The sequence below is a fragment of the Staurois parvus genome, unplaced genomic scaffold, assembly GCF_062004578.1.
Source record: "Staurois parvus isolate SC_StPar_1 unplaced genomic scaffold, SC_StPar_1.0 ptg000001l, whole genome shotgun sequence".
In the NCBI taxonomy this organism is placed as follows: Eukaryota; Metazoa; Chordata; class Amphibia; order Anura; family Ranidae; genus Staurois; species Staurois parvus.
In genome coordinates, this window is record NW_028317797.1 from 1,779,078 (window position 1) to 1,851,166 (window position 72,089).

The following is a 72,089-nucleotide window of genomic DNA, read 5'->3' on the forward strand; positions in this document are numbered from 1 at the left end:
GCAATCTAGGAAAAATAGAAACCTCCTTTATTCCTGAGCCCTAATGTATGATGCAATTTACAACAAGCTACAAGTTAAAATATTGCCACCAGAGGGCAGAACAAGACTGTATTTGAGCCCACAAGGCCATGTTTGACAAGTGTATAAAATGTAAAATAAAAAGACAATGTACAGTATATGTAATTATTACGGATGGATTGTTAAGATACTGGACACGCATGTAGCATTTATTACATCTCAATTCAAGATATATAAAAACTAAGTTTAATACAGTTATGTATACAATAAACAATAACTAAATATATTTTTAATGCAATTAGTGTAAGTAACAGTAATGTAGATCTCTTGTAATACCCTGTAATACAATACTGAAACTAGCAGAGAAAAAGTCAATATTTTGAGCCAATTGGGTGTGCTACATGTATTAACAGAGAATATGCTCGCAGAAGAAGATACCTTATCAGTGTTCTGCTGCTCCTTCATTGTCCAATCACAGACTGAGGGGCACAGAAGAATTCCTTATAGTGTTACTAAAACCATAACCCTGCATTCACTATATCTGGTCTCCCACAGTACACACAACATGGAAATGCAACTATTTTAGTAAATATAAACTGCTAAATACCTTTTCTCATCAGCAGTATTTAGCAGTCTTGTGAATTCTAGCAGTGTCCAGCTGAGCACTGGTTAAAGCTTGTAGGGGAAGTTTTCATTCTGCTCTGACTGTCCTATGAGGCTGCATAACCCCTTACCCTCTGTCTGGACAGTGCTGATTGCCCCTGTGCCAATGACATGCACCCTCCCAAAGAAAAATAACTCTCTAGCCATACACACCAAACTGAGCATGTGCAGAGTGACTCCTAGATGACTCAAAAGATGGATTGGGTACAGTAGAAGAAGGGGAGGATCAGAGAAGACAGGATCAAACAGCCTTTTTACACAATGTGGAGGATTAACCCGTTAGTTTCCACGGTGAGTATGATAAACATGCTTTACTGCATATATAGACTGATTTTATTATTGTGAGTTTAGTAACACTTTAACTGCAGTAGAGAAAAATTAGGTCATACATCTGGCCAGGCCCTATCTGAAAAGGTTTGGGACTGGCTCAGCAAAATTTTAATTTTTGGGCAGTAAAACAGCTTCCTGAAAGAGTATCTCCACTTTGGTTGAGAAAAAAAAACATTCCCCTCTGGTTGTTCTATGTACATTACAGGGATTTCACCAAACTCTGTTGCAGATTCCTACCTTTTGTTATTCTGAAGAAAAAGCTGCTTGTTTGTCTGTGTCCATGTGCAAAGTGAATGGAAGTGATTTCATAATTATCAATCAGTTGCTGCACTTGCAGGGCTCTAATGAGGAACGTGGCAAGCTCTGCATCCCTTTAGATGTGATTTTCCTTCGGGAGTATCTCACCAAAAATGACATTTTTCTTGCAAGGGATGCCCAAAAATATGATTTGCATCTTAGTGCAGACTTCTGGTAAAATCAATGAGCCAATTACACTAGCAGGAGATTACATTTCTGGGGGGGGGGGTACAGGTTGACATATTACAATGCATTTTAAAGAAAATTACAGCACTGCAGAATGAAAACAAACAGTAATTTTTACTAACATTCAATTACAATATGACTGTATGTGTCACAACTGTATTTGCTATATATTGTTTTAATTTGCTATTTTTTTTTAATCACAAAAGTGGAGTTAACCACTTGCCGCCCAGCCACTGTATAAAAACGGTGGCAGGGCGGCACGGCTGGGCAAAAGCACGTTTTAAAACGTGCTGTTGCAAAACAGGTAGGGGGCCGCCCTACCTTCACCGCCGATCTCAGCCGCGGGTGTCAGTTGCCGGGTCACAGTCGGTTGTTATCAGCTGTGTCCCGATGATCGGTGGCAATCAGTGACAGAGAGCAGGGCTGTAGTAGCTCTGCTTTCTGTCACTTCCCTGGCAGTTCCTGACAAGCAGACCAGGAGAAAAGAGTTTCTCTGTCCCGATCTGCGTGTTTCCGTGCAGTACACACCCCCACCCCCTAGTAAAACACTCCCCTCACACAGTTAACCCTTTCAGTGCAAAAAAAAGTTAATCCCTTCCTCCCCAGTGCCATTAGTACAGTGTCAGTGTTTTTTTTTTGCACTAATCACTGTATTGGTGTCACTGGGGATGTCAGTGTCCCCAGGTCATTTCCCCCCTAGTGTCAGAATGTCCGCCGCAGTCCTGCAGTCCTGCCATAAGTCGCTGATCGCCGCCATAAGTCACTGATCGCCGCCATAAGTCGCTGATCGCCGCCATTATTAGTATAAAAAAAAAATTAAAAATCCCAGTATCATTCCCGCCATTTGTAATCGCTATAACTTTCATGTAAACCAATTAATTTACACGTATTGGTTTTTTTTTTTTAGCAATGACATGTCGCAGAATGCATTTTGGCCGAAATTTATGACGAAATTTGATTTTTAAATTTTTTTTTACTGGACATGTTTTATAGCAAAAAGTACAAAATATTGTATATATATATATTTTTTCGCAAAATTGTCAGCCTTTTTTTTTTATAGCGCAAAAAATAAAAAATGCACAGGTGATCAAATACCTCCGTTAAACTAGCGCAGCGCGTATAGCAAAAAAATTGCGTAAATTGCAGTATCTATACCATAGTTTGTAGACGCTATAACGTTCACAAAAAGCAATCAATATACACTTATTGGGATTTATTTTACCAAAAACATGGAGCAGAATACATTTTGGCCTAAATTTATAACTAATTTTGAGTTTACTATATATTTTTTATAGCTGAAAGTAAAAAATATTGTTTTTCTTCAAAATGTTTGGTCCTTTTTTGTTTATTGCGTGAAAAATAAAAAGCGCACAGGTGATCAAATACCACCGAAAGAAAGCTCTATTTGTTTGAAAAAAAGGACGTAAATTTTGTTTGGGTGCAGCATTGCATGACCGCGCAATTATCAGTGAATTAGTGCAGCGCCGAGTAGCAAAAAGAGGCCTGGTCATTAAGGGGGGTAAATCCTCAGGAGGGCAAGTGGTTAAGGTGTGTGTTAAGGTGCTTAGCTAGAGTTCAGCCTTAAGTATCCTTTATGGTAGGATTAAAAAAAACAAAAACTGTTGGTTGCCATTAACAGTGTTAATTCTTTTTGTAACAAATGTATCCTGCCATTGCTTTCCTCCTCCTAAAACGTTTCTGTTGTCTCTGGCTTCAATACTTTTCAAGTTACTGAACTAGAACAAGCATACAGCAAGAGAAGTCAAAGTAAAATCAGACCTTATTTGCATCTGCTTGTCAGTCACATTCATTGGGAGCGGTCATTTTTTAATGTTAAATAAAATATGTGTTTCTAAGTATAGACCTTACTTTGCTTTAGTGCCTGAAATATGAGACTTGCAGAGCTGCCGAGTTACTTGTTCCAGCTCTCCACTTTTATTTCAAGTAACAATAAAATCACTTCCATTATGAGTCCAAGGTTTCAATTTTCAGCTGATGGTGTGTAGTAGATGATGGGAATTATATAATAGAAATGTTGTCATTAAATATGCAAAGTACAGTTTCAAAATGTGAATGTGTGTACGTGAGAATGTAAGTATGAAATTATGCAAAATGGAGCTTCTTACATTTTAGCTATGTTAGTTTTCAACTCTTCCATGACTAGTGGACAAGGATGCCTAGATAATGAGGCTAAATTTAGTATGCTTTGGTCAGTCTGACAGTAAGGCTAGCCATACTTTATACAATTTTCTTGTACATATTTCCATTAGATTTACTGAAACAAAATATGAGGTCATACCTAAACACTTTCAATATGCATGCAATTAGGCAGGCTCTTGCTCTAAGTTGAAGGTAAATCTAAACCACAAAAAAAACAAATGGGACTTTACTAGTACAGAAAACGTACAACCGATTATTGTATAAAAACATGTTTATTGAAACATATCTTCCAAACATTTACCATAAAAACAGTATTTTTGCTAGCCAGCCCAATAGTTTACAGCATTATACATCATGACATCAAAGTCCTCCAGAGGTCAATGCATTTCGCAATTAGCTTCCTCAGGACCCTGAAATAATTGGAGGCAAAGAAGTCCAATGTCCTAACTGGAAGATACATATGTGCATATATATACAAAACATTGGTTAACCACTTCAAGTCAGACACTTTTACCCCCTTCCTGTCCAGGACAATTTTCATCTGTCAGTACTATCACACTTTGAATGACAATTGCACGGTCATGCAACTCTGTACCCATATGAATTTGTTAGCATTTTTTTGAAATAGATAAAGCTTTATTTTGGTGGTATTTATTCAGCACTGGGATTTTTATTTTTTTTTGCTATGTAAATGAAAAAGTCCAAAAATTTTGAAAAAAGTGTTTTTCTTATAAAATTTTGCAAATAAATAATATTTCATCATAAATCTTGGCCAAAATTGATTCCATTATCTTTTTAGTAAAAAAAAATAACCCAAATTAGTTTATAACCAAAAATGATAATTTTTAAACTTTTTTTGTTTACATTTTTATTTTATTTTTTTATATTATTATTTATGTTTTGTTTTTTTTTTACATACTGTCACCCTAGCAGTACAGTGTCACCATGGTGACACTGTACTACTTGTGGGGGGTGATGAAGATTTTTTTTTTTTTACACTGATTGCTTTTACACCCATAAAGGCTGTAAAAGCAATCATTTCTCCTTCTCTCTGGCTGCATTCTTGCAGCCATTGGGAACTACTGTGTGAGCTGTGATTGGTCACAGCTTGTCACATGGTACAAGGCTGTTGTGAATAGCCTTGTACCATGTGACCTCTGTGATCATTCACAGATTTCACACGTAGTAAGCAATGATGTCAGAAGTGACATCTTGCTTACTACTCTTAATGTGATCACTGATTGGCCAATCGGGACCTTGCACAGAGGTCCCGTATGACGATCAGTGTTCCACTGTGTCTGGAGGACACAGCGGGCACCGGATCGCAGTGCTGCGCACTCCCAGGGAGCGCACAAGCAGGGGTGGGGAGGCTGTTTATAAATGGCCACCCGACCCTGCACTGCCACCATCCAGCCGTTTATATACAACAGACAGACGGGAGGTGATTAAATAATTGTAATTATTACACAAACTTTACAAAAAAAAAACCTCCACAAACTCACATGTCACCATGAGTGGCAATAAAGGGTAGCAGCATCCACACAGCGGTTAAAATGGTCATAGATGAACATCCGCACACATGGCCCAATCCCCTCGTACCCCTCACAGTGAGGCCCTGCAAATAGACCAAATAATCATATTTCATCCTAAGACAGAAAGGAGGGAAGGGGAGAAGAAGAGGGGAAAAAAATCCCAAATATGACTCACACTAGGTAACTCACTGGCAAAAGAGGCAGACAGCAAAACTATCCATATGCCGATGTCAAACATATGTGATATACTCTCCATGGAGCAATCTATACACAATAATACAGAGTCAGTAGGAACATCCACATTTCTCACCATTCCATCAATACCACTCAATCTAAAGGAAATTGAAAAAGAAAATTGTATAATGTATAGCTAGCCTTACTGTCAAATTAACCAAAGCATACTAAATTTAGCCTCGTTATCTAGGCATCCTTGTCCAATGCCAGCTAAAGATTTAACTAACTTGAATACCTAAATAATGTTTGTATAAGGACATAAAAAACTGATTTGGTGCACTGTTTTTTTTTAATCAAAATCCTGCATGGTATATTTTATTATAGACTGTATATGTATTTTTTTTCTTTTCTATTTCTAATTATTATATTTTTAGTATATTATAACTGTATCTGATGTTTTCACTATGAAATAGGTGGCTTCCCACTAGAACCTGGAGATGACAGTGTTCTGTTCATCTGCAGACTAATTGCTTATTTTGTCAATGAAGCCTTTAGTCTGCATGTGATCACTATGATTGGCCACCACTCTGACAGCCATCTGATTGATGGTTTCTGATCATCACTGGGGATTGGAACTGTCATGGACTGCTAAAATTGAGAACAATCTGCCATGCAAAGTAGTAACTAAGGGCTTTCAAGGCGAGGACATGTATCAATGGATCCCTAACACAACTGCATTGAGCTGGAAAATGTTAATGTGCAACTTGCAGGTGGTTAGGGGTTAAAGCGCCATTAAACCTAAAACCAAAAATGTAATATATTGCAGCTTACCAATCATTAGATGTGATGGCTGCATTAGTTTTCTTTTTATGGCTTTTTCCCTCTGTTTTCACCTGGTGATCCGGCCAGTAACACACCTCCTTTATTAGAGTGGATGAAAGAACACAGGGGACATACTAGCAGCATTGTTAGTCTGGGGGACGGGGGGGTTGAGGATAGTGTTAAATTTAAGACAAACTACAGCTAACACTTTATAATCAATTACAGCAAACAGATTTTTAAAATTTTGGGATAAAGGTTTTACATGAATAAATAAAAGCTGATCATTATAATCAGTCAGTAAGTGGTTTGTCTCATTCCTGTCAACTGATACATCTGGAAGAGAGCTTGTACTTTTGAAAAACAACAGTTTTACTGGTTGGATCACCAGAATATTGAAGAAAGAAAGCCTAAAAAAGAAGAGAAATACAGCCATCACATATAAGAATTGGTAAGGTGTAATTTAATAAATATTTGCTTTTTAGTTTAATACCGCTTTAATTCTACCCATAGAATATCCCATGTTTTAATGCTACTTTGAATGCTGTTTGTTGATGTTGAATTTTAAACAAATAGCAGTAAAGAGACAATGGCACATCTGCACATTTTGCCTTGTAAATGCAGTGAAGGATATAGCTTTGTTTAACATGCATACATTATAATAAGCACTATTATTTGAAAAAAGAGAGAGAGTATAGCAAAATACAACATTTTCTTTCTGTTTGATATGCAAAATGTTCTTTTATTCTGTGTCTTTTATTTTCTAATAAGCAGGAAGATACTGAAATCTCATAATTTCTGCATCTTGACTTTATTAAGAAAAATAAGGTTAATGATCATATAATTGTGCATAGATGCATAAAGAAAGAAAATAAACACAAATGTTTCATTCCACTAAAATGATCACAAATGGAAAACTATTATTTTTTTTAATGTGATAAGGAGGGTTTATTGCTGTAACTGAGCATGGCAAGGGTATGACTCCCTCCCCCACCACATTCAATCCTACTGTGACTGAGATGTCACAGTAGATACTGATGGCTGAAAATTCTGGCTTACAGCTTTGGAGGGTCTTTTCTGTATGGCCTAGCAGTGTTAAATGAAAGCTAAGATTTAATTTTATATTCAATGCTTCTCTAAAATGAACCTGTGACCAGGCTATTAAATATTTCCATTTTCCTAAATGGAACAATCTGTAATAAACACTCTCTATAACCTATGTAGCTGCAGGCACTGTAGAGCACATCATCCCCACATTTCAGAGCAGAAGCACTGAAGTCTTCCACTTGCTCTGTTTTCATAGATTAGAAGTCTGGAAGTTGGAGAGAGCAGCAGGATGGGCTGTTGAGAAAATATGAATAACTTCAGAACTTCTACAAAAACAATTTTTGGTATTAAATACTCTGATGTAGATGTGACCATAGGCATCAGTGAGAGCTTAAAAGCTTTAAAACTTGTTTACAGCTTGTTAAAGTAGAACTTTACTCAAAAAAATGTTGGGAACAGGCAGGCTTTTTAACACAGAAGAGACATAGCATGCCTCGTCTGCATTCAAGTATTCTTACCTGCCTGATAGCACTTTACACTGAGCTGTGCATATGCAGCTAAGTGTATAACATCAGCATCTACCAAGATGAATGAACAAGATTAGTGTCATCTCATCCCAGCTAATCAAATTGACCAAAGGTTGGAACCCAGAAGAAGATGGGTGGAAGACATCAGTTGCAGGCAGGGTTCTCTCAGACAATGCATTGCTGGAGTAGAGGTGGGGTGTAGTGCTACTTTAAAGGCCAAAACTGCAGGCAAAAAAATGCTTTTTCCATGCAGTGGGGAAGTGCCCGCACGGCACAGATTACCTGCTCTATTTTTCCATGGGCGACCAAAAAGCTTCCAGTCATCCGATCCTCCAATCTAGTGGCAAATGGCGCTCCCCCACAATCTAGCAGTGGAATGTTCCTGACGTCCTCATATCCAGTCCAGGTCTATGGGCTTGATGACATCAGAAACAGTCCACAGCACAAGACCACTAGACTAAATGTTGTGTGGGGAGGATCAGAGGATTAGGTAGCTATATCTTCCTTCTCCAATCCCCTGGACAAAAATGAGCAGTTAACCTTTGCAGTACAGGCACAGCCCCACTGCAAAGCAAAACTTTATCTTTTCCCGGAGTTGGGTTTTAAGAGTTCAAATACTTGACTGTCTACAAACTGGGCATGCTAGTTCATCTTAAGGTATACTGTATGGCCACTTGTGACCAGAGGGAGATTGGGAGTTTTACCCAAATGAAGACATGCTCCTTGCATTCTAACCGTTGTCTATTTATAGCCCATGTAGTATCTGGATTTCAGTTTGTTGGCTCCATATTGTCCAGTCAATGTTGTCTATTAGAGGACCATATAATCACAATTTAAGCCTGTTACTATCATAGAGCTCTACTATTACATTGTATTCTCATGTTTCCTACACTGTTAAAGTCAACAAATTTGTAATTCTGCATGCATCATTTTATCAACGTTCCCTTACTAGTAATTGCCCGAAGTGGTTTCCTACTGTCTACAGATATAAAGATTCTCAACTGGTTGGATCACATGGCTATCATCTTATGAATCAAAATCACTTCCTGCAGGCTTATTCAATAATCATTCTTATACATGGTCCAACAATTGCTACTGATGTGCTTGCCTCAAGGTTGTCCTAGGGGAAGATGTGCACAATATTGCACATATTCATTTTCCACCTGGTTTAAAATTGGGGTCCATGTAATTCCCTTTTTAGGGCAAACATTTTTCTCTACATGTGCTCTATAGTCATCCATTGAAAAATGTTGACAGCAGTTGGTAATTGTAATGTCTTGAGGCACATATAGACAGAAAGATGGTGTCCAATCCCTAGTTCTGTTCTATATTTAAATCTACACCCAGCTTGCAGCAATGCAAAACTGTGATAATGTGCAAACCTCATTACCTATAGAAACCAGCAAGAATTCAGCATTCTTCAATCAGAAAAAAATTCATTCTGAAAGGTTCTATTAAAAAACAATCAGGTTTAAAGTGTATGTCAGGGCAAAAAAAAAAAACATCTCTGCAACACATGCACATTTCATCATGTTTTATACCATCAAAGACCATGCAATTTCACAAGAATACCTGTTGACCTGCCAGAAATTTCCTTAGCTTCTAAGTCTTGTTGTGGACTGACAACATACAGTGTTTTTGTAGACTGAGTGGTGTCAGCCCTGCCCAGTTGTATTTTGCTAAATACAGGACAGCTCTGAATTTCTGACATGATCGTTGGGTATTTTTTGCACTTATCAAACAAATATAACAACATGCTTTCAGTTGTACATTTACCAGACCAAAGGGAGCAAATAAGAATTGTTTATTGCTGGGGATTACATGCAAAATGTATCATATGAAGCAAAGACTCCAGTTTTGCTACACTTTTTTTTAAAAATTGCAAATATGCATTTTCAACCTGGTTGACAAGTTTTTTTTAATTTGCTCTAAATTTTGTATTTTACATTTAATATGATATTTTTGGTTTGTTTTAATTTGATCTGTAAGTGCTTTCTTTAGGATGCAACAGCTCTCCCCAATCATCCTCAATTCATCTATTCCCAAGAAAAGCAATCTTCTTGAGCTAAAATCCTAATGTGCTTTTCTCTTCCTGAAGCAATACGATACAATCAACGTCTACCTGTTCTACAGATAATTGGATGCAGTGAAGTGATTATGGCTTTGGAAATTTGATAAAGAGACCTCTGCAGTCCTCAAAGCAAATGTACCAGAATACTTTGCTGGATATATTTGTCCATTAACATTAACCATTGCTAAAATACAATTCCTTTCTACACGACAACTTTGACTCTGACTTAAAGGAGAACCTAAGTAAGAATAAAGATCACTACAAAAATGTATATAGAATTATCAAGCCAATGTTATTGTATGCTGGCAAGAAACATGTAGTCCCTGTCAACTTACAGAACTGATCAGTCCCTTTCCTTGGAACTACACAATGGACACAAAGATGAAGACACAAACGATTTTACTGCAATTGTCACCACTAGCCAAATTTAAACTGGTAATACCTCACAATAAAATGGACAAACCACTAGGCACTACATCCCACAACCAACGTAGGGTAAAACAAGGCTAGTCCCACAGCTGCTCCGATGAACATTAGAAGTGTGATGTGATATTGATAAAAACACATCATGGTAACTGGGATTTGTTTTGGCCAGTCTCCTTCAGTTTGAGGGCTCATGATGGCTGCCATTGGCTTTCCTGAGCTCCGCTGAGGTCACTTCCAGTGCACCGCGATGTCACTTCTGGTGCACGATCCTTGGTGACACTGAGGAGGTCTTTCTGATCTCTTTAGTGGCACCTCACTAGACCATTGGTTTGTGGACACATTTCCCACCAACTGCTGCCATTTACAACCTTCCCATCTGTGGAATTTACCATCCAGGCTTATATAGCCATGTCTACATTCAAGTAAGTTGCTCCCATCAATCCTTTCAGCATGTGACTTGTGCCATACTACCATGTGGATTTTTTGGAATATGGTGATTATGGTTTTATCGGTCTATTAAACTTTTGATTTAGACATATTGAATGATGGCTGTGTACTCCATTGCATAAACATTCTGGCTTTCACCACGAGCACTCTGATTTTCTTGGTTTTGTAAATATCTCATAATGCAGCCTAGTTGCTGGAGGTCCATATGTTGTAACTGTAGGGCCACTGTGGGCACACTCATTGTTCTACAATTAATCCTATTAGTTCTATAGTGAAAAACAAATAAAAATTATGTACGCGGGTAAAATTTTCAATTTTCATCTTTATACCTGGGTAGGCTTTACATGGAGGGGGTGACAGGTGCTACTGTATCAGAAGGTAGCCACAAAGGATTTAAAAGTGCCCCTGTGTCTGTGTTGCTCTAACTCTTCATGTCTGATGTTGTAACACCCTAATGAACCTAACTAGAACTCAAGGCACTGATGGTGCTTTGGTGCTTGCCTTGTGTCTTGATGGACTGCACAGCTCATGCTTGCCTTGTGCATGTCACTAGGATGCATCTCACTGCTGATATTTGCCTTCTGCATTTCACTTGGATGCAGGGGTGGACTGACAACTCATGGGGCCCCCGGGCAATAGGGGATCATGGGGCCCCTGTGTCCTTGCCCAAACTCAAAAAAGCCTATGAAAAAGGTACCAGGGGCATCTCATGGGGCCCCCTACTGACCCCGGCCCTCGGGCAGTGCCCGAGTTTCCAAATGGTCAGTCCGCCCTTGCTTGGATGGTCACCACTCCTAATGTTTGACGACACTGAAAGTGACTCAGGGGTGGCCTTTAATGTACGGTACCACTGGTTAAAACGCGTTAGCATTACTGTCATGTTTGAATTTTAGTCATGTCATAGTAAAGTATCGATTAACAATCTACTACCAAGTGTTGACATTCTTTCCATTGCTTCAGACTTGCGGTGGACCTGTGTCTCATCCTAACTAATTAGGGTGAAAATGGTTTGAGCACTCTCATATTTCCTATTGGTAAATATATGTATATATATTATGATATATGTCTGATTACACTGACGCGGACAAGGCCACTGATGCTGATGTGTCAAAGGAGGCTATCGTGATGCAGACTGTGACAGCACTGACTGAAAAATTCATAAACGTATTAAAAGCTGACCCAAGAAAAACAATGCCAGTTGCTTAGGGCAAACACTAAAACATGAAAACATTAGTAGACCTGGCAGAAATATACCTGGCCTGTCAGAAAACTTACTATAGGTTGTAGCAGCTCTTTTCTCTCTGTGAATATATACAATGTTTTATGAAAACAGTAATGCTAGCCTTGGCAAGACTTCCACTGTTTCCCAAACTAGTATTTCCTGGAGCAGCAACACAATCTTAGAATGATAGACACAATAATGAGCAATTCTCCTTAATATATAGTAAATTCTGGCTGTGATCAATAGCCAGCTTTCTGCTTCCTCTCACAATGACTTGAGAGGAAGGGGAGAGCTGGCTAATCACAGCTAGAGTTTACTATTTATGATTTCTGTGATCATAAGCCACTAAACCACCATGATTAGCTCTTTTGATTGTGCCAGTGATCTATGTTGTCTAGTGACAGTGCGATCACAGGCATTGTGAGTGTGCCTGGCATGCTCGTATTAGTGTTCTTTTAAGCAGTGTCTTAGAATAGAAGATGCCACAATTAGCTATTTAATTCACAATGGCCTATCTTGAGGTACTTAAAGAAAAAAAAGACTTAAACAAAACAACTAAAATACAAAATATATATGTAAATGAATAAACTTCTGCTTCTATCACAACTCTTTTACTGCACTCTGATTAAACAAACAGTCCTCAGACAGAAATAATTGTCTCAAATTCTGTGATTTATTTTTGGCCAAAATTTTAAAACTCCTTCTACCACAACAGGGTAGATTCTTTGAGAACCTTCAACAGGGATGTCCAACCTGCTGCCCAAGACAGCTCTGAATGCCCAACACAAAATCATAAACTGATGTAAAAACTTTGATTCTTTGGGGAATTTTGGTAAAATAGGAATTACACTTAGCGAATGTCATCAGTTTTCTGCAGCACCTATATTTGTGAGCAACTATTTTTAAAGTGTTACTAAACCCACAACAGTAATTTCAATCTGTATATGCAGTAAAGCATGCTTGTTATACTCACTGTGGAACCTAAGGGGATAACCCTCTGCATTGTGTAAAAATGCTGTTTGATCCTGTCTTCTCTGATCCTCCCCTTCTTCCAGTGTCCCCCTCTTATCTCCCAGTAAGACATATCGCGTGGAGTCACTCTGCATATGCTCACTTTGGTGTATACTGCTAGAGAGGTTTTTTTTTTCTTGGGAGAGTGCATGTGATCAGCACAGGGCCAATCAGCACTTTCCAAACAGAGGTAAGGGGTTCTACATCCTCCTAGAGCAGAAAGAAAACTCCTTCTACGAGCTTTAACCAATGCTCAGCTGCACACTGATAGAAATCACAAGACTGCTCTAACTGCTGATGGGAAAAGGTATTTAGCAGTTTATATTTACTAAAATAATTGCATATCCATGTTCTGTGTACTGTGGGAGACCAGATATAGTGAATGCAGGGTCCTGAGGTTAGTAAAACTTTAAGGATGAAGCACATGAAGGGCAAAATTAGAACCAAAATATCTAAAGAGCACCTTGAGAATTTATTGAGAATTGCTACTACATCCACCGTACCAGATATTGATGCGTTAGTTTATCAAAAATTGTGTCAAATATCACACTAGTTTTCTGTTGCCCTCTTTTACTTTAATTATTATTACAAAAATTAAGGTTGATTATTTAGATAGGTACATTATCTATATCAGTGATCATTAACTTGTGATCTGCCTGACTTTTTCTACTCATCAGTTGTCCTTATTGTTAGTGTATTTTATGTGTGGCCCATCTGTTTCCATCTGGCTGGTAGAAGTAGGACCTGAAGTAGAAGTAGGACCTGCTGATAATGTTATTAATAATGGGAAAGAGACCATAAGGCTGTTTTTTTTCACAGAAAATGCAGCAATTTTACTTCACACTGTACATAAATAAAAATAAATGTGTGCTTTGGAGTATGTAGAAAACATTTTTTGCTGTGTTGGGTGAAAAATGCATTCCATCTCTCTGATGTGTGGTAGTACTAGGTGTGTGCAATGGGTTAGGTTATATATACTGTCCCTTTCCACATACACCTCAGCTGCAGAGCTCCATTTTACAAAGGGTGCTCGGGATGAATGTTGGGCTGGCAGGAGAGTATATGAAAGGGAGATTTGCCTCAACTATTGCTGGAAAGACCGTGTGTGTACTGGTGCTTGCCGGTTATGTCCACAAATACCATCTAACAGCAATTACGTCAAAAATGATATTACCTGTAAAAAGCCTTTGTAAAAACAGCCTCCTGATGACTTCATCTTCACCGTTTTCTAATCATGGCAGTGGCAAAATAATATGCTATCAAGCTTCCTTTCTTCACTAAAATTTCTTTTTATTTAATATCTAGTTCTCATCTATCAAACACTTGATCCACAAATACATTATGTAACCTTATTTTTCATTGCAGTTTTGTGTTGATATTGTTAACACATTTTTCTGTTTTGCTAGGGATCAAACATTTTTTTCAAAAACTTTAAAATATTTTAGGCATCATTAACAAGTTTGTATATTCCCTGATTTTACTGTCAACAACTAATTATTTAAAAATCAAATCTACTTTTTTCTGAGAAAAAAACATTCCCCTCTGGGTGATCAATGTACATTGAAGGGATTTTAAAAAACATTGTTGCAGTTTGTTCGTCTACATTATTTGGATACTGATTCTGAATGGGAGTAACTTTTTTTTATTACTGATCAGCTGTTGCACTTGCAGTGTTCTAATAAGAAAGCTGTAAGGTCAGCATCACTTTAGATGTGATTAAGGAACATTTCACCAAAAATGAATTTTTTGTTGCAGAAGATGCCTAAAATCTGACTTTTATCTTAGTTCAGACTTCTGGGAAAAACATTTATGGGGCCATTCCATACACCAACGGTGTACAAAACGTCTCTAGTTGCCATATTTCATTGAGTTTTACAGAAAATTACAGCACAACAAATTGACATGAAAGGTAATCTTAATAACATCGAATTACAATATGGCTTGTGTTGCAATTAAACTATATGTGCTAAATTTTTTTGTATAATTTGTCATATTTTGGAGTTACCCTTTAACTTGTCTTTACTGGTTATCTCAAATTAGTCTCTTAGGTGAAGCTAAATAGGTAGCCCTTCCATCTGGCAGTACTAGGGACGTTGGTTTGAATCCCAAGCATGGCACCACCTGCCTGGAGTTTGCATGTTCTCCTTGTGCCTGTGTGGGTTTCCTCCGGGACCTTGAGGGTTAGAGACTAATGTGAATATACAATATATGTGTAAAGCGCTGTGTAAATTGACAGCACTATATAATTACCTGAAAAAAAATTAAGAATCTGGTGCAACTGTGCTAGGTAGCCAATCAGATTTTTTAATTAAACTTTGACAATAAAACCTGGAGGCTGATTTTATGCAAAGTTGCACCAGATTTTAGTTTTAGTAAATAACCCCCATTGTCTATTGAATCACTATGTGTAATATCTGTCACCGATTTGTTGCTATTTGTTGTTCACCTGAGTAGACTGTGGCTTCTGGATCATGAAAAGCTACAGCTGACTTGGCATTATTAATTAATTGAGGTTAGTTCAACACAAAACTGTTTTTTTAGTTTTGGATAGGCAACAGTGAATTGACTTTTCAATAACGTCTGACAACTAGATTATAAATTGTGTAGTTTTTTTTTATGTATCCATCATTTATCTTTCATCTGGTAGTGGTATTAAGGCAGAGGGTTTGAATTTAATAGCGTGAATTTAATGTCTCAGATTGGAGACAATGAGCAGTACAGGGAGCCAGTGGACAGTTTAATTGCTATCTACAATGCAAAAAACAATGATAACTTGTGATGCAATGGAATTGTATGTTCTTCCAGGGCCATGTCTACAAAGAGATATAGTATATACAGTATGCTGCTGTGATGTGACCCTCTAGTGCAGTGGTTCTTAACCTTGTTGGAGGTACTGAACCCCACCAGTTTCATATGCGCACTCACCGAACCCTTCTTAATTGGAAAAATAAAATATGATTTTTAAAATTCAAAACATAGGTATATATTTATACATAGGTGCACAAAATGAACAAAACCGTTAAGAACAAAGAACAAAACCATTAAAACATGATTTTCACACAAAAACAAAAACATAATAATGAATATTTACTGCACGAATCATATGAGTCGGGTGTGGGTCTTCACCTCTGCCGAACCCGCGAGACTGACTCACCGAACCCCTGGGGTTCGATCGAACCCAGGTTAAGAACCACTGCTCTAGTGGGTAGCAGAAACAAGGGTCCAGCCTTTCCTCATTCTTTGCAGTCAGAAATGAGAATAGCCACCGTTTCCCCACTACTGAGTTTTTTGGGGATGTTTATCCCCAAAGAATTCATGCACAAAACAATATAAAGAGGAAAGGGAGATCAGGTTAAATAAAGAAAATTCTTTATTCTGGTGTCAAAATTGTCTTCTAACTATCCAGATCATCTAAAAACCACAGCCTAGAATTTGCATGTTCTCTCTGTGCCTGTGTGGTTTTTCTCCAGGCACTCTGGTTTCCTTCCACACTCCAAAGACATGCTGGTAGGTTAATTGGCGCCTGTCTAAATTGGCCCTAGTATGTGTATGTATGTAAAGCATTGCATGAATTGTAATAAATCAATGACAACATGTCTTCAACCACACTTGTGTGAATACAGCCTGTTATACAGAGTAAATCAACATAAACCCACTACAAGCATATTCATGGACAAACAACCAATATATATATATATATATATATATATATATATATATATAATATATATATAGAGAAAGAGAGAGAGAGAGAGAGAGAGAGAGAGAGAGAGAGACCGTTGGAAAGGCGAAACACTATGGGGTTTATTTACTAAACCTGGAGAGTGCAGCTCTGCATAGAAACTAACCAGCTTCCAGGTTTTATTGTCACAGCTTAACTGAACAAGCTGGAGTTAGAAGTTAATTGGGTACCTTGCACAATGCACCAGTTTTAGTAAATATACCTCTATGTATCATCACGCATGCAAAACTGGTGGAAAAAAGGTGGAATCTGGTCTGGGTTTTGCAGGCCACCTTGGTAGTGTTGGCTCATTTGGAAACTCGGACACTGCCCGAGGGCCCGGCGTCAGTAGGGGGCCCCATGAGATGCCCCTGGTACCTTTTTAATAGGCTTTTTTGAATTTGAGCAAGGACACAGGGGCCCCATGATCCCCTATTGTCTGGGGGCCCCATGAGTTGTCAGTCCGCCCCTGCTCCATACTGGATTTTGCGTTCCACTGATGACCACTAGCAGGTGGTATAAATAAACCAGGACTGGAGCAAGAGGTTGCTCTTGGCCTGGGACTTGGGAAGAAAAACCCAAAAGAGCTATGGATGTAGAAATTGCTATGTAAGAGAAAGAAAAAGGTTTGCACAATGTTTGTTTAGTTAGTGACTGTGAGAAGCCCTTCACCTTTGAGACAGGAATCTCTTCTGTTTAGTTAGTGTCTGGATGACAAGGATTTATTTTCTGTTTTGTTTTGTTTGTTTTCCATTTAACCTTTTTAATAAAACTGGCTACAAGTCAGACTTTGAAGAAAGATCTGCCACGTGGACTGCCTTTTTCCCAGGGAAAGTGATCCCCATTTGAGCTAACCCCACAATATATATATATAAGAATAAGCATGCAGTGAACACTAATTTGAGTTAATGAGCAAGGTGTGACATTCAAATTACATCAATCATTTTTATCAATGAATGAATCAATAAATTATGTCAATGAAATTACTGGGTGCTCCTTTGCTCCTTGAAACACATCAGTTGCAATAAGAGTATGAGTGCTTTTGTGAAACTGAGTGCATCTCATGTCCACCTTCTTCTCTTGCCTTCAGTCTACCATGACCTGATAACAGGAAAAAAACCATTTAGTGTTCCCCTTCCTGAGGATAAGCAATGTCTTCTGTGCAGATGGAATCAAGCCAACCCAAACTTCTACCTCCACCAGATATTCAGATATTACAAAGGGAAGGGCCATTGTTAGAAGGGGCATACACAGACTGCCCAGCCCTGCTGAGGAATGGCACCATTGTGCATAGCAATAAGTGAACATCTTTAAATTCACTCTGGTGATTTACTTGCTTTGCAGTGTAAAAATCCAAAATCGTATTACTTCCCAGTAATTATAATGAATATATTTCTCTCTCTGTTTTAAAAGTTGTAGGCATATTTTTCTAAAATGAAATTTAATAAAACCTATTGAGAGAAAAGCATCATGTAATTTTACTTTTTAAACCAGACAAAGAAACAGGTAGTCACAAAAGTGGGCATAGAGTACGTTCCGCAGAGTAGAGCAAGGATATATGCTTGAAATTCAGTCTTGAATACTCAATCTCACAAGAAGAAATCTATTTATTAAACATCTCTATACCCAGGAAGAATGATATCCTGACGGTCTACACCCCAGGAAGTTATCATAAGGCTCCAACTGTAGAAGTCAGGCAAAGAGCACCAAAGATTTTGAAGTACACAAGAAGAAACATGTACATTGAAAATCTGCACATTGAAATCTGTACATTGAAAATCAATATTAAAGATGAAAATCTGCTAATATGATCTATCAAGATTACATGAAAGCATGAACAAAATTATGCTTTAAACCAACCTCTACATGTTTCAAATAATGTTAATTTGTAAATGTGAACCTACAGCAGACGAGCTAGCATTACAAAATTAAAACAAACAAATAAACAGACAGTGCAGTTCTTCCTTCTAATGAATCTAATCAGAGTATCCAATTTTTTTTCTATTTCTTGGCTTAGGGCTGTCTGCTCAGTTGTGACCAACAAACAAAAAATGTTTCATAATTTTCAAAAGTCAAACTGGATAACCTTCAGTTCTTCTTTTTGACATTTTTAGTGTTTTGTAACAGAAAAAATTCTAGTGTTTTGTAACAGAAAAAAATCTTACAGCCTCTGTAGGTCAAACATGACCCTGTTCAACTGCTAAGGGCAGGGAAGCACTCTCCCTGCTTTCCTGCATAATGTGGTTGTCAACTTGTTTGCACAAAGAGGCAAGCAAACATCTGCAAAATTAAACTGCATTACATCTGTCTAAACTTCTGAATTGAAGGCCAGTGTCAGGGATACCACCAAGCAGGGATGCCCAGATCTGCGTAGCTACTTTTAAGAAGCCTGTGGAAGATCGCAATAGCCTGTGACATGCCTCTATACCTTTTTAACATGTAAGTGGAATTTTAACTTACTTATGGAAGTAAACGTGTGGTCTGCACTATTGGATGTTTCTTTGTTTTCTTTTAATATATCTATTCCTGGAAGATCGGTAATTACTTGGTGAAGGCTGAAGAGGATCAGGGACCAAGGTGTCCGTTTATGACACACAGAATAGCTGAGATTCAGAGGATCACAGCTATTCTCTGGTCATTTACAGTTTATAACACTCAGGAGAATATGTTCAGCCCTTCTCTGGAGATCTGTGTTCTCCCTCCAGATTCTCCAGCCCAGAGCTGGAGAATCGGAGGGACCGAAAACTAAGCAGAGATAATTTACCTCTGCTTAGTAAACTGATCTTTTACTGTAATCTCGCGAGATTATAGTAAAATCAGTCGTTTTCCAGAATTTGTAGACCGTTCTCCAGCGTTTGGAGATCGTTCTCCCTTCGTTCGGAGAACTGCTTCATAAACTGCATTCACAGGAGAACTGTGTTCTCCGAGAATGCCGGAGAACTGAGCAGCGATCTATTACTGCTGGTTCAAAAACGGACACCTTAAATATTAAAGACAAGTGCAATTGACCCCCCTTTTATAGTGGGGTCCTCGATATAAGGTGAGGAGATACTCATGAGGTGTAATGAAGCGCACGGTAGTGTTTATTTACGTTATTGGAAGTCATGTTGCCTTTCTGTCAAGAAATGATATATCGATTGATTATTCCATGAAGATTGGTTGGTATATGGAACTTTTACATTGGACTACATATTTTTTTGTTTTGGTTCTTTTTTTCATGCTTCAAGATTTTTAGATGTATTTTTTGCACTTTCACATATGATATCAAATACCGTGGAGAATTTTTTTATGATACATGGTTATTGTATTAGGATATTTGAAATGTGATTTTTTAATGTCATATTGGAAGCGCTTCACCACTATTTGATACAGATATACTAACACAGTGGAGTGATTGCACAGTTGGGTGGCAGCTGCTTTCATGATTTAATTTGATTTTTTAAAATCTATAGCACGGGGGTCTTTTTCCTATTTTTATTTGTGTTTTTTTGTATACCTTAAGACACACATGCATAACAATTAAGTTGAGTATAGTCACTACAAGCATGTTATGCCTTCAGTTGTGTACACCATCCACTGCTACCAAAATAGGGTTGTGGGGGTAACAAGGATCATTAAAATGTGTATACTATACATATCCAATGCCATTTAAGAAGATCCAATGTGTTAAATACTGGTAATGGCGATGGATTGAATATGTACTATACAATACATTATATTTTTATTTTATATTTGGTACAATTAGATCCATTCCACTGCATTTAAAGGCATCTTGCTTTTTCATCATCAAGTAATGTAATCTATGTAAATAAAGGTGGCAGTTTTATTAGGTAGGTTAGTGCAAGAGCTAAGATGAGCATACAAAGTACAATAACAGTAGCCCTAACCCATTAATTTGTATATCATAATTGGTTCTTGCTATGTGCAGATATGTTCCCAAAAACAGAATGTTTTTTGATGATCATACAAAAGCTGAGGAAGACCTGTCAGTTAACATTGTCCCCTTCCATATGGCCAAAAGGGAACAAATATTTTTTGATAGAGTTTCAAATTTTACATTTGGCCTAAATTAGCAGAATTTGGTCCTAACTGTGTATGACCATATTTATGGAACGGTAAGTCTACGCTCTAATAGATTTGGCCATCAGTAGTGGGGCCTACCTACACATTATATGATAATTGGAGGGATAATTCTGTATTTGGAACGACCATAAGAGTTTCATATACTGTAGTGTATACACAAATTTCAAGAGACAGTTTAGACTTTCAAAAAGAAAATGACTGAAGCAGCAAACTGCATAATTTTTCTCATTACTGAACAGAATTTACGATTTATGTGTAATATGTATTGGTTTTGTACAATAAAACATCAAATGAGAAATATTGTGTATGATCTAAAAAAAAACAATTACAACCCAGAAGAACATGCAGCCATTCGTGTTCATGAAGTAAACATCATAGACATTGTAATAATGTATAAAAAATATGTATATGACAATATGTATGACAAAATGTCCTTTTATTAATAGTCATGAGAGTTGTACAGCAAGATGTGATTCTTCTTGTTTCTGTCATCCTATGGAGCAGAAAATAGATTCTACACTATTTGACTAGCATTCTTGGAAGTAGTGCACCCAATATTTTTTTTTTTTACCATCCCTGGTTGGGTTTGATCGATCCTTAACCTGTTCCGGCCCAGGCAGGACTTTTGTCGATCTGAGTGGGCATCCTCCCGGATTGCCGCCTTGCTCGTGCCTGTAGAGACACAACCGATGACCGATTTGTGTACCGGCCTATTGCTGGTACCATGTGACTGCTGTGACCAATCACAGCAGGCCACAAGACAATTGTAAACAATGAATAGCTTCATTTCATGCCATCCATTGTATACAATTGTGTTGCTAGCTGTAATTGGTCACAATAATCACATAGTACAGACTGGGCGAATCACAGCCCATCTGTGTCATGTGATTAGGTGTGAGTAATCACAGCTAATCACAACAAAACACACTGAATGAATCAATTTCATTCAGTTAAATGCTTGCCTATAGCAGTGAAATTCATTTGTATAGGCAATCATAATGTGTAAAAAACAATACTGACCACTTCCCCGGAGTAGTACAATGTTACTATGGTAACATTTTATTTATCTTGTCATAGTGTTTTATTAAAAAAAAATGAAATTAAAAAAAAAAATAAATGTATCACCAGTCAGTGTCCCTGATCACCACCACCCCAGTTCTATGATGACGCTGTACTGCACTGTTGACAGTATATAAAAAAAATGGTGAAGCAATTTGTGACAAAAAGTTACAATGTCAAAAAACTCTCCATTCCTCATACTAAATACCACAGACTACTTTCCAAAAAGGGGAAAGGATGATTATGCCCAAATCAATCCATCGATCAACTTGGGTACAGCCAGCATTGTGGATTTCTCATGCAATTATTGCCAGTGGCTATAGCTGCTAGCAATAATCATTTTTAGTTCTCCATTGGCAGAGATGGCTCCCCGCACCCCCCCCCCACTGGGTGAACACAATAGCTTTGCGGAAGGGATTCTCCCATCAACACTGACTGTGTTGATGGGGGGAATCCAGTGATTTTACATCTTGCAACCCAAGATTGCAGAAAAGAAAATTGCACCATCTATGGCTAGCTTAAACCTTTAATAAGAGGACTGAAGCAGAAAAAAAATTGTAGGGTTCTAGGTTATAAAAGTCATATATGTTGATCTGGACATAAATGATACTAAAATGATACTAAAATTATTCATTCACCAAAAATATTGACAGTTTGATTTTTGACACTTTAATCTTTGTATTGATAATAAGGTTTATTCAGAATACACTATATTGCCAAAAGTATTGGGATGCCTGCCTTTACACGCACATGAACTTTAATGGCATCCCAGTCTTAGTCCGTAGGGTTCAATATTGAGTTGGCCCAACCTTTGCAGCTATAACAGCTTCAACTCTTCCGGGAAGGCTGTCCACAAGGTTTAAGAGTGTGTCTATGGGAATGTTTGACCATTCTTCCAGAAGTGCATTTGTGAGGTCAGGCACTGATGTCGGACGAGAAGGCCTGGCTCGCAGTCTCTGCTCTAATTCATCGCAAAGGAGTTCTATCAGGTTGAGGTCAGGACTCTGTGCAGGCCAGTCAAGATCCTCCACCCCAAACTCACTCATCCATGTCTTTATGGACCTTGCTTTGTGCACTGATGCGCAGTCATGTTGGAACAGGAAGGGCCATCCCCAAACTGTTCCCACAAAGTTGGGAGCATGAAATTGTCCAAAATGTCTTGGTTTGCTGACGCCTTACCGTTCTCCTAGCAACAGCCAAACCCAGATGTCCATCGGATTGCCAGACAGAGAAGCGTGATTCCAGAGAACACGTCTCCACTGCTCTAGAGTCCAGTGGAGGTGTGCTTTACACCACTGCATCCGATGCTTTGCATTGCACTTGGATGTAAGACTTGGCCATGGAAACCCATTCCATGAAGCTCTCTACGCACTGTTGTTGATCTAATCTGAAGGCCACACGAAGTTTGGAGGTCCTTTGACTCACTGACTCTGCAGACAGTTGGCGACTTCTGCACACTCTGCGCTTCAGCATGCACTGACCCCGCTCTGTCATTTTACGTGGCCTACCACTTCGTGACTGAGTTGCTGTTGTTCCCAGTCGCTTCCTCTTATAATACCACTAACAGTTGACCGTGGAATATTTAGTAGCAAGGAAATTTCACAGATGGACGCTTGAATTCACTGAGCTCCTGAGAGTGACCCATTCTTTCACAAATATTTGTAGAAGCAGTCTGCATGCCTAGGGGCTTGATTTTATACACCTGTGGCCAGGGAGGTGATTGGAACACCTAAATCCAATGATTGCAGGGGTGTACCAATACTTTGGCAATATAGTGTATGTGAAGTGTTTTAAGAAATATCTGAGTTCAACATATTGCTGTCTGTATGTACAGTACTGTGCAAAAGTTTTAGGCATATGTGAAGAAATAATGTAAAGTAAGAATGCTTTCAAAAAAATAAATTTTTCTTGTTAATTCTTATCAATTTAAAAAATGCAAATGTTTCAATTAGAAGAAAACTGGAAGGAAGGAAATAGCAATAGTCAGCAATATGTTTACATCTTGAATTTGCTTTCAGATTTAAATTCGTTTTGAATTCAAGCAAAATTCCATTTCATTATAATTTATTTTGGATTTCTTTAAATTAGTTCCTATTGTGATTCAAAAATTCAGATACACCCAAATTTCCAAATATTTAAAAATTTGTCTGAATTTCAATCTGGAACGAAACGTCTACAGCTGAACATCAAACTGTATCCCTTTTGAGTACTAGTGTGTATATGCACATAGAAATAGTGTAGCACTAAATAAAACTGATCAATGTTGAAAAAAACAATGCTCTAAACATATATGGATTGTGTGCTAAAACATAATAAACATTGCAAACCCTATTGTGCATACCTAATTACATTTTACAAAACACTGTGCATGTCAGGATTATATAACAATAACAGTACATATTGTGATCATATGCCAGAGAATTATAGTGCAAAAAAAAGATGTCCACAAAAAAAGTCCAAATGCCACTGTATCATGTGATCACTGAAACCAATCATTTATCACACCTTGTTTTCAGCTTTCCCTTTCATCTCAGTTAGCGACCACTTTTTGAGATGAAAAGGAGGTTCCTAATTGCAGCTAGCGCAAAATAAATAAATAAATAAATAAAAGTGTAACCACTTTCAGAAAGACTGACATACACCCCTCTACTGTCATCACCCCTCTAGCGTATATGTCAGCCCCATCTTTTGTCTGATTGACCTTTATACTACCCCTCATCTACCTAATTCAGCACATCCGAACATTAACCACTCCATCCTCCCATTGTATATGACCTGTACATTAATCCCTTCACCTCCTTATCCCTCTCTATACAAAAAAAATGTAATTTAATGTACAGTTGTGCTCAAAAGTTTGCATACCCTGGCAGAAATTGTGAAATTTTGGCATTGATATTGAAAATATGACTGATTATGCCAAAAAATGCTCTTTTATTGAAGGATGATGATCATATGATGCCATTTATTATCAGTCAATGTATCACAGCACTGAAATAGAAAGATGGCCTCGACAGGAAGGGTGTTTAACTTGCTGGTCCTTAACCTCCCTGGCGGTATTCCCGAGTGTAGCTCGGGGTAACATTTCAGTACCAAAAGCGGTAACCCCGAGCTACACTCGGGAATACCATGCGGCACTGCTCCGGCATGTGTTCTTCACTTACCTTACCCTGCGCTCCCACGATGTGTCCCCTGCAGCGTCCCCGGCCATCTCCTCCGGCCGATGCCGGCATCCGGCTTCTGTGTCCTGTCCCTGTGACGTCGGGACGTACGGGCGCCGCCGCCGCTGGCGGCGGGAAATTTAAAAATTTTAAAAAATGTCATTTTTTTTTTTTTCATTTTACACAGTAAAACATTGCTGTTTCAACCTATTTCACATACATATTGTCCCTAGTGCTTTGTCCTGCGCCCTACCTGCATTTTGTCTGTTCTTTCTGCCTGGAAACTGAGAAATGTCCATGGCGTCCAAAAAGTGTCCCTTTAGGTCAAAAGCGGTTTAGATCAGCTAGAGAACAGCGATAGTAAATCAGAACCATTTACAGAATTGAGTGATAATGATTCGTGGGGGAAATTCGTCATCAGAAACTGAAAACGATTTTGCGACTGAGCTCAGCAATGTGCGAACTTGGCGCTCTATTTCACATTTCAGTGTTTTTGGTTTGATTATATTATTGAATTAAATTTTTTATTATTTTTATATTATTTTTATGATTATTTATTAAATTATAATTTATGATTTTGTATTTCAAATTTTATCATACCCGGGATGTTTACTAGACTCTTGTTCGGACAGATTTCAGTGAGTTTTTCCTAAAAATTACAGCCTACAATAAAAAAAATACATATTTCCATGCAAAAAAATGGTACCGCTTTCAGCACCAAAAATCTGAAATAATCATACCGCCAGGGAGGTTAAGTAGTTAAACAAATTTAAAGATTAACTCCAATCAAACCTTGTAAGCTTGAGTGGTAAAAGGATGGAGCCTTTATCATGTTTTTTTGTGGTCTGTATTCCCAGTGGGGCAATTTTGCCTCCCCTCCCAAACCATTGGTAGTGCTGGTGAAGCTTTTTTTTGCCATACAATTTTTGATATCATCATTGGTTATTTTCAATCAACTTTTATTGCTAGCTATTGCTAGGTTATTGGTTCTCAGAAATGGATGTTTAGGGTATAACAGTCTTTACTTTATAGCAGTTAATTTTGATACCTTAGGTGTCTTTGTTCTGGCCAGTACCTCTGTTTTCAGTTCTTGGGACATCCCAACCTCTGCCAATTTGTTCCTAGTGGAACAAACGTTTTACTGAATCAAAGTTGCATGTGAAAACATTTCAAAATAGGAAGTGCAAACCTTTAGTGAATCAGGCTAAATGTTTTCTTTATCTTCCCCATGTAGCTAGTAGGCTGAAATAAGTCAGTATATAGTCAGGCAATTTTACATGCATAGTTAATGTGTGACTATGGGCAAAATAAATGTGACATAAACTCAACGGCCACTTTATTAGGTGCACCTTGCTAGTGCCAAGAAAATATCCCCCCATTACACCACCACCACCAGCCTAAATAGTTGATACAAGGCAGGATGGATCCATGTTTTCATGCTGTTTACACCAAATTCTGACCATGCCATCTGAATTTGGCAGCAACCAGTCTGCCCATTCTCCTCTGACCTCTGACATCAACAAGGCATTTTTGTCTACACAACTGCAGCTCACTGGGTATTTTCTCTTTTTTGGACTATTCTCTGTAAACCCTAAGGATGGTTATGTGTGAAAATCCCAGTAGATCAGCAGTTTTTTAAATACTCAGATCAGCCCGTCTAGCACCAACAACAATGCCATGTTCAAAGTCACTTAAATTCACTTTCTTTCCCATTTTGATGCTCGGTTTGAACATCAGCAAGTTGTCTTCACCACATCTAGATGCTTAAATGCTATGAGTTGGTGCCATGTGATTGGCTGATTAGCAATTTGTGTTACCAAGCAATTAAACAGTTGTACCTAATAAAGTGGCTGGGGAGTGTATATGATGCAGTTTTTTTCTACTAACTATAACAGGCCAAGCCATCCAGAAAATGTAGAACTTACAGTTACAGGAATTCCCAATCTCAGCTTGTAAATGGTTAGAGCAGCTGTCACTCAACCAAGAGGGGACCTTGACTATATCAGATTGGCTGAAAGCACAGATTGAATAATGTCATGCAGTTTTTGGAATGGTAGCCACCCTATAAAGAAGGTATTACTGGTGCAGAAACTGACAGAATCAATAGGTTTTTGTTAAACATTTACTCACACAAATATAAAAATCCCTATTGTGCATACCTAATTGCATTTTAAAAACCACTGTGTCAGGGTTATACAGTATAACAATAACATTGCATATTGTGACTACATGCCAGCAAATTATAGAGCAAAAAACAAATGTCCACAAAAAATGTCCAGATGCCACTGTGGTATAAACTCTTCCTGTCTTGTGACAAAAATAATCCAGTTGAAAAAAAGTGTTATGTCCCCCAATCAGAATAGTGACTTGAAGTAAAGTGCACATTTTCCTTTTCAGCGCTGCTGTCAAAAGCCCCCAATGTGCATGAAAAGAATAAAATATACACAGAAAGTGTGCACTCACATTTAAAAGTGCTCTCATTGGTACTAGGAATATCATCTATGATGACATCCAGAGAGACTAAATGTGTTGGGCGGGGCTTCACGTCTGTGATGTCACTTCTGTCATTTGGAGCGCATGCCTTGGGTCTACTAGGAAGTTTACATAGAGGAAGCACTCTGTATTGAGAGGCGATATTCACAATGCCAGTGGGGGCACTTTAAATGTGATTGATCATTTTGTATGTGTATTTTTTTTTCTTTTTAATTAAGTGTAATACACTATTGTTAGCTTTCTGATATTTTATTCTCTGGCAGTGCAGCTGGAGGAGAAGTGTGAAGGATATAGCAAGAAAAGGGCTGTATAACCGGTGGAGTAGGAGGAGAGGAGTGGACCAACCCTGGCTGATATACAGTAGATGGCCATTGTTGACCTACTTATTAATTTAAGGGGTTAGCAAATTCATTTAGTGAATCAAGCTAAATAATTTCTATATCTTCTCCATGTAGCTAGTAGGCTGATATAAATTACACAAATGTAAAAAATAAACTTATAAAGCAAAAGAGAGCTAGGTATACAACTGTAATATTTTGGTTTGCATACACTTTAAATTACGATCAAACGTTTAAAGTGATACTAAAGGCTTGGTTTTTTTTTATTACAAACATGTCATACTCACCTGCTCTGTGAAATGGTTTTGCATACAGCAACCCTGATCCATCTCTTCCCGGGTCCCCCATCGGTGCTCCAGGCCACTCCATCCTGCCTAGTGCCCCCATAGCAAGCAGCTTGTTATGGGGGCACCCAAGCAGGCTCGCTATTGAGCCGCTGCTCTGTGTGTCCATTCACACATGCAGCACAGCTCAGCCCTGCCCCACCCTGCCCACTCTATAGTCATTGGCTTACTGGCTGTGATTGACAGTAGGGGGAGCTGTCTCAGTCAATGAGGAGGGAGAGGCCTGGAAGAGTCGTGGCTCTCGTACACATCGCTGGATCATAATGGGGCTTAGGTAAGCTTTTGGGGGCTGGGGGCGCTGCTGTAGACAGAAATATTTTCATTCTTGCATAAAATGCATGAAGATAAAAAACCTTGAGCCTTTGCAACCACTTTAACCTAAGGTAGTCCTGTAGATATACACAAAATATCATGGTATAGTGAACTAAGAGTAGAACTGTGGAGAGGATACAGACATTCTAATATTTGCATATTCTCGACACACTTTAAATAATCTTTAAAGCAAATCCTTACTGACCTCTGTAGCTGAAGACATTTTAGGGAAATATATATTCACAATTTAAAAGAGAAACAGTGAAGGTATTTGAAGTGTTACTAAACCCTCAACAGTAAAATCAATCTGTATATGCAGTAAAGCATGCTTGTTATATTCATTGTGGAACCTAAGGGGTTAATCCTCCACATTGTGTAAAAAGGCTGTTTGGTCCTGTCTTCTCTGATCCTCCCCTTCTTCTACTGTCCACAATCCATCTTTTGATAGAACAGAGCCTCGGGGGCAAGCTGCACATGCTCAGTTTGGTGTGTATTGCTAGAGAGTTTTTTTTTTTTTGGGGGAAGGTGCATATGATCAGCACGGGACCAATCAGTGCTGTCCAGACAGAGGGTCAGGGGTCCTGCTGCCTCATAGAACAGTCAGAGGAAACTGAAAACTCCTCCTACAAGCTTTAACCAGTGCTCTGCTGGACACTGATAGAAGTCACAAGACTGCTCTAACTGCTGATGAGAAAAGGTATTTAGCAGTTTATATTTAATAGAATAATTGAATTTTCATATTCTATATGCTGTGGAAGACCAGATATAGTAAATGCAGGTCAGATCTCAGACACTCTGCTCTCCTTTTTATCTGTGAACTCCATCTGTGTTTACATTAGAGATTAGAACTCTGCAAGGTTGCCAAGTCATGGCAGACAGGAGGGAGAAAAACAGGTTACTGAGAAAAACAGATAGTGAGAATGTTTTTGCTGTAACATTTTAGGGTAAATTACTCCACAGTGTCTGCAGCCACAGAGATTGGTGAGGGCTTTTTAAAACCTAATTTCTGATGATCGCTGAGAATATGTAAATATACCAATATCTATAGCTTGGCTGTAGATCTACTTTAAACCTGTGTTTAACCAATTATACGAAGACAGCTGTGTTTATAAACTCTACTGCACCTGATTGGGTGTCCACACACGTGCAGCGCACTTCACTGCATCACACCTGGCCTTACACATTAGCAAATGAGGCCCATGGGAATTTCAAAGGTTCTGGGTTACAGAAAACAGAAAGTGAGTGCTTGCTCCATCGTGCTACTGCAGTAAAAGGTGATAGCCAAGAAATGTATGTGTCCTTTTGAAAAGGCTACAATTTGTATTGATGCTAAATGCCTTGACATAAATTTAGACTCGTGCCATGACCTATTGGCATGAAACTACTAGTATAAAGCATTGTGTACATAATATGGGCACATGTAACTGCCCCATGGTAAAATATCCCTTTCTGTACTTGGCAAGCTGTCCTCAATGTCATTAGGCATTATATTAAACAGCTCTGTAGTGTGAAAGCCCTTTTTGTAACTTCACAGACTATTTTGGAAAATCCATCAGCTCTTGGCAGTCTAAAATTATGCTATTTTTTCCAGAACCTTGTCATATGATGTAACCATTTCATAAAACATATTTGGAGACATGATAGAGGCTTGAAATATTTCTTTGCAATATTGCATTTCTTACATGGGCTCCATTTAGACAAAAGACAAATTCTGAAGAATAATTCAATGTTAAAAAGCGGATGTTGGAGGGGTCATTGAAAAACTTTGACTACTAAATGAAAACACAACTAATGCGATGCAAAGGAACTGAGCAGAAAAAAACGGAACCATTTAAGCATAAAGCAACAGATTTGCTGAAAGAGTCAGATATCATTTAACTTAGTTTAAAGGCTCCACAAGAAAGTAATTTCAGATCTGTCTAAAGGATGTAACAAAATAGCAGGCTGTAGCAGCTTTAGCTGTGGTTTATCCTAGTGGAAAGAAAAACACTTACTGCAATGCCAATTAGCTTGAGAACACAGAAGTATGACATAAACCCCAACATTATAAAAGACTTAAATCTCCAACCCAAAGAGGTATGAAATGCAAAACAAATACTTTAAGAACGGCATTTGAAAGCCAAATAAAATGAAAGTGTGGCTTTGTATTGAAAGCCAAAAGCTTTTCTCCTCTTATCCTGCTGCCTGTTTGCCCATCCTAGACGGCAAAAACAGGAACAAGCACGGCAGAGATGTAAACAGACATAAAAGTGTCCAGCAAGCATGCAATCTTGTAAAGATGGAAAAAAGGAATAAAATTAATTTTACACGACTTCTGGAATAGAAATGGAAATAAGATTAGGGATGCAGAGAAAATTGCAAATCTTTGCAGGTCATGTAATGCTTTGGTACTTATACTGTTTAAAAGAAGTAAAAAAATGGATATGTAGGAAAGCACGTACCACTAGTATATTACTCTACAGACAGACAAGTTTCAAACATACATAAATAAATAAGTAAAAATCAACCACAGAGCTGCCAATATTTTCAGGAAACATTGCACCTCAGGTTAAGGAATATATGTAATGTTGGAGCTTCCTTCCTTTTCATGTCCTGCCCTCTTCCAGTACTTTCAGTATAGATGGTGCATACCTATGTAGCACTACCCCCTTAGGGATTACTGATGAATTTGGGTCTCTCTATACTCCTGCACAGCCAGTCATTTTGCATTTTCTACACAAGCTTTCATCCAGAGACAGAAACCAGTTCTTGAGCGTTGGTTTTGTTATTTTATTGAGGGGATTAGAACTTGGATAGGGTAAGGGGGGCATAGGATGCCCAAGGGAACCAATATTAGTGGACAAATTCCTAAACTATTCACAAGCTTCTCTTCTCTGATGCAGTCTCTGTTGGAATGCTAGCCAGCAGCTCCTAGTTGGGCCATCCCAGACCCTAGGTGAACTCTTCTTCACCCAGCAATCTGGAACCTTTTCCGGAGCAGGGGATCTTGCTCTTTTCTCTTTAGCTGAGGTGAACAGTCACTAGTAGGAGGCTAATCTGGTTTCCCACCAGAGTGCTCCTTCCCCTATCCACCCAGTGGGTGCAGTTGTACTCTCTCAGATCCTCCCCTGTACCACTAGTGAGTTGGCTGCTGCTGCCAGTCCTATCAGCTGGGCTGCCACACCTCTGTCATACAGGTGGTCCTTACTCGGGGGCCAATGAGTCCCAAGTTTTCCTCCTCTCCAGCTTCAGACTTCTAGCAGGCCCCATCTCACTGGGCCTCCTTGCAACCTTCCTCCCCAAGCTTCATATCTTCCTCTAACTATCTACACCTCTCCCACCACCACACTCCTGCTTTTGAGCAGGGTCTTACACTTTTAAGGCAGTCCCAGTCCCTTGCTAAGCCTTCTGTTGGGGATTGGCTGAGGTCCCTCAAGAGTGCAGACAGCCACTCTTCAGATCCACCCACTGCCTCCAAGACCCTCCTCCGAAAACCTCAGAGCAGGGGAAAATTCCGGAGAGGCTGACATGCAGAGTCTCTCAGCCCTGACCACAATTTGACCCCTTTGGCTATCACACCTGTGCTGCTAGCCAGCTTCTGACTAACCATTGAGGTCTAGCTCCCCCTAGCTGCACTAGGACAATGCTACACCTACAAACCTCCAAAATCTTCATTTTGTGCCACACAACATTTTCCCAAATTCTTCAGAATATTCTTGGGAGAGTGATACTTATACATGCACCCCACAATCTCAGTTTATCTTACCACAAGAATAATCTTTAGAAATAACTGTCTATATTTTTTATAAGTGCTAAGCCCTAGCACTACACTCGTTTTCCCCATCCCCAACAAAATATGGTAAAACAGCTAAAGTGATCAGCACCCAACCTAATTTTCTCCCCTTTTACACCCTATATGGCAAAATGTTTGTGAACACCTGACCATCAAACCTATATACAGTGGGGCAAAAAAGTATTTAGTCAGCCACCAATTGTGCCAGTTCTCCCACTTAAAAACATGAGAGAGGCCTGTAATTGGCATCATAGGTAGACCTCAACTATGAGAGACAAAATGAGAAAAAAAAATCTAGACAATCACATTGGCTGATTTGGAAAGAATTTATTTGCAAATTATGGTGGAAAATAAGTATTTGGTCAATATCAAAATTCATCTCAATACTTTGTTATATATCCTTTGTTGGCAATGACAGAGGTCAAATGTTTCCTGTAAGTCTTCACAAGGTTGGCACACACTGTTGCTGGTATGTTGGCCCATTCCTCCATGCAGATCTCCTCTGGAGCAGTGATGTTTTGGGGCTGTCGCTGGACAACACGGACTTTCAACTCCCTCCAAAGGTTTTCTATGGGGTTGAGATTTGGAGACTGGCTAGGCCACTCTAGGACCTTGAAATGCTTCTTATGAAGCCACTCCTTCCTTGCCCGGGCGGTATGTTTGGGATCATTGCCATGTTGGAAGACCCAGCCACGTTTCATCTTCAATGCCCTTGCTGATGGAAGGAGGTTTGCACTCAAAATCTCACGATACATGGCCCCATTCATTCTGTCCTGTACATGGATCAGTCGTCCTGGTCCCTTTGCGGACAAACAGCCCCAAAGCATGATGTTGCCATCCCCATGCTTCACAGTAGGTATGGTGTTCTTTGGATGCAACTCAGCATTCTCTCTCCTCCAAACACGACGAGTTGTGTTTCTACCAAACAATTCTATTTTGGTTTCATCTGACCATATGACATTCTCCCAATCCTCTTCTGGATCATCCAAATGCTCTCTAGCAAACTTCAGATGGGCCCGGACATGTACTGGCTTAAGCAGGGGGACACGTCTGGCACTGCAGGATTTGAGTCCCTGGCAGCATAGTGTGTTACTGATGGTAGCCTTTGTTATGTTGGTCCCAGCTCTCTGCAGGTCATTCACTAGGTCCCCCCGTGTGGTCCTGGGATTTTTTCTCACTGTTCTTGTGATCATTTTGACCCCAAGGGGTGAGATCTTGCGTGGAGCCCCAGATCGAGGGAGATTATCAGTGGTCTTGTATGTCTTCCATTTTCTAATTATTGCTCCCACAGTTGATTTGTTCACACCAAGCTGCTTGCCTATTGCAGATTCAGTCTTCCCAGCCTGGTGCAGGTCTACAATTTTGTTTCTGGTGTCCTTCGACAGCTCTTTGGTCTTCACCATAGTGGAGTTTGGAGTGTGACTGTTTGAGGTTGTGGACAGGTGTCTTTTATACTGATAACAAGTTCAAACAGGTGCCATTGATACAGGTAATGAGTGCAGGACAGAGGAGCCTCTTAAAGAAAAAGGTACAGGTCTGTGAAAGCCAGAAATCTTGCTTGTTTGTAGGTGACCAAATACTTATTTTCCACCATAATTTGCAAATAAATTCTTTCCAAATCAGCCAATGTGATTGTGTGGATTTTTTTTTTCTCATTTTGTCTCTCATAGTTGAGGTCTACCTATGACGCCAATTACAGACCTCTATCATCTTTTTAAGTGGGAGAACTTGCACAATTGGTGGCTGATTAAATACTTTTTTGCCCCACTGTAATTGTCTTGCATGTGCCATTCTAATACTATGAGCATTACTATGGAGTTTCCCTCTCCATTGTGATCTACACTATCCTGGAAATTGTTACCAAAAGATTTTGGAGTCTGTCTATGAGAATGTGAGGATATGTACACATTCAGCTAAAACTGAGATCAATTACTGATACTGTCTGAATCCCAAAGCTGTTAAGAAGGATTAAGATCAGGGATAACTCAAGTTCCTCCATACCAAACTCACCAAACCATGTCTTTATGGACAGCAAAGCGTAGTTGATACAAAAAAGGACCTTTCAAAAAATGTGTCACAAGCATGAAAGGTCACAGATGTCTAAAATGTCTTTGTATGCTGTAGCATTCAAGTAATTGTAAAGGTAAATTAAAAAGTATATACACATGTCTATACTTACCTGCTCTGTGCAATGGTTTTGCAGAGAGCAGCCCCGATCGTCCTCTTCTCTGGTTCCCCACTTGTGCTCCTGGCTCCTCCCCCTGCCGAGTGCCCCCATAGCAAGCTGCGTGCTTGCTCCCGAGCCTCATAAGACACACAGAGCCTGGCTCAGCCCCAAGGGTGGCTTTTGAGGGAGGAGCTACAAGAAGTGATATCTGTTTTCTGCTTTATAATTATTATGTAAGAGGGTTAGAAGAAGGGTTTGTCCAAACTGGAGTTTAGATTTCATCTGAACACACAATGCGTAAATTCATAAATCATCCTAGATTCAGTGTAATATCAGATACAAATATATAAGCTAATTTCACACATTTGATTTTAGTGTGTACAGTATTATTGCAAATAAGGATAGTTTATTAAAGCAGTTAATCTTAGATCAGCAATGAACAGCACTTCCTTCTGTAATATACAGAATATTTTTATACCATGGCAGATTTTTTATGATTCTCCAAGGGTATGCTTTTATTGAAAATTCTTTTATTTGCTGTTTGGGTAAATGAACCATTTTAAAAATTATTCAATAAAATGTAAAAATTAACACGTGCATATACTTTGAAATTATATTGCAAACAAAAAAGCAAACAAAAAATAAAATACTACAATTAAACACATCTTAAAGTATGGATTTACTTTCTTGGCACATGTATATCTGTCATAAAATGGTTCTGATTGTACTTCTCATAGAAGAAGGACGAAGTTGCAAAAGTGATAAAAACAGTAATTGACTCTATCAGGCATATTTATAAAACAATTAATTGGATATTCACACAGCATTAACTGCAGGTGAATTTTGCTTGGTACATGTGTTTTAAAGTACATCGCTCGATTCAGCGATTGGTGATAGTCATCTTATTTGTTTATAAATATGCCCCTATGTACCAAAGATTAGCACAGGCTAATAGAGGTAAGCAGATTAATTTTGGCAAAAACCTTTAGAAACATACAATTTCGTCCATGCAGCTGCTTGGATGAATTTGCTTGAATAAAAAAAAAAATATATTTTTTTTTGGGGGGGGGGGGGGGGTGTATTGGGTTAGGTTAGCTCATTTCACTTCATTTCATTCATAGTGTTCTTTAAAATTGTGTTTTGGTTTCCTTTTTTCTGTATTCTGTTGTTATTTGTGTACTTTTTTTTTACATTTACTTTTTTTTTGCTATACAAAACGTAAAACACTAGGGCTAATGTAGGATCTTTTTTGGGCACAAAAATAGGCCCAGAATAGTTGAAAGGAGCCATTTAAATCCCCATGCATTAAGAAAGCACTAAAAACCACCCTAATTTTACTTGCCCATTGCATTTTGGAAAAATGGCAACATGTTGGCTCTGGAGACATCCGGAATAGTAAATTCACAAAAACTCTACATTTCACCCATTCAGAAATATATCTCCACTGTACTCAAACCCAATACCCTGCGCTCATGAGGAACTAAAATAAACTAATGATTAAACTTACTGGTGTGCTGCTGCCATAACATAAAAGTTAAATCATAAACATAAAAGCGTAAAACAAAATTCACCCCTTGGTAGCGCTTCACTATCCAAAAATTAACTGTTATCATCCAAGCACTAATCACCCAGTTCTAAACGTGTAAAAAAAACATCCACCACTGTGATATCTATTAAAGTTCATAAATAATGTCCTGTGCATTGATCCAAAAAAAACTTCAAGTGCTCCAGTCTCCCATTAATATATTAGAGCTCAGAAAAAGAGTGGCCAATATAGCGTAAACCCATATACTCACGAGCAAATTAAAAGCAATGCACATCAATATAAAAATTGCCACCTATATTTCTATGACCATGGGTCGGTGATCACCTCATTGCACTTTGCCCGTTAACCTTTTCACTTCAGGTCTGGTGTCACTTCTGGTCCATCGCCTTGGTGGCACTTCCATTCACCGTATAGCCCCGCTCTGACACGTTTCATCATTCTGACTTCCTCTGAGGCACTGGGTGATTAGTGCTTGGATGATTAAGTTTAAATGTTTGGGTAGTCAAGTGCTACCAGAGGGTTGAATTGAGGCAGGCACCAGGCAAGAATGCAGTCAATGTCTGGGAGTAGACCAGGAAAATATCTGATGAAAAGACTGAAGGAAAAGAAATCAAAAAATGTTATAGAAAAAATTAAAGATGATAACGGAGAGTTGGTATACTCCACCACTGGTATCACTAATACGTTCCAAAAGTTTTATAGTAGGCTGTATGAGGTGAACCCTATAAATCAGAAAGTATCAGAGGAAGAAAAGAGAAGAAAAAGGCAAGAATTCTTAAAGGCTGCAGATCTACCAAAAATATCAGAAGAAAATTTTTTATCCCTAGAACGAGTAATTTCCCAGGATGAAATCACAGCAGCCCTGAAGAGTACGGCAGGAGGTAAGAGCCCAGACCCCGATGGATATACGGTGAGCTACAATAAAAAATTCAAACAGTTATTGGTCCCTAGACTCTGAATATACATGAATGCATTAGGAGATGGTGGAAATGAGAGAAGACTCATTGCATGCGTATATAACATTTATCCTTAAAGAAGGGAAGGATAGTTCACAATGTGCCGGCTATAGACCTATATCTCTATTAAAAACAGATACAAAACTATTTGCGAAAGTGCTAGCTACCAGGATGAAAAAGCTGATGCCAGAGTGGATACATCTAGATCAAGTGGGGTTTATCCCAGGAAGGGAAGGGAGAGACAATAGTTTAAGAACACTGTTCATTTTACAAAAAGCAAAAAGAGGAAAGAAGCCGACAATTATATTGTTGATCAAATGCAGAGAAAGCATTTGATAGGGTAGATTGGGGATTTATGATAAATACACTAGAGGTATTAGGAATAGGGGCCAGAATGGTAAGGTGGATAAGAGGGCTCTATAATAGCCCTTCAGCAGCAGTTAAAGTTAACGGGTCCCTATCAGGGACCTTTAAAATGTATAATGGCGCTTGACAGGGATGCCCATTATCCCCATTGCTATTTGTCTTATCCTTGGAACCACCTTTGGTGTTGGTAAGAAAGAGCTCAGATGTTTCAGAAATTAAGAAAGGAGAGGTAGAACATAAGGTAGCATCGTATGCAGATGATATGCTGTTTTACATTGTGAACCCTAGACTGGCGTTGCCTAATTTAATGGGATTACTAAAGTCATATGGAGAGCTGTCTAACCTGAAAATAAACCCCTCAAAATCTGAGATCTTAAATATCAACGTTTCAAATTTAGAGATGCAGACTCTGCAAGAAGATTTTCTATTTACATGGAGGGAGAGGGAACTAGGCTATCTGAGGATAAAGCTAACCCACTCAATAAAGAACTTATATCAAGTCAACTATATTCCATTAATAAATGAAATTAAAGATGAGTTGAGAAGACTCTCCATGGGTCGGGTCTTGTAAATTGGGCGTATAAATCTGGTTAAGATGGTTATAGTCCCAAATATCCTGTATAAATTCCAAATGCTCCCAATATATCTACCAGGATCTTATTTTAGGATAATAAGAAAATTGATACTGAGGTTTATATGGCCTAATAAGATACCAAGAATTAAGTATGAAGTTTTATGTAACAATAAAGAGAAAGGAAGATGAAGTCTGCCAGATATGAGGAAGTATTCTATGTCGGTGATATTATCAAGGGTGGTAGACTGGACACATAATTCACAAGAAAAAAGTTGGGTTAAAATGGAATGTATATTATGTAATAGGATTATTTGGATTCCACAAAAGTTTCGGGTCATAGATGAAAATAGTAGTATAGATGAAATAGTAAGAACACGGGTACAGTCACCTGAATTCACAAAGGCTATTACTTTAAATGGGCTCTGCACAGAAGAAGGCAAAGAAATACAAACTGAGGACATTGACAGGACACAGAGGGATCCAGCCCAATGTGCAGTGTTATTTTAGGAAATTTTGGAAGTCCTGGCAAGTATTCTGTGAATGCTAATGGAAGTCCTGGCAAGAATTCTGCAAATTCTGTTTCTGCAAGTCCTGGCAGGAATTCTGAGAGTAGGAGTTCTGGAATTCCTGGCAAGCATTTTGGGAGTAGGAGTTCTAGAAGTCTTGACAGGGATTTGAGAGTATGGCAACACAAAAAATGGTCTTAAAAGGACTGTTGGGTCTCTAAACTTTGGACATGGGGTGGGGTGACAGATATATAAGAATATGTAGCTTACCAAACTGCAATTCACAGTAATTTAGCAGCCACAGTGTAAAGCAGCCAAGTTTCTCTAAACAGACTGTTAGCTCTTGCTAAATTTTTCCAATTGCATGCTGGGAAAGGGGCTAACATATATTGTAACAAGTTTCCCATTATTGACTCTTTTAAGTTAGCCGATCTATGTTCAAATGCCATTCAGTACATTATGGTTACAAAAAATTTGGTCTGGTTGATTCCCCCCATTAGTTCACCGAGTTTACAAACCTTGAACATTAACATTTTTAGATGCTTTTTTGAACCTGCCAGCAAGGAAAAAAAATGATACTTAATTCACTTTACTATAAGGGGATCTGGGAAGCTGTGTTCATCATAATTACCCATGTCTGTACTATAAAGGCAGATATCATCACATAATTTGTACTAGATTTGAACACTATCTATCTTAAAGTGTCAACAATTCCAAAGCCACCATTTTACATTCTGCTACAACCTATTAACATGACGACTTATTTTCTCTTGTGCCATACCACACTGTGCAAAAGCTGGGTGTAGCAAGCAGAAATCTTGGGACCAATCCTTCAGACATCACTGTAGGAATTTTTATTTTTTTTCCCTACGTACAGTATGTGCGCTCAACGCTGATTAATGCTATTGCAGTCATATGGATGTCAGTCAGAAATTTGGAGCCGCACTGCAAGCTGTTAAAAAAAAAATACACGTGGTGTGGTTTAAGCAGGAAATAAATAGTTTCTACTGCAGGGAAATAGAAAGTACAAGCATAGTGCTAGTGGCAATGAAACAGACAGTAGATTGACTGCTATTGTGTTGCCACAACTGACAGGGAGGTGCTTGAAAAGAGCAGTATCAACCAGGTAATTAACAAAAATTGATAAAATGAAGGATGAAAAGGTTCAGGCAACAGCTAGAAGAGATGACTGTAAATTAAAGAGCACACAGACAATTCTTGCATTTAAAGCAGAGTTCCAGTTGAATAAAAAAAAATTAACAAAAACTGTAGCTGCTGACTTTTAAAATAAGGATACTTACCTGTCCCTTGATCCAGCAGTGTCCTCACCATGGCTGGTTTCACTGGCCGTCTTCTCTCCCCAGCACCAGCATCTTCAGTGTGGGCACCCGACTGTGACCGTTTGCGGGTTAACAGCCAGGTAACCACTGCGTAACTCACAAGCGTGAGTAGCGCTGCACTTTGTGAATGGCCCTGTAGTCTTCTGGGACCTGTCATGTGTTCCAGAAGACTATGGGGAGGGAGAGGGGTGGACAACTACCATTTTCGATCACTTTAGGTGGTCGCACCGGAAGTGGGAGCGGGTACCTGTCATGTTTGGGTACCCCCCCCCCCACTCTCCAAAGGTTCCAATCCTTAACGGTTAGCAGGGGACAAAGCCTTAAAGCAAAACTTTCCCTTTTGGGTGGAGCTCCACTTTGATGACTCTTTAACAAACAGCTAAAGGTTTAGGAGATGAGCTATTTTATTGCATGTTAATGAGAAATGGATTCAAACATCTAAAAGGTAAGAAATATTTTTTTTTTTGTATGCTGTGTGATTAAGAACATACAGGCGCATCTCAATAAAGTAGAATATCATCAAAAAGTTCATTTATTTCAGTAATTCAGTTCACAAAATGAAACTCATATGTTATATAGATTCATTACACACAGAGTGATATATTTCAAGAATTTCTTTCTTTTAATTTAGATGATTACAGCTTACAGCTAGTGAAAATCCAAAATTTGAATATTGTGAAAAACGTCAACATTGTAGACTCATGGGGGTTTATTTACTAAAGCTGGAGAGTCCAAAATCAGACTCCCTTCTGCATAGAAACCAAACAGCTTCTAACCTCAGCATTGTTCAATGAAGCTTTGGCAATGAAACCTGGAAGCTGATTGGTTTCTATGCAGAAGGGAGTCTGATTTTGGACTCTCCAGCTTTAGTAAATAAACCCCATGGTGCCACACTCTAATCAGGTAATTAACTCAAAACACCTGTAAAGGTTTCCTGAGCATTGAAATAGTCTCTCAGTCTGGTTCAGTAGGTTACACGATCATGGGGAAGACTGCTGACTTGACAGTTGTCCAGAAGACAGTCATTGTCACCCTCCGCAAGGAGGGTAAGTCACAAAAGGTCATTGCTAAAGAAGCTGGATGTTCACAGATTGCTGTATCCAAGCATACTAATGAAAAGTTGAGTGGAAGGAAAAAGTGTGGTAGAAAAAGGTGCACAAGCAACAGGAATAACTGTAGCTTTGAAAGGATTGTGAAGCAAAGGCCATTCAAGAATTTGGGGGAGATTCACAAAGAGTGGACTATAGCTGGTGTCAGTACTTCAAGAGCCACTACACACAGACGTATCCAGGACATGGGCTACAACTGTCGCATTCCTTGTGTCAAGCCACTCCTGAATCAGAGACAGTGTCAGAAGCCTCTTACCTGAGCTAAAGAGAAAAAGGACTGGACTGTTGCTCAGTGGTCCAAAGTTCTTTTTTCAGATGAAAGTATAATCAAGGGCCCAGAGTCTGCAGGAAGAGTGGAGAGGCACAGAATACAAGTTTCATGAGGTCCAGTGTGAAGTTTCCACAGCCAGTAATGATTTGGGGAGCCATGTCTTCTGCTGGTGTTGGTCCACTGTGTTTTATCAAGTCCAAAGTCAGCTCACCCCTCTACCAGGAAATTCTACAGCACTTCATGCTTCTCTCTGCTGACCAGCTCTATGGAGATGCTGATTTCATTTTCCAGCAAAACTTGGCACCTGCCCACACTGCCAAATGTATCAATACCTGGTTTAATGATCATCATGATATCACTGTGCTGTGATTTGCAAGCACACTCACTTGACCTAAATCCCTATAGAGTATTGTCAAGAGGAAGATGAGAAACACCAGACCCAACAAAGCAACCTGGACTTCCAAAACATCTCAGCAGTGCCACAGGCTGATCACCTCCAGGCCACACCGCATTGATGCAGTAATTCATACAAAAGGACCCCTGACCAAGTATTGAGTGCATACTATACTATACATGGACATACTTTTCAATAAGCCAGCATTTTTGTAATAAAAACCTTTTTTTAATTTGTCTTATGTAGTATTCTAATTTTGTGAGATACTGAATTTTGGGGTTTCACTGTAAGCCCTAATCATCACAATTAAAAGAAAGACATTCTTGAAATAAATCACTGTGTGTGTAATGAATCTATATAATACACTAATTAAAAAGTGTTCCTTTAATTTTCTTGAGCAGAGTATAGCATCAAGTCAATTAAACTCCTAGGATATTGATCTGGTCAATTAAGTAGTAGAGGGGGTTGTTAATCAGTTTCAGCTGCTTTAGTGTTAGTTTTTTTAGCTGAAATACTGAAATAAATAAACTTTTTGATGATATTTTAATTTATTGAGATGTGCTTGTATAATAAACGTATATTGGGGTTTTCTCAAATTTGATTGCCAGAGTGGAAATACACTTTAACCTGTTTAACTGGCAATAGCAAAATGACAGCCGAGTGGGATTCTTGTTGATCATGTGACGTCCTTCCGGATCGCGTTTCGCATGTTCCTGTGGGCCACGCTGTGGCAGCATTTGTGACTAGCTGTGCACCTCAGACACAGGCCATGACCGATCTGTGTACCAGCCAATTGCTAGCACCATGTGACTGCTGTAATCAATCACTGCAGGTCACATGACAATTGTAAATAATGAATGGCTTCCTTTCATGCCATCCATTGTACACAATTGTGTCACTAGCTGGTCACAGTGATCACATGTATAGTCTGGACCAATCACAGCCCATCTGTGTCATATGATTAGCTGTGGCCAATTACAGCTAATCACAACAAAAAACCTGAATGAATCCATTTCATTCAGTTAAATGCTTGCTTATAGCAAAGAAATTATTTGCTATTAACAATCATATTGTGTAAAAAAAAAAAAATACTGATCACTTCCCCAGAGTAGTACAATGTTACTATGGTAACATTGTACTACTCTGATCACAGTGTGTTATATTAAAAAAATAATTAAAAAAATGTAATAAAAACAAAACCAAATTGAAAAAAGTCATAATTTTTTTGTTTTTTTCGTACTGTCAACAGTCAGTGTCCCTGATCACCACCACACCAGTTATATGATGATGCTGTACTGCACTGGTGACAATATGTAAAAAAAAACTGTGAACATTTTTTTTAGTTTCTTCATTATCTGAAAAAATTATCACAAAAAATTACAACTTCAAAAAACTCAGCATGCCTCCTAATAAATACCTTGGACTGTACTTTGCAAAAAGGGGTCATTTGTGGGATATCTGTACTGTTCTGACATTTTGGGCCTCAAGAAATTAGATTGTCCATCAGTCCTTCAGGGTTGATAAATTTTCAGATATATACCATAGTTTGTGGACAAAGTTTGTATAACTTTCCTACAGACTAAATAATAAATACTGATTTGGATTATTTTCACCAAAGAAATGTATCAGAATACATCTCGGTCTAAGTTTACGAAGAACAATTATTTATTTGCAAAATTTTATAACAGAAACAAAGAAAAACTTGTTGTTTTTCAAAATGTTCTGTCTATTTTCATTACTCTAAAAAAAAACCCAGTGATGATTAAATACCACCAAAAGAAAGCTCTAGTTGTGTGCAAAAAATGATAAATACTTTCTGGGTACAGCGTTGTATGCTGAAAATTGGCCTGGGCAGGAAGGAGGCAAAAGTGCTCAGTTTTGAAGTGGTTAAGATAAGTATGCACATCATAGCTAGACTCAGAAACCACCTGTTTACTTTAAAGTGTAACTAAACCCACAACAGTAAAATCAGCCTGTGTATGCAGTACAGCATTCTTGTTATACTCACTGTGGAACCTAAGGGGTTAATTCTCTGCATTGTGTAAAAAGGCTGTTTGATCCTGATTTCTCTGTTTCTCCCTTTGTGACCACCTCTTATCTCCTGATAAGACAGACTGAACGGTAGGCATTTTGTACATGCTAAGTTTGGTGTGTATTGCTAGAGAAGTTTTTTTTCTAGGGAGGGTGCATATGATCAGCACAGGGCCAATCAGCACTGGTCAGGCAGAGGTCAGGGGTTTTGCATCCTCCTAGAGCAGAAAGAAAACTCCTCCTACAAGCTTTAGCTAGTGCTTGGCTGAACACTGATAGAAGCCACAAGACTGCTCTAACTTTTGATGAGAATAGGTATTTAGCAGTTTATGTTTACTAAAATAATTTCACTTCTATGTTCAGTCTACTGTGGGAGACCAGATATAGTGAATGCAGGGTCCTGGGTTTAGTAACACTTTAAGCTCTCATAATTCAGCCACCAGAAGAAGCAAATTAAGCAGCAACCTGTGTGAAAGTGTTTTTGTTTTTATACTGTATGTAAGTACTGTAACTGTTTATGAGCCACATTTTATTTGTATTTTGCTTTTGTGTGTTTCTGTGTGTTAAGGTTTTTGCAATTGCATTGGGTTTCATTGTACTGTAAAACGTTTCTCTAATCCATACCCATTCCTGGTACTTGTGCAACAGACCCTAAATTCTCATTGCTTAGTGAATTCTGTGTGTTATTTTCTTTGATTTTCCGAATGACCCAGAAATCAATATCTCATTTTTGTATAATGTTTTATTGCTTCTTCTTCCCCACTATTTAGAATCATAACTTATTGATTGCTCTTTGAATGAGTAAAAATCTTTGTGATTTTGCCTTGTTGAGCACATTGTCTTTTGTAGATTTCTGTGCTTTGTTTTAAAAGCTGGCAGTGTTCTCGGTAAATTAATGAAATGGCTTTGTCAATAAGCAAAACCAAAGATACTTACAGGATGTGTTTTGCTGGCCTTGTTTTCACTCTTTGCACAAAATTAGGTGTCAGGATTAAAGAACATATTGTACTTTCACTCTGTGTTTGATCATTTGATCATGGAGGCATAGTTTAATCCAAACATCAATAGCAGCTCATCAACTCAATCAAATTCTGTTGTCAAAGTGGACTTTTGGTTTGGTTGGAGACTGCTTTATTGCCTGTTTAAGGTCAGGTTTGAGCTCCTTTTGCTTAAGATTCTGCTGAAATGTTTCTTAATCTTTCCAATCTTTCAGGAACATGTGTCAGGATTAAACTGTGCTATCTATGTAAAAGCGGATGTACATTTAGAGAATCTACAGATGTAGTCTGTTTTTCCTGGCTGTTTTGGAACACATTGCAGCTCTTGGAAAGTGACAGTTGTGCTCAGCCACAGCGTGTTTGTAATGGGCTGCCCCCAGCTGATCACTAAGCAACCCCTGATCACTGTGGTCTGTTTTCCTTGGCAGTCACAGACAGTGTGGATTATGGACTTGGCCACATCAGATTGGTTACAAAATGATACAGAGCAAACATGAAACAAATATATTGTAGTATATAATTGAAGCGTAATTAAATACGCCTTGTGGAGTAGATCAGAGGGTGTTAAAAGTGGAAGCTTGTAAAATGTAAATTGTAAATAAAAGCATTTTAATTTTTACAGAAATCAAGGCAGATGGAAAATTTTCTATTTATTCCCTACATATTTTACCACCCTGTTTGGGAGCACTGTTCTCCATGCATGATTCTGGTGGGCTAACATGTTCACTAGCGTGGCTTTAAAAAACAAGGGGTGAGGCCAAGCTCCAGAATCTGTAAAAGAAAAAACTGATTCAGGTTTTAAGTGCAGGCACTTGGACCACCTCTCCCATATGGAAGAAAAAATATATTTGAAATATATTTTAAAGATATTCTTCCCAAATATATTGACATATATTTGAAATACTACAATTTTGGCCATATTCAATATATTTCAAGATATATTTCAATAAATGTATATATATATATATATATATATATATATATACTGCATGTTGAAATGCATTTTTATTACAAAATATCTGAAAAATATTTTTAAAAATACATTTATTTCAGGTACTTATATATCGCCGTCAATTTACGCAGCACTTTACATATGTATTCTACATTCACATCAGTCCCTATCCCTCAAGGGGTGTACAATCTAAGGTCCCTAACTTACATTCATACACACACTAGGGCCAATTTGTAGTATTTCAAATATACATTGTGTTCCAAATTATTATGCAAATGATATTTTTCTCATTTACCTAAATAATTGATGTAAATAACAGTCAGCATAATTCTCATGTTATCAACTATTAAGAGTACAATTCAAATTTTATTGAACAAACCTCCTAATGATAACAGGATTTTTTTTAAACATAAAAAATTTACAATGCACTGTTCCAAATTATTATGCACAGTAAATTTCTAAACACTTTATAGGTTGTAAAGAACTGAAAATTGTCATTTGTTGTGTTTACAGCATATTTACTGAAATCAAAAGCTATTTCAGTCAAACTTTTAACAACATTTTAACTTTTTAAACATTTTAACAGGTCACGTTACATTTTAACATAGGACCCCTTATTTGATAGCAGCTTCACAAGTCTTGCATTCTTTGAACTTGTGAGTTTTTGGACAGTTTCTGCTTGAATTTGTTTGCAAGATGTCAGAATAGCCTCCCAGAGCTGCTGTTTGGATGTAAACTGCCTCCCACCCTCATAGATCTTTTGCTTGAGGATGCTCCAAAGGTTCTCAATAAGACTGAGGTCAGGGGAGGATGGAGGCCACACCATGACTTTCTCTCCTTTTATCCACATAACAGCCATTGATGCAGAGGTATTATTTGCAACATGAGATGGTGCATTGTCGTGCATGAAGATGATTTTATTACGGAAAGCATAGTTCTTCCGTCTCTACTAGGGAAGAAAGTGGTCAGTCATAAACTCCACTTCATAAATCTTCCTCAATGTGCCTTGATCTGCACAAACCCGTCTGTGCTCTGAATCAGCCACAAATCTCTTAATAGTGCGATGATCACGCTTATGTTTTCATGAAATATCTAATGTTTTCATACCTCGTCCAAGACATTGAACTATTTCACTCTATTCGGCAGCAGAGAGATCCTTTTTCTTCCCCATATTGCTTGAAAATGGTGCTCTGCTTAATAATGTGGAACACTGTTCTTTAGTAGTTTTTCCTTAAATTGGGCTCACCGGCCAATCTAATTATCACAGGTGTCCGAGATTGTTTTCAGTGATCAAAAGAGCCCTGAGACACAATGCCATCCATGAGTTAAACTGAAAAACAAAATATTTAATCTTTGTGACACTTAAATAGAATTTGCATAATAATTTGGAACACTGTGTATGTCAATATATTTGGGAAAAATATTTAAAAATATATGTCAAATATATTTTTCTTCCACGTGGGCTAATAGACTGCTTTTATAGCCAAATAGAAGACATTGGCACCATTTCTCCCATTGATACCAATGATGAGGCACTATTGCTTCTACTGACACCAATGACTAGCAAAGCTTAGGTGCTGCCTGCTAATGATAGATATTTCATGTCTCACCCTGCCTCCCAATAGCTAATGCAATAGGTATGTGTATTTGTGTGTGTTGGGGAATTTTTAACCACAACCTCTGACACTAATTGCGAATGTCAGAATTTGGGTGCAAAAGCAGTGTATTAGGAACAGTGCTTTATATCTACAGCAGAATTATATGACATGCACAGGCTGTGCATTGCCAATGTCTTTGTTCAGTTGTGGTTGGCAGCGGTATGGTGGAGCTTACAGAGAGGTCTCCAAGTAAGTAACACACATTTAACAGGAGTGACAGAAAGTATTAAGGCCCTGTTCATACTTGACGCTGTGGAATCGCAGGCAGAATCACAGCGATTCTACCTGTGATTCCAAATCATGATAAAATTGCAGTACAACGTTCAAGAGGTATTTGGATACCATTCATTCCTAACGGCACTCCAAATGCGGTGCAATTTTGCCACAATTGTTGTGCGACAAAACACGTGAAAATAGTGGCAAAATGTGGGTTAAAAAATGTGCCTGGTTCAGTGCCAAAATTTGGTACATGACATTTTTGGAGCGAAGGGAGATCTATTCAAAATGAAATGTGCTGCTCCAAAAATGTGCCAAAAAAACACAACAAGGCAGCGTCACTCAGGTGTGAACAGGGCCTGAAGGTTTAAAAAAAGCCAAAAAAGCTGTGCCTGGAGTTGGGCTCTAAGAAATGTTCAGGGACAGGTTTTACATGGTCTCTGGGGAGCAGCATGGGAAGAAATGTATGAACCAAACTGGAATATATAATGAATCTGATAATTTAATTGCCTCTGCTTTGTAAGAGAATTGATACAGTAAATCCACTTATCTTGAACATACTGTGTATGTGCAGCTTGGATGGAAAGTAATACCTCCATGTCTTTTACTCACGACTGAATGTGAAAATCTGAATAAAGACAGAAATAATTATTAGAATATGCTTTTTATTTATGTAGATTCATTTTTCTACATAGTCACCAGGTGCATACCTTCTTGCTCATGATAAGCGAGCTATAGGGTGTTTAAATTCAGCCTCATAATTGCTTCTTCTCAGCAATTAGCATCTGGGAAACCCACTGCGTGCAAACCTTCTAGTATTCAATTTAGAACCTCAGTTGACAGTGCGTTGCTTAAATCACATTGGCTAGGGTCCAGCACTAGGCTCTATTTCACAGAAAGTAGCAAAACAGCCATTCACTGTAATGACCTGTGCTAGCTGAAGTGATAAAAGAAAACCTACACATCATGTCAGTACTTGTCACATAGCAATGCCCTCTCTTTCTCTCTATCTCTTAGTAGAAATCCAGGCACAACCTAAGTATTCTTAAAAATGTTCGCTCCCTCCTCCTAACACCTACAGTGCTGTGAAAAAGTATTTGCTCCCTTCCTAATCTTTTTATTTTTTTGCATATTTGCACACTTAAATGACTCAAATCAAAACAAATTTTAATATTACACAAAGATAACCTGAGTAAATACAAAATGCAGTTTGTAAATGGTAATTTCATTTATTAAGGGAAAAAAGCTGTCCAAACCTGCCTGACCCTATCTGAAAAAGTAAAAAATAAATGAATAAATGAACTGTGAATAACCAAATTTTTTGGAAAGCTGAGTTAAATTTCACATGCCGCACTCAGACCAGATTACTGTCCGACCTGTTGAATCAAGAAATCACCTAAATAAAAGCTGTCTGACAAAGTGAAGATCTCAAAAAGCAACTCATCATGCCACAATCTAAAGAAATTCAGGAATAGATAAGAAACAAAGTAATTGACATGCATCACTATGGAAAGGGTTACAAAGCTGTTTCTAAGGCTTTGGGACTCCAGCAAACTACATTGAGAGCCATTATCCACAAATAGAGAACACTTGGAACAATGGTGAACCTTCCCAGAAGTGGCCAGCCTAAAAAATTATTTCAAGAGCACAACGATGACTCATCCAGAAGGTCATAAAAGCAAACTACTCAGAACAACATCTAAAGAACCTTTGAGCATGGCCTCACTTGCCTCAGTTAAGGTCAGTGTTCATGATTCAACAGTAAGAAAGACTGGGCAAAATGGCATCCATGGGAGAGTTCCAAGGTGAAAGCCACTGCTGACCAAAAAGAACACAAAGGCTCGTCTCACATTTGCCAAAAAATATCTTGATTATCTGCGAGAATAGTGGGCAAATATTCTGTGGACTGATGAGAGAAAAGTTGAACTTTTTGGAAGGTGTACATCGCGTTACACGTGGTGTAAAACTAACACAGCATTTCATAAAAAGAACATCATACCAACAGTCAAGCATGGTGGTGTTATTGTGATGGTCTTGGGCTGCTTTCTTCAGGACCTGGACAACTTGCCATAATTGATGGAACCATGAATTCTGCACTGTACCAGAAAACCTGAAGGATACTTGGGTTATGCAGCAGGACAATGATCTGAAACACAGCAGGAAGTCCACCTCCGAATGGCTCAAAAAACCTCAACAAAATTAAGCTTTTGGAGTGGCCTAGTCAAAGTCCAGACTTAAATCCGATCGAGACCTGAAACAGACAGTTCATGCTCAAAAATCCTGCAATATGGCTGAATTAAAACAATTCTGCAAACAGGAGTGGGACAAAATTTCTCCACAGCGATGTGAAAGATTCATTGCGAACTATCGCAAACGCTTGATTGCAGTTGTTGCCACCAAGAGTGGCACAGTTATTAGGTTTATGGGGCAATTACTTTTTCACATAGGCCAGGCAGGTTTGGAAGCTTTTTTCCCTTAATAAATTAAATCATCATTTAAAAACTGCATTTTGTACTTACTTTGGTTATCTTGGTGTAGTACTAAAATGTGTTTGTTGATCTGAATCATTTAAGTGTGACAAATATACAAAAAAAAAAAGAAAAAAAAAATCAGGAAGGGGGCAAATACTTTTTCACAGCACTGTATACTAACTAACCTGTGTAAGAAAGATCTGTGTACTTTTCTATTTTCAGGCTGCTCTGATCTGGTCACATTATTTCCCCTGTGTCAGCCAGCAACGGCTGCAGGGGAGAAGAGGGAACTCTCAGCAATGTCTGCTAATGCCTGGGAGTCAGCCAGAGGCTCCTATGATCAATCCATTTTTGGCCCTCCTTATATTTCTCCTGCAGCCACCACTGGTTGACAGAGGGGAGCTGGATCATGTGACTGTACCGGAGCAGCCTGAAACTAGGTAAGTATACAGATCTTGCTTACACAGGTTAGTCAGAATAGGTGTTAGTATGGGGGAGGGAGCATTTTTAAGAGTGGTTAGGTTTTGCCAGGAATTGTACTTTAAAAGATATTTTGTTCCGCAAAAACTTGATATTAAAGAATACATTAACAACATAACTTTTTAGTGACATACTGGGTCGTTTTAATAAATCCTTTTTTTTCTAAATTCATTCCAGCACATAGAATTAATTCGGATTAAGGCTTCTTCTCTAAATACAAGTTCATGGAGGTGGTATTTTTTCCTGTGTTCATACATACCAGTGATGATTAATCACAGAAAGGTTGGCAGGCTCCAACAATGATACTATGATTCTTGAAAGCATTCATGAGCATTTGAAATACATTTTTTTGGAAAATACATAGGATGTTGTGTAATTTATACATAGAAGGCACAAGTATCACGTTCTCTCCAAATTCTTCAGGAAATGACCTTATATCCAACACCGCGCCTTGTCTGCTTCTGGAGACAGAGATTTGTATGTAAGCTATTACAAGGCATAAACTTTCATCCTAAAACTGTGACCCCATTTCTGTTCCAAAGAGGGTCATCTTAGGTTCCCCCGTTTACTTAGTGAAACCATTACTCTAGTTGGACACTGCTTACTAACCATATACTGGGGATGCAACAGAATGAATATTACTTCATTACTCTATTAATTAATTACTGACATAAGAAATGTCAGAGTATGTGGATCTAAAGATGTTTTGTGATGAGGAAAACACAATGCTGCTTCAGGTATGAAGTGCACTTAGAGGTGCCTGCAGGTACATGGAGCAGCCTCTCTATCCCTCTTGTCATGGACAAATGCTGGGCTGCGGGCTGGAAAGTGCAAAGTTAAAGAATGTTATTCCAATATTTCATTTTCCTGGGATGTGTCTGTTGTGCTGTGTACTTGTGTTAAAAAGTATCCTGTTCTCTTTGCATTGTTTCCCTTGTGTAAAATATCTGTTTATGCTGCCAGTCCTTCTGCTTTCCTATTTTGAACTTACCACGCTAGGCATGAGATCACATCCATCCCAGTGTGATCAGTTTTCTTGCTGTGCTAGAACAGCCTTCCTGTCCTCCAACGAACAGACTTGTACTGACACTCCTCCCTGCACAGTTATTCACTGGGAAGATCAGTGTACTGCAGTTTCTCCACCCTCATCTCCTTAATTGCAGTTAAGAATAGAGATTACATAGAGTGATATGTGATCACTTATAAAAATAAGTGAAAAATGTATTTAGAATGTTTTTTGTTTATATATACACAAATAGTTGCCATTCATTTCTATTTTAAACTTAATGGGTTCACATATACTTTAACCAGTTGCCGCCCAGGCTGACATCTGGCTATAGCTCGTCCCTCTGGGTCCCTCCGCATGCCCGCAGGACCGCGCTGTGGCAAGATTTGTCATTGGCTGTGTACCTCGAACACGGCCGATGACAGATATGTGTACCGGTCCCATTGCCAGTACCATGTGACCTGCTGTGACCAATCACAGCAGGTCACATGACAGTTGTATACAATCGATGGCTTCCTTTCATGTCATCCATTGTATACAAGTGTGTCTAGCTGTGAATGGTCACAGCGATCATATGCACAAGCTGGGCCAATCACAGCCCAGCTGTGTCATGTGATTAGCCATGGCCAAATAACAGCTAAGCACAAATAAACCCCCTGAATGAATCGATTTCATTCAGGTAAATGCTTGCTTATAGCAAAGTAATTCTTTGCTTTAAGCAAATTATGTAAAAAAAAATACTGATCACTTTCCCAAAGTAGTACATTGTTACTATGGTATCTTTTTTAACAGAAGATTTGTATCAAATGATTGAGGGCCAAAGCAATTTATACGCACAACAAAACATCGCCACCCACTCAAAATTCATCTCTTGCCAGACAATTTGCATGGAAACCTATCACAGTTTCTGAATTTAAAACATATTTTGGGCCTAACCCTCAACATGGGCAATACAAAAAAGAATGAATTGTGGTCATATTGGTCTACAGACCCAATTCATCATATGCCCAAGTTCTCTGCTCTTACATTTATGGCCAACAAGGACCAGCAATGTACTGGTATGTCACTGGACTTTGAGAGGTTATACAGGGATGATGCCTGCAGCTACAGGCATCATCATGATATTGTTTTTTTCAGCTGGCGGTCGGCTTTCATGTAATTAGCTGCTGAATCATTTTACAAGCAGCGGGAAGGGATATTCCCCGCCGGCTTCCACAGTTTTCTTGGGCTCTCCTGTCTGTCGGCTGACCATAGAGCTGATCAGAGGCCAGAAAGGTTCTCATCTTATCTACGATTTAAGAAACCGTAAGCTTTGAGCATTTTATAATTTCTGTTTCTCTGGATATAAACAGCGCCATTTTTAAATTGGGGAAGCATCTTATCACACCGTTGTTGGTGTCATCAGATGCTTTAAGAGCAGAGGAGAGATTAAGAGTCTAATAAACCCCAGACTTATCAGTCAGACTAAATTTGGGAGGGTGTTTGTACTATCCTAGCATTTTAGGACCTCCAAAACTGAGATAGGTAATGAGGAAATGACATGAAGAAATAAGCCATTTAAAAGCCTGAAGGTGGTCATTGGATTTTGGGGGCCTGTATGTGACTAGGTTGCCAAAAAGTCTCTCACATGTGGTATCCCCATACTCAGGGAAAGTAGAAGAATGTGTTTTGGGGTGTTATTCCACATATAGCCATGACATCTGTGAGACATATATAATTTATTTGACAACTTTGTGTAAAAAAAACATTTTGTCATTTTTCTAAAAGTTGTGGCAAAAAAATAAAATCTTCCATGGACTCAACATGCCTCTCCTTGGGGTGTCTACTTTCCAAAAAGAGTTCATTTAGGGGGCTTTTGTACTGCCCTGGCATTTTAGCACCTCAAGAAATGTAATAGGCAGTCAGAAAGTAAAAGCTGCGTAAATTCCAATGTACTGTATATACCATACAGGTGAAACTCCAAAAAATTAAATATCATGCAAAAGTTAATTTATTTCAGTAATGCAACTTAAAAGGTGAAACTAATATATGAAATAGACTCATTACATGAAAAGCAAGATAGTTCAAGCCGTGATTTGTCATAATTGTGATGATTATGGCTTACAGCTCATGAAAACCCCATATCCACAATCTCAGAAAATTAGAATATTGTGAAATGGTGCAATATTCTAGGCTCAAAGTGTCCCACTCTAATCAGCTAATTAAACCATAACACCTGCAAAGGGTTCCTGAGCCTTTAAATGGTCTCTCAGTCTGGTTCAGTTGGAATCACTGTGGCGCGGTGTCAGACCCCAGCCCTTCTCACTAAACTCGTGACCGAAGGACTAGCCAATCTAAAACTGCGCTGTCATGTGCGTAACAATGCCACACCCAGCTGCACCCTGCACAAAGATTTTCCAGCTAATTGGACAACAATCGATGTACTTGGAGCCTGGGAGCGTTTGTTACTGGGTCAGGTTAATTACGCAATTAACCCTTCACACTGCCACCACCTCCTTTTTATACAGAGAAAGAGGAAACTCAGCAATACACTAAGATGATTGCTTAACCAGCAGTATCCAGCTATCTCTACAGACCGGTTATACAGAGGGTTAAATACTCATAGTAGCACTCTTCAGCAGCAGGGATTCGTAAGTTACATTCAGGAGCTATAGAAACAGTTCAACACTTTTAGAAAGTAAGATTTATTACCAAAAGGTTAAAAGGGTGCAGTAAAAATATTTACAGAAAGAAGATGTAACCAATATATATATATATAAATATACAGAGCACAACAGCACAGCAAACAGATAACAGAAAGAAGTTTAGGTAAATAAGTACTTGCCAAATAAATGCCTGGGGTTAAGCAGTTTCAAGTCTGATGAGCTAAAAAGGGATTTCTGGTTTTGCACTTGGTTTCGTTGTTGCAGCGAGATTCTCCTTGGCTTTCTGTCCGATAGATGTTATATCGCAGACGGTCCTCACTTCTCTGACTACACACAAAACATAACAGCTTCTTTTTCTACACAAAATCAACTGGTATCTCTTCAAGAAGAGTTGCTGGCCGGCTGGCCAGATGATGTCATCTGCTTCTGCTGAGGACACTGCGTCCTGGAATGTCCGGCTTTCCCACAGGTAAAACATCTGCGGTTGTCAGGCAGGAATGGCTTGGCCCCAGGTGCTGCAGGTGTTGGTTGAGGGGGATCTTGACTCACTGGCGTAGGAAGGGTTGCTATGGGCGATTTCCCTCCTTTCCAGCCATTTGGAGGAGCCTTGCGAGGGTCAGACACCCGCGTGTGGACAAAGGTAGCTGCCAAATCGGCTGCAGCTTTAGCAGAGCCTGGTTCTCTTTCTAAGACTAACTGTCTAACGTCCGCCGGGCAGATATGCAGAAGCTGATCTCGTATCATGAGATCTTCCAAAGACTCGTAGGAGTCAGCTTTCAGTCTTTTAGTCCACTGATGGAATGTGGTGCATAAGCGGCTCACCACATCCGTGTAAGAGTCCCCAGGTCCCTTTTGCATGGACCTGAACCGCTTGCGGTACACTTCCGGGGTCATCTGGTACTTCCAGATGATGGCATCTTTTAAAGCTTCATAATCGTCGTCCTGCCCCTCTGGCAATTCAACAAATGCGTCCAGGGCCTTGACTCGTAGCCCTGGTGTCAGGTACCGAGCCCATTGAGTTGGGGGCACATGTTACTGACGGCACGTTTTTTCAAATGACAGTAAATACGTGTCAATGTCACTATCTTTTTCCATCACTGGAAACTTGGCGGCTGTGCCCACGGCCAGAGTAGCGTCCCTGTACTGTAGGGACCCGGGGTTCTGCACCTGTCACTGTGGCTGGAGCCTTGCCATCTACAGCTCGTGCTGACGATCAGCTTGCCTCTGCACCGCCTCTCTCTCAGCTTCTCTTTCAGCTTGGCGTTCCGCAGCTTCTCTGTCAGCCGCTGCTTGGCATTCCGCCACCTCTCTGTCAGCCTGGCGTTCCACAGCTTCTCTGTCAGCCTGGCATTCCATGAACCGCAGGATTGCCTCAAGATCTGTCTCCTTGATGTGTTTCAGGGCTTCCTGCATCTGAGGAGAGTCTCTGCTGGTTACAGGCACTCCAGTGCTGGCCCGCTCGGGCGGTGGTGTGATGATAACATTCGGTGATCCTCCAGTGTCAGTCTCTGTGAGCCTATCCTGCGAGGCCATCTCTGAGCCACTGGGATCGGATGTAGCGGGAACCCCGTCATGGTCAAGTTCCCCCGAGTTCTACTCTGCTCGAATATCATACTCCAGTAGGCTCTGAATCAAATCTTCACAATTTTTGCAACCGACGTTCAATCCTCGTGAGGTACATTCCGCCTTCAAATCACTTTTGCTCATTTTCTCGTATTCTGCTGCACCAGGCATAATTGCAAGCAAAGATAGCATAGAAAGTAGAAAAAGGAAGGAGCTGTTGCTGTATGTCTCTATATATATATAAAAAATATGCACCGCTTGTTTCTAAGGACTGTTTCCACAAAGGTTACAATCCTTCAGTGCAGAGCTACTTTTTAACACTGCACTGAAGCTTACAATGCAACTATCCCACCGCTGCCACCAATATGTGACGGGCTTGGCGTCAGACTAGCCCATCTAAAACCGTGCTGTCACATGCGTAACAATGCCACGCCCAGCTGCACCCTGCCCAACGATTTTCCAGCTAACTGGACCATAATCGATGTACCTGCAGCCTGGGAGTGTTTGTTACTGAGTCAGGTTAATTACGCAATTAACCCTTCACACTACCACCACCTCCTTTTTATACAGAGAAAGAGGAAACTCAGCAATACACTAAGATGATTGGTTAACCATCAGTATCCCGCTATCTCTACAGACCGGTTATACAGAGGGTTAAATACTCATAGTAGCGCTCTTCAGCGGCAGGGATTCGTAAGTTACATTCAGGAGCTATAGAAACAGTTCAACACTTTTAGAAAGTAAGATTTATTACCAAAAGGTTAAAAGGGTGCAGTAAAAATATTTACAGAAATGAGAAATTAGATGTAACCAATATATATATATATATATATATACAGAGCACAACAGCACAGCAAACAGATAACAGAAAGAAGTTTAGGTAAATAAGTACTTGCCAAATAAATGCCTGGAGTTAAGCAGTTTCAAGTCTGATGAGCTAAAAAGGGATTTCTGGTCTCGCACTCAGTTTCATTGTTGCAGCAAGATTCTCCTTGGCTTTCTGTCCGATAGATGTTATATCGCAGACGGTCCTCACTTCTCTGACTACACACAAAACATAACAGCTTCTTTTTCTACACAAAATCAACTGGTATCTTCACTACCTTATCTGGTAAGAGGATTATTTAAACAGCTACACTGAACGCATTCCTGAGGGAGGGGCGGAATGAGGGGATACAGAAGACTTCTTAATACAGTGAGAGCCTGTGCCTGGCTCTTGTATGCATGATACTACACCTCCCCCCCCCCCCTCAGGTGATGGCATATGATTTTAAGAGCCATACCAAAATGTAGAAGTTTGGGGTAAAATGAAGAACCGCACCTCTCCCTGTGGGCATGATTGTGACAATTACAATCATGGGAAAGACTGATGACCTGACAGTTGTGCAGAAAACCATTATTGACACCCTCCATAAGGAGGGAAAGCCTCAAAAGGTAATTGCAAAAGAAGTTGGATGTTCCCAAAGTGCCGTATCAAAGCACATTAATAGAAAGTTATGTGGAAGGGAAAAGTGTGGAAGAAAAAGGTGCACAAGCAGCAGGGATGACCGCAGCCTGGAGAGGATTGTCAGGAAAAGGCCATTCAAAAGTGTTGGGGACTTTCACAAGGAGTGGACTGAGGCTAGAGTCAGTGCATCAAGAGCCACCACGCACAGACGGATCCTGGTCATGGGCTTCAAATGTCATATTCCTCTTGTCAAGCCACTCCTGAACAACAAACAACGTCAGAAGCGTCTTACCTGGGCTAAAGAAAAACAGACCTGGTCTGTTGCTCAGTGGTCCAAAGTCCTCTTTTCTGATGAGAGCAACTTTTGCATCTCATTTGGAAACCAAGGACCCAGAGTATGGAGGAAGAATGGAGAGGCACACACTGCAAGATGCTTGAAGTCCAGTGTGAAGTTTCCACAGTCTGTGTTGATTTGGGGAGCCATGTCATCTGCTCGTGTTGGTCCACTGTGCTTCATTAAGACCAGGGTCAATGCAGCCGTCTACCAGGAGATTTAGGAGCACTTCATGCTTCCTTTTACAGACAAGCTTTAGGGGGATGCTGACTTCATTTTCCAGCAGGACTTGGCACCTGCCCACACTGCCAAAAGCACCAAAACCTGGTTCAATGACCGTGGGATTACTGTGCTTGATTGGCCAGCAAACTCGCCTGACCTGAACCCCATAGAGAATCTATGGGGCATTTCTAAGAGAAAGATGAGAGACATGAGACCGAACAATGCAGAAGAGCTTAAGGCCGCTATTGAAGCATCCTGGTCTTCCATAACACCTCAGCAGTGCCACAGGCTGATAGCTTCCATGCCACGCCGCATTGAGGCAGTAATTGCTGCAAAAGGGGCCCAAACCAAGTACTGAATACATATGCATGCTTATACTTTTCAGAGGTCCGATATTGTTCTATGTACAATCCTTGTTTTATTGATTGCATGTAATATTCTAATTTTCTGAGATTGTGGATTTGGGGTTTTCATGAGCTGTAAGCCATAATCATCACAATTATGACAAATCATGGCTTGAACTATCTTGCTTTGCATGTAATGAGTCTATCACATACTGTATATTAGTTTCACCTTTTAAGTTGCATTACTGAAATAAATGAACTTTTGCACGATATTCTAATTTTTTAAGTTTCACCTGTAGTTTGTAGACTATAACTATCATACAAACCAATTAATATACACGTAGAAAAAATAAAAAAAAACAGTTATGATAAAATATCACCAAAGGAAAGCTCTACTACTACGCAATCAGTTGAAATAATGCAGCACCGAATAGCAAAAAATGGCTTGGTCATGAAGGGGGGTAGGTGAAGGTGGTTATGTTACTAAACTAGGACAAACATGCAGATCAGAAACATCAGAGAGATGGTAGAACTTATGATTCGTACACTTATGCCAAGATCAAAGACCCAGAAAATACTTAAATTAATGGCAACCTTTATATACTGTCAGTAGATTCTCCCTTTAAGGGACATTTAGATAATCTTTGTAGACAAGAATTGCAGCACATGAAAAGGAGGAAATCAGGATGGAAGCACCATATATCTACCCTGGCAGGTTTAGCCTAAAATGTAAATTACATTTTAGCAGAAATGCAATGATGAACTAACACCCTTCCCACCCCTTCTCCCTGGTGCACTTACCTCCTTGGGTACTTAGCTGTCACTGCCTACGCAGCTAGTGTGCAACAGTCTGGGTATTTGAAAACCTTGCTGCTATTCCCATTTCCTTAGGACTTCTGGAACGGATCAGAGTAGCTCTGGTTGGTCAAAGTGGTTATGTGCTAGCACATGACCAATCAGAAATGCTCTGATCTATCTTGGAAGCCCAAGACCACTGCACTGGCTGCACAGCTAATCACCCATGGAGGTAAGTGCAGCATGGACCAGGATGGGAGAATGTTAATTTATCTTTTCATTCTTTCTGAAAAGATTAACTTATACTTTAAAGTTTATCTAAAGTAAATATTTTTTACATTTTGTATAGGGTAGGATAGGTTAACAACCATATCAGGTTTTCACTGCTGTTTGTGTTACCACTGGGAATATTCACTGTTTCTAATAGTCCTAGTTGTCATAGTCACTAGCGTGAAAGTGATGGGAATCCAAAATTGTGAGTTGTTACTTAAACAGGAATGAAGGGAAAGTCTTCTAAGTGGGGCCCCTTATTGTGGTGACAACTGTCCAAGAAAAGACTTCAGAGAGATATCAGTTAACTCTTTGTTAAGTATTTAAAACAAGAAGTAAGGAAAATCTCTTAAAGTGACACAGATGGGGAAAGAAATAACAGGAATTTTAACCTTTCTTTGCTCTGTCTTGGCTTTTGACACACTTTAAAAAATAAAAAATCCAGTTGGTTCAAAATTGTTGTATTTCTAAAATTCCTTCTCCTACTTTGAGCCCTTACCTACAAACCTTTTCTCTTAATGCATGCACTCTTCCCTATCATTAGTTTCCTTCAATTCTGTGCACCCTTGTCTTCTTTATTTCTTTGCATGTTTCCCTATAACTTGTTCTCTTTAATTCTTTGCATGCTTCCTTGTAATTAATTACTGTATATATCTCTGCCTATAAAAGCATGTCCATCATGTAGAATGCAGATGGAACATTGGATAAAAAGGATTTGACTGGTATAAATATATACTGACAAGAAAACTTTAAAGGCAAACTTTTTTTCCATTCCAAGTATAGTTTTTAATACAGTTCAAATTAGATTATGAATCTTAAACTAAAAAAAATAGATTATGAACTTAAACTAAATCTCATTTGGTGAAGCACAAACTTAAACTGCTCATTTAAATTCTTGTTTCAATACATTCTAATGGTAAGTGACAAGTTTTGACATCAATATATTTTATGATGGCAGTATTTAGTCTGTTAGTGAATTAATACATATTACTGTACTAAAGAATAAAAGACATTTTCCTGTAACTGATGAATACTTTTTGACCATAAAAATATGTAAATGTTGGAGCCATCAACAATGACATTGATGTCAGCTGTGAAACTAGCTTTGAAAAGTAACATGCAAATGAAAAGTTAACTCTTATTCTGTTTTGCTTCTAAAAGAAATATAGAAGTTTTAAAAAAGTGAATGGGGTGAAATTTAATTTTTGAAGGAATACCCAATCACATTTAAGGAAAAAAAAAAAATTTTTGCTTGCACATGACTGGATGATGTAAATCAGGAGAAGTCTTGGGGAAAATTCCTTTGCAATGTGCAACTTCCCTTGCAGCATGAACAGTCCATTTACCTTTGGAAAACCAACTCCATAGTACATCCAAGATTGTATTGTATTTCATGATATTAGTGTAGGGTAGTTGCACTTGATAGCAGGTACTTCCTTTGATTTTGATGTACAGGAAACACTACTTGATTTGCAGGTGTGAAAGTGACCACATGTTTTGCATTGAAAGTGGAAGTGACATAACATTCTTTTGCTTCCACTTTGTGATGAGATGCCTAGCTAAGAGGTGGAAAGCCTCACTTTCATTAATCTCTGCTTGCGCTGCTAGACATACTGAGTCGTGTTATAGGTTACTGAGCTTCAAAGAGGGCATCTCGCTTACCTGGTGCCTCTGTGACTGAAGTTGCCACTTTATTTTCCGTGTCGCGAGGTACAGTATTAAAAGATATGACGGCATATACAGTTTCCAGGGGCCAATGATAAGTAGCCCTAGTTTTGTAGCTGTATTGTGGCCAAACAAAGGCATCTTAGTCCTATAGCTAACTCCTTCACAGAATTCTGCTTACTACTCATTTATAGTAATTACAACTCGATTAACATGCATTAGCATACATTGTGAGAAGGTAGGCAAAGATTATGGATTAATTTGGATACACCTTACATTGTGCCTACCAGGTGGTGATTTGGGAGAAGGCTTGTGAATGCTATATCTTGCAACCAAATTTAGTCTTTTGGTCGACTATAAATGCATAGTGCATGTTTGGCAAACTGCATCTTCATTATTGCTACACTGGGACTAACATAGGGCTGCTTAGTGGCTGAGTGCTTTCTTCCTGGAACTCCAGTTTCCTCCCACACTCCAAAGACAAGCTAATAGATTCATGACGCTTGTCTAAATTTGCCGTAGTACTTGTGTTTGTGTAGCACCCTCCTAGATAGCTAGGGAGTGCTAGTGTTCAATTGTTAGTCAAAGTGGTGATAGTCAGAGGGAGATCAAATTTCAGCCAGAGCTGAGAGGCTCTGCAGGCAAGTTCCCTAATACCTCCCCCTGCTCTAGAACCTTGGAAAAGATTCTAGAAGCAGTGGGCGGGGGTGAGGGGGAGATGGCCTGCACTCTTGGAGTACCTTGGCCAAGACCCAAGCAGGAGGCTTGGCATGGGATCAGGGAAACGTTCAAATGTGGTGGAGCCTGTTTTGCAGCAGGAGAGTTTGGGTGGAAGATGAAGTGAGTTTCTGGAGAGCAGGAGCCTGGGAGGAGGCCCAGATGGCAAGGGGTTCACCTACAGGCAGTGGAGCTGGAAAGGAGGAAAGTTTAGGACCTCACTGGCCCCCAGAAAGAGGACCATCTGTGCAGCAGGGAAGGAGCGGCCTGAGAGCAGCCACCAACCCATCAGCTCATAGACAGAGGACTGAGTGAGTAGACCTACACCCCCCTGGGCCAGAAAGGGGAACTCTAGTAGGAAACTGGGTTAGCTTGCTACCTGGAACTGTCTTCTATTTAAAGTGACAGACACTGTATCCCCTGTCCAGGGATTCGCCCAGTAAAGCGGGATAAAGGAGGATCTGGGGTCTGGGGTGGTACACCAGGAGATGCTAGCTAGCTCTCCAGAAGATAATTTTTGCTGTCTAAAGAGACTTGTACATAGTTCCAGGAAGATTGTCCTCAGTTTCCATTCCCTTTGGGCATCCCATACATCTCTTACCCCATCCGAGTTCAATTCCCCTAATAAAATCCAAAAAACCAATCTCAAAGACTGGTTACTTTTTACTGGATGCAGGTCTATGCGGAAAAAAGCATGTTGCCTAGCTGTGCAGGACTATAGGTGGACCCAAAACTTAGCAACTCCTACGGGGGTATTACTTCATTTTTATATATGCATGTGAGAAAGGGACCTTAGATTGTAAGTTACTTGATGTGAATGCATAGCATGCAAAGCACTGCATAAGCTGTTGGTGCTATAGACTGTAAATGTCTATAATAAAAAAATAATAGGTGGAATATAATGTACATGTTTAAAAGTTTTCTAAGCTTAATGGAAGTGTAAATCAGACATATATGTGCATCATTAAAGCTGTAGCTAGAAATGTCTGCACCGTGGTACAGTTTGTAATATACTCCCTAAACACCCCCCTCCACGTTAGCCATTTTTTTGTCAATAATTGTATGTTCTATATTTCCCAGGACAAAAACGATCCTAATAAAAGAATAGGATATGAATTTTATGCACTTGTTCTTCTCATGCTTAAAGTGGTTGTAAACACTGAAGCATTCTCTGCATTAAGGTATAAAACCTTCTCTTGTCAACTCCCCCCCAAATATTTACCTGAGCCCGATCTTGATCCAGGGATGTGCTCGAGGTTCACCTGCATCCACTGTCATTTCCATTTGTGTGGTGAAAGAGCAGCAGGATTGTGGGTTCTCCATAGGTGAATCATTGATGAAACCAATCATCTTATGTAAGAATCAGGCCTAACAGCATACTTCCCAACTTTCTGAAACGATACAGAGAGACACTTTTTAGCACACAGTATGTAGGCAAAGGACATGTTCCTGCCACAGCCCCAGATACATGGACCACAAAGATCTAATGTGCATAGAATGATTAGCTAAATCAAAACAGTGGTTTTCGATTTTTTCATTAACTTTTCAAAATTTTCAAAATAGCAAATACAGTAATATAGAGGCCGGGGCAAAAATATTAAGGCACTATAACACTTTTGATACTAAAATAGTGCATTTCGTATAGAGATGTAAACATCAGACCAAAAAGAGGGACAGTTGAAGCTGCACAAGGTAGAGAGGGGTTTGTCTCAAAAGAGGGACAATCCCTCCAAATGAAGGACAGTTGGGATCTTTACTAAGAACTGTACCATTTTCTCAGTTTTAAATTCAGCAAATATTGCTAAGATGTTGCTTTCTTGCTGAAGAATATGCAACCAAAGGAGGTGAATGCTACCCAATTCAACAAATATGAAAAACAATGAATGACCCAACAGGTAAATATCCATCTGATGACTTGTGAATAGATTGTTTGCTGCTTTGTGAATACGCCTGTATATATGCACAATATATTTACCAGCATACTTGTCTAGTCTGCTTCCCGTAAAACACCATTACCACTAGATGGTGATAGATATCAGAAAATGTCTTTCTGTAACTGCAATTGATGTGGGATTTTGTTCCAAGGATGCTAATATTTGTTTCATATCACAAACTTGAAAATAAAAAAGTAAATCACCTTTTTCCATTTTAAAAATTAAACCACTTGCCTACAGGGCACTTATACCCCCTTCCTTACCAGACAAGTTTTCAGCTGTCAGCAATGTGGTACTTTGAATGACAATTGTGCGATCATGCAAGATTGTACCCATATGAAATTTTTATCATTTTTTCTCATAAATAGAGCTTTCTTTTGGTGGTATTTACTCACCACTGGGTGTTTTACTTTTTGCGCTATAAACAAAAAAAGAGCAAAAAATGTAAAAAAAAAAAAGTGTTTTTTTTGTTTTTATTATAAAATTTTGCAAACATGTAATTTTTCTCCTTCACTGATGTGCGTTGATGTGCCTCATGTTGATGAGCACTGATAGGTGGCACTGATGGGCACTGATAGGCAGCACTGATGAGCACTGATAGGCAGCACTGAAGGGCACTGATAGGCAGCACTGATAGGCAGCACTAATGAGGTGGCACAGATAGGCAGCACTGATAGGTGGCACTGATAGCTGGCACTGATGATGTGTACTGATAGCACTGATACCACATTGACTGGCGCAACTACTGGGCACTGACTGGCACAACTGCTGGGCACTCATTGGTGGCACTGACTGGCAGCACTGCTGGGCACTGGTGGGTGGCACTGGTGGGCACAGGTGGGTGGCACTGCTGGGCACAGGTAGGTGGCACTGCTGGGCACAGGTGTGTGGCACAGGTGGGTGGCACTGCTGGGCACTTGTGGGTGGCACTGATAAGCACTGGTGGGTGGCACTGCTGCGCACTGCTGGGCACAGGTAGGTGGCACTGATGGGCACAGGTGGGCAGCACTGCTTGGCACAGGTGGGCGTAACTGGTGGGTGGCACTGCTGGGCACAGGTAGCTGGCACTGCTGGGCACAGGTGTGTGGCACAGGTGGGTGGCACTGCTGGGCACTTGTGGGTGGCACTGATAAGCACTGGTGGATGGCACTGCTGGGCACTGCTGGGCACAGGTGGGCGGCACTGCTGGGCACAGGTGGGCGTAACTGGTGGGTGGCACTGCTGGGCACCGATCATCAGGGCACTGATCATCAGTGCCCTGATAATCGGTCCCGATCCCTGCTCTGACAACTGCCGGTTCTCGGCAGTACTTTCCTCACGCTCTGACAGTGTGAGGAAAGTGCAGCCGAGAACCGGCAATTGCATTTCCCTGTGATCAGCGTGTCACTGGACACAGCTTATCACATAATAAAATGCCGCTGTGATTGGCCTTTTACCACATCACGTGATCAGCTGTGTCCGTAGGACACAGCGATCAGGGAGATCGCCAGGTGCGTGCCCCCGGGGCGCGCAGGAGAGAGCGTTCTAGGGGGGACATCATATGACCTCCACCCAGAACTTGCCGGCCACAGTGCAGTCGTCATTCGGCTATCTGCGGTCGGCAACTAGTTAAGTCCACAACCAGACAGTCCTGAGCTTTTTCCCACCTGGGCACAGTGTCCCTGTAACTTGTACTGTATGTTGTCCTTGTGTTTAAGTGAATAAGGATATATACAAAAGATTCTTGGACAAATCTGAAAGATGAGCCATTATATTGCTTTGTTGACTTTTGGGAAAGTTTTTAAAGAGGAACTTCAGTCCCCTCTTTAATGGCTCTGCCCCCTCTCTGGCACCACCATTATGAATTGTGTGTAAATACCGGATTAGTCACCTTCCCTGGTTGCCATTTTGGGGGTGCTCATCTTGGGAGGTTCCTTCCTGTGTGGGTGGGGGGATGACATAGAACAGTTCCTGTATCTCCGATGCAATGTGTTTTTACCTTTTATGTCTCATTGATATACAATAAATATTGGTTTGAGGGAAGCCTTATAGGTGTGTAGTCTACTTTCTTTTTCTTTTGTTTTTTCCTGTGTGCAAATATGTCTAAGGGATTTGTCTGGCCTGCAGCACACCTGTGTACCCGCATAATCTGGGAGGTGGGGAGACAGAAATGATAAATGAGCAATTACTATCAACCAAACTGCTCTCTTCGATCCTCCCAAGACCTTCTGCTCTCTAGTTCACATGTCACCTCCACGCATACTCGCCTCCAGGACTTCTCCCAAGCTTCTCCCATCCTATGGAACTCCCTACCCCAATCTGTCCGACTTTCTCTTAATCTATCCACCTTTAGATGATCCCTGAAAACCTTTCTCTTTAAAGAAGCCTATACTTCTTCTACCTAGTAAACCACCATTTATTTCCTCCATCATCCCCCCACAGCTATTACCTTTTGTATCACTCAACCCTTCCTCCTAGATTGTAAGCTCTAACGAGCAGGGCCCTCTGTTTCCTCTTGTACCAAATGGTATTGTAACTGTAATGTCTACCTTCATTTTGTACAGCGCTGCGCAAACTGTTGACACTATGTAAATCCTGTATAATAATAATAATAAAGTGCTGCTTTGCAGCACAGAAACATTCTTAAAGGAAAAGTACAGCCAAAGCTCTGTGGATCACAGGAGCGCAGTTTGTTCTGCAGTCCTGTGACCCGGTTTCAGCTGACAGCAGGCTGAAGTCCATTGTCAGCTGACGTCACTCAGCTGGTCCAGGCTGGGGAAGATCCCGACTTCAAAGTCGGGATCCACTCCAGAGTCTGAAGCGGCACCTGGTTCAACTTCTCAGTGAGCCACTGAGAGCCTGAGCCAGCTGCTCCCTCCCCCTTCACAGCCCAGTGCTCCAGTGAGTGCTTGGGAGGGCAGAGCAGACAGCCGTGACTGACAGTCACCGTCAGTCTGCTCGGAGCGGTTGTGAGAACTCATGTGATCGCTGAGTTCTCACACTTAGAGCCGGCAGGGGACAGATGCAGCATTGAATTGATGCAGCATACACCTAGGTAAGTATAAATGTGAAAAAAAGTCCACATTTCTTTTTAAACAAAAAAATTATATCCAGTTTTGAGAGAGGGAGGGCAATATAACACTTAGCTTAGGTTAAAGGTCTGCCTTAAAGTGGTGCTGAAGGTAAAATGTTTATTACTTTAATGTATTCCCTGTGTTGAAGTAAAAAACATCCCATTATCTCTTCTTCCCCCTTCAAACACTTTCCTCCCTCGATCCAGCAATATGCCCGTATGTTTCAGCGCTGCTCTCCCTTCCTCTTCTCACAGGACAGCAGATGGAGCCATTGGTTCCTACTGCTGTCAGTCAAAACCTTCGGGGGCTGACCAGGCACTACGCTATTTCAACTGGTAATTGCATGGTCATGCAATGCTGTACCGAGATCACATTTATGTTATTTTTTTTTCACACAAATAGAACTTTCTTTTGGTGATATTTGATCACCCCTGGGTTATTTAGTTTTTGTGCTATAAATGAAAAAAAGAAAAAAATTTAGAAAACAAATTGTATTTTCTACTTTCTGTTATAAATAATATCCAATAAACTCAAATTTTGTCATAAATTTAGGCCAAAATGTATTCTGCTACATGTCATTGGTAAAAAAAAAATCCCAATACATGTTTATTAAGTGGTTTGTGTGAAAGTTATAGCAGCTACAAACTATGGTGTATACAATGGAAATTATGCAGCTTTTTTCTGACTGCCTATCACATTTCTTTAGGTGCTAAAATACTAGGGCAGTACAATAGCTGCACAAAATGACCCCTTTTTTGGAAAGTAGACACCCCAAGGAATTTGCAGAGAGGCATACTAAGTCCATGGAAGATTGCATTTTTTGCCACAAATTTTTGTAAAATGACAATTTTCTTTCTTTTTACACATATATTGCTGATTATATTGCTTAATCATATATTGCTCACACATGCCATGGGTATATTAGAATAACATCCCAACACACATTCTGCTACTTCTTCCGAGTATTGACGTACCACATGTGAGAGACTTTTTGGCAGTCTAGACATATACAGGCCCTCAAAATCCAATGACCACCTTCAGGCTTTGAAAGGGTATATTTGCTCATGTCTCTTCCTCACTACCTATCACAGTTTTGGAGGCCCTGAAATTCCAGGATGGTACAAACACCCCCCCAAATGACTCCTTTTTGGAAAGTAGACACCCCAAGGCTTTGATAAGAGGCAAAGGGAGTATATTTCAGATATTATTTTTGTCACAGGGTTTTGAAAAAGAAAAAAAGAAAAGAAAAAATAAATTTTCATTTTCTTTCTTCAGTTTCCAAAATCCTGTGGTGACAAATGAGATCTGCAAAATACTCACCATGCCCCTTAGCAAATACCTTGGAGTCAAACAAACGAAACCAGCACTCAAATCTTCATGCAGACTATAGGAAATAGAGAATGCCAAGCAGAGAGGTGCTGCCCTTCAAACATTGGGAAATCTGGCGCACTCTGAGGAAGGGGGTTCATCTCCCGAAACGCATCAGCTCATCCTTATCAAGGGCACAGCATTGCATCCGCTGTCATTGCGGACTACACTTTCTGCTTTTATTTCTGTTGGTTTGTGAGTATACATCCATTTGTTTATTCAATAAATACGTGGGTCACCACGGTAATGCACGATGAGAGTGCGCCCTTGTCTGTTTTTGTTCACCAGTGTCCAGAAATATCTTGGAGTATCTACTTTCCAAAAAGGGGTCATTTGGGAGGGTGTTCTTACTATCCTGGCATTTCAGGGCCAACATTAGAAGCTTATGCCACACATCAATCACTCTTCTAACCAACCAAGCCTTTTCTGACACTTTTTGTTTACATGAAAAAACATTTTTTTTTTGCTATAAAATTACTTTGAACCCCCAAACATTTTATAGTTTTTTAAAGCAGAGACCCTAGAGAATACAATGGTGGGTGTTGAAATATTTATATCACACGGTATTTGTGCAGCAATTTTTCAAACGCAAATGTTTTCGAAAAAATGCACATTTTTGAATTTTAATGCACAAAAATACAATATATTACCCACTTGTTTGATAAAATAAAAAATATGATGTTACGCTGAGTAAATATATACCAAAAATGACATGCTTTAAAAGGGCAGCAAACTACTTACATTTTTAATATTCATAGGCGACGCTTTAAAAAGCCAATACAGGTTACCACTTTAGATTTACAAAGGAGGTCTAGTGTTAGAGTTACTGCCCTTGATCTGATGTTTGCTGTGATACCTCACATGCATGGTGCAATCTCTGTGTACATACTGACATAGGACCAACATTTTTTTTTTCATTATTTATTTTGCTTTTTTTTTACTTTTACACTGTTCCTTTCATTTTTTAAAATCACTTTATTGTTATCACGGAGATTGTAAATATCCCATATGATAGTAATATGCAGTGACAGGTACCCTTTTCTGAGAAATCTGGGGTCTATTAGACTCTAGCTCTCTCTTCTGCCTTTAAAGCATCTGATTACACTAAGATCGGTGTGATCAGATGCTTTCTCAATTTTGAAATGGTGCTATATCCAGCAAAACCAAAATGATGCAATGCTCGTTGCTTCTGTTCTATTCTGTTCTTTTTTCCTCTATTCTGTTCTATTGTTTTATTTTCTATTATTTTTGGCTGCTGGAACCTGTAAAGCATTGCACCAGCAATCAGCAGATCGCTGGAGCCTTGCAAGTCTATATACTGATATATACGGGATATACTGATAGGAAGATTCAATAAATTGCTCCAGTGCTCCACAGCACTATGGTAGTTCTTTGAGAACTACAAGCCAACAGCCGATAAGGATGTCGGGACTTGTAGTTCGTTCATTCACAGAACGGAGTGAGTGAATGAAGTGGCCATGTGGGCGGAGCTGTATTTAAAAAGTGACAGTTAGTACAGGGAACTTCTGCCCGTAGCGGCTGCAACATTGGGAGTAGAGATGAGCGAATTATTCAAAAATTCGATTCGGCTGATTCGCCGAATTTCAGGAAGAAATTAGATTTGATGCGAATTTATTCGCTACGAAGTTAACTTATAAAAAGGGTTTCTAGGCTTCAGAGAGCCTTTAAATTAGTGCAGAACACTGTACCTTTAATTTAAATGCCCTTGGAGATGAGCAAGGAGAAGGAGAAGGAGAAGGATGAGAAGAAGGAGAAGGAGAAGGATGAGAAGAAGGAGAAGGAGAAGGATGAGAAGAAGGAGAAGGATGAGAAGAAGGAGAAGGAGAAGGAGAAGGAGAAGGAGGAGAAGGAGAAGGAGAAGGATGAGAAGAAGGAGAAGGAGAAGGATGAGAAGATGGAGAAGGAGAAGGATGAGAAGAAGGAGAAGGATGAGAAGAAGGAGAAGGAGAAGGATGAGAAGAAGGAGAAGGATGAGAAGAAGGAGAAGGATGAGAAGAAGGAGAAGGATGAGAAGAAGGAGAAGGATGAGAAGCAGGAGAAGGATGAGAAGAAGGAGAAGGAGAAGGATGAGAAGAAGGAGAAGGATGAGAAGATGGAGAAGGAGAAGGATGAGAAGAAGGAGAAGGAGAAGGATGAGAAGAAGGAGAAGGATGAGAAGAAGGATGAGAAGAAGGAGAAGGATGAGAAGAAGGAGAAGGATGAGAAGAAGGATGAGAAGAAGGATGAGAAGAAGGAGAAGGATGAGAAGAAGGAGAAGGATGAGAAGAAGGATGAGAAGAAGGAGAAGGATGAGAAGAAGGATGAGAAGAAGGAGAAGGATGAGAAGAAGGATGAGAAGAAGGAGAAGGATGAGAAGAAGGAGAAGGATGAGAAGAAGGATGAGAAGAAGGAGAAGGATGAGAAGAAGGATGAGAAGAAGGAGAAGGATGAGAAGAAGGAGAAGGATGAGAAGAAGGAGAAGGATGAGAAGATGGAGAAGGAGAAGGATGAGAAGAAGGAGAAGGAGAAGGATGAGAAGAAGGAGAAGGAGAAGGATGAGAAGAAGGAGAAGGAGAAGGATGAGAAGAAGGAGAAGGAGAAGGATGAGAAGAAGGAGAAGGATGAGAAGAAGGAGAAGGATGAGAAGAAGGAGAAGGAGAAGGATGAGAAGAAGGAGAAGGATGAGAAGATGGAGAAGGAGAAGGATGAGAAGAAGGAGAAGGAGAAGGATGAGAAGAAGGAGAAGGATGAGAAGAAGGAGAAGGATGAAAAGAAGGATGAGAAGAAGGATGAGAAGAAGGAGAAGGATGAGAAGAAGGATGAGAAGAAGGAGAAGGATGAGAAGAAGAAGAAGGATGAGAAGAAGGAGAAGGATGAGAAGAAGGAGAAGGATGAGAAGAAGAAGAAGGATGAGAATAAGAAGAAGGATGAGAAGAAGAAGAAGGATGAGAAGAAGGAGAATTCCAAGCCGGCAAAAAGTGTATCTGCAGAGCTCCGCTATTTCTTAGGCTATTTCTGACAGTTCTGTGACATTCACTCCATACAGCGGTTGAAACCGCTGTATGGAGTGAATGTCACAGAACTGTCAGAAATAGCCTATTTCTGACAGTTCTGGGACATTCACTCCATACAGCGGTTGAAACATTGTATCTATTTGTTTCCATAAATGGATCCATTTATGGAAACAAATAGATACAATGTTTCAACCGCTGTATGGAGTGAATGTCACAGAACTGTCAGAAATAGCCTATTTCTGACAGTTCTGTGACATTCACTCCATACAGCGGTTTCAACCGCTGTATGGAGGGAATGTCACAGAACTGTCAGAAATAGCCTATTTCTGACAGTTCTGTGACATTCACTCCATACAGCGGTTTCAACAGCTGTATGGAGGGAATGTCCCAGAACTGTCAGAAATAGGCTATTTCTGACAGTTCTGTGACATTCACTCCATACAGCGGTTGAAACATTGTATCTATTTGTTTCCATAAATGGATCCATTTATGGAAACAAATAGATACAATGTTTCAACCGCTGTATGGAGTGAATGTCCCAGAACTGTCAGAAATAGCCTATTTCTGACAGTTCTGGGGCATTCACTCCATACAGCGGTTGAAACATTGTATCTATTTGTTTCCATAAATGGATCCATTTATGGAAACAAATAGATACAATGTTTCAACCGCTGTATGGAGTGAATGTCCCAGAACTGTCAGAAATAGGCTATTTCTGACAGTTCTGTGACATTCACTCCATACAGCGGTTTCAACCGCTGTATGGAGGGAATGTCCCAGAACTGTCAGAAATAGCCTATTTCTGACAGTTCTGTGACATTCACTCCATACAGCGGTTGAAACATTGTATCTATTTGTTTCCATAAATGGATCCATTTATGGAAACAAATAGATACAATGTTTCAACCGCTGTATGGAGGGAATGTCCCAGAACTGTCAGAAATAGGCTATTTCTGACAGTTCTGGGACATTCACTCCATACAGCGGTTGAAACATTGTATCTATTTGTTTCCATAAATGGATCCATTTATGGAAACAAATAGATACAATGTTTCAACCGCTGTATGGAGTGAATGTCCCAGAACTGTCAGAAATAGCCTATTTCTGACAGTTCTGGGACATTCACTCCATACAGCGGTTGAAACATTGTATCTATTTGTTTCCATAAATGGATCCATTTATGGAAACAAATAGATACAATGTTTCAACCGCTGTATGGAGTGAATGTCACAGAACTGTCAGAAATAGCGGAGCTCTGCAGATACACTTAGCGGAGCTTTGCAGATACACTTTTTGCCGGCTTGGAATTATTCTTATTTTCATCCTACTTCTTCTTCTTCTTCTTCTTCTTCATCCTCATCCTCTTCTTCTTCTTCTTCTGAGGATGAGGATGAAGAAGAAGAAGAAGAAGAAGAAGTAGGATGAAAATAAGATTAATTCCAAGCCGGCAAAAAGTGTATCTGCAGA